The sequence below is a fragment of the Hyla sarda genome, chromosome 7 (genome assembly GCF_029499605.1).
Source record: "Hyla sarda isolate aHylSar1 chromosome 7, aHylSar1.hap1, whole genome shotgun sequence".
Taxonomy (NCBI): domain Eukaryota; kingdom Metazoa; phylum Chordata; class Amphibia; order Anura; family Hylidae; genus Hyla; species Hyla sarda.
The window spans coordinates 117,385,074-117,457,162 of NC_079195.1; the positions used below are offsets into that span (position 1 = coordinate 117,385,074).

At 41.3% G+C, this 72,089-nt stretch overlaps 1 long non-coding RNA gene across 2 annotated transcripts; it reads right to left on the reverse strand.

Annotated features, from left to right (window-relative positions):
• Positions 1–21,434: 21,434 nt before the first annotated feature.
• On the reverse strand, positions 21,435–55,179 carry LOC130282088 (uncharacterized). 2 transcript variants are annotated; one of them, XR_008846245.1, is made up of 4 exons: positions 55,071–55,179; positions 27,609–27,792; positions 23,797–23,998; positions 21,435–21,671 (listed from the first exon to the last, which is right to left on the reverse strand). It is a non-coding gene; the product is annotated as an uncharacterized LOC130282088 (long non-coding RNA). The 2 variants fall into 2 exon arrangements; XR_008846244.1 differs by lacking the exon at positions 21,435–21,671 and having other exon boundaries at positions 21,886–23,998.
• Between the last annotated feature and the right edge of the window lie 16,910 nt (positions 55,180–72,089).

The following is a 72,089-nucleotide window of genomic DNA, read 5'->3' on the forward strand; positions in this document are numbered from 1 at the left end:
TGAGGCCGAACTAGCCTTCTCTCATTTAATGTCTGCCTTTGCCTCTGCTCCCGTGCTTTCTAGAAGTCCTTTATTTTGGAAGTTGATGCCTCTTCTGTTGGAGCTGGAGCCATTCTTACCTAGAAAAACACCAAGGGCAAGACTGTAACTTGTGGTTTCTTTTCTAGGACTTTTGTGCCAGCTTAAAGGAACTACTCCATTGGAGATTGAGAACTCCTCACTATTAAGCTTGGTTTGGAGGAATGGCAACATTTATTGGAAGGGTCATTGCATCCGGTAAGCATCTACACAGACCACAAGAATCTTCTGTACCTTCAGTCTGCTCAGCGATTGAATACTTGCCAGGCAAGGTGGTCATTGTTCTTTTCCAGATTCAATTTCTATATAAATTTCTGTCCAGCTAACAGGAACATAAGAGCTGATGCTCTCTCCCGGTCCTCTGATGTCTTAGGTTTGGACTCCAGGCCAAGACACATCATTCCTCCTGATACCTTGGTTTCTGCCGCTGCTGCCAATATCCAGCAAGCTCCTCCTGGAAAATCCTTTGTGCCCGCCAGATTGAGACGCAAGGTACTGAAATGGGGTCATTCTTCCTTGTTGGCATGTCATCCTGGAGTACGTAAGACTTTACTCCTAATTTCTCAGCACTACTGGTGGCCACATCTTGAACGTGATGTTTCTGATTTAGTTTGTTCCTGTGACACCTGTGCCCGGGACAAAATCATTCGGCAGAAACCTACTGGACTTTTACAACCTTTGCCCATTCCGGAGACTCCCTGGTCCCACATCGCTATGGATTTTATCACCGATCTGCCGCCATTCCATAATAACATGGTCATTTGGGTCGTAGTTGATCGCTTCTCTAAGATGGCTCATTGCATTCCTCTACCTGGTCTTCCATCTGCTCCACAGCTGGCAAGGTACTTCTTGCTACATATCTTTCGTGTACATGGTCTTTCACAGCATATCATTTTGGATCGGGAAGTCCAGTTTGTTTCTAAGTTCTGGCGAGCACTTTGCATCCATCTTGACATCAATCTGGACTTCTCCTCGACCTACCACCCTCAGTCCAATGGTCAAGTTAATCAAATTCGAGAGACTTATCTTCGTCATTTTGTTTCAGCTCGCCAGGATGATTGGGTCGACCTTCTCCCTTGGGCAGATTTCTCAGATAACAATAAAGATTCTGAGTCTACGAGGTCTTCTCCCTTTTTTGTTGTTTACGGACTCTATCTCGGTTCTCCTCTTCCATTGCCTGTTTCTTCCGTTGTGCCACCTGTTGATGAGAGTATGCGTGACTTCGCTTTCATTTTGCAACACACTCGACAGTCTTTATCTCGAGCTTCCTCACGTATGAAGGTACAGGCTGATAAGAAGACCTCCTCTGTACTTCTCTCCTGGTGACAAGGTTTGGCTTTCCTCGAAATATATTCGCTTTAAGATACCCTGCAACAAGCTTGGCCCCTGCTACCTTGGTCCTTTTCAGGTGTTGAAAAAGATTAATCTTGTCTTCCACAAACTCCATTTGCCTACTTAAGTGATTTCTCAATACTAGCCTCTGAGCCCTTGACAAAGCCGATTCAATCGGCGAAACGTCGGAGAGGCTACATTGCGGACTTTTAACTAGCAGTGTGTAATCTAACATCAATATAGATAATAACTGCAGGGCAGAAAGCTAGAATATGGTCTCCCTCCATGATCACTATACATTTAGAGAAGCTGTGTAGTGAATTTGGCATTCAATGGAAGTGAGATCTGCACTCCTTACCAGTACAATAATGCTCAAGCACAATATTAGTGCCATACTGTGTTTTTAATAGTTTGTGTTTTTGCGTAATATACTCTACGGAGTTTAATAAACTTTAGCTTTTGAAAGTATAAGTGGAGGAATCTTTAGTTTAGGGTTATCCCTGAGGGGTTCCCTCAGGTTTGTGTTACACAGGTACACTTTAACTCCACTCCTCCTATTAGTTCTTAATAATGAAGATCTCTGGCCATTTCTCTGCACTGAACCTTCTGCAAGAACAGTCAGAAAAAGCTGAATTTCCTTTTCTGACATTTACTAGCACTGTTTGATATGGGATGCAGTGTGTGGTTTTCTGTAAATGTATCACATGTAGTAGGATTAGATACACCCGCAGCATACATTACAAGTGTCAAACATAATAGGCACCAATTAAATTTACACATGATAGGCTTACATACAGTAGTTCTACACAGGATGGCTTAGATACACTAATATCTTTATATAAAGCATTAGGTACATAAGCGTAATATGTGATGGAGTTTGATACAGTAGTATCACATGTGACTGGCTTAGATACACTATTGTAACACATGATTAGCATAGACTCTAAAATAAAACAGGATAGCTCATCACACATAATAATCTGAGATATATGAATCATCCATGATAATTTCTGATGAGGTGGCTAAAATACACTACAGGATAGTAAATAGACCTAGAGGAATTGCCAATTAAAGTGTACCTGACTTTAGCAAAACTTTTTATATAATGTAGATAACAACGTTATATGTATATTTGTAATAGACAACGTTTAAAAAATGTATATTAGGACAAGCAGGGCTCTGTGCACTGAGGACAAGCAGGGCTCTGTGCAGTGAGGACAAGCAGGGTTCTGTGCAGTTATGACAAGCAGGGCTCTGTACACTGAGGACAAGCAGGGCTCTGTGCACTGAGGACAAGCAGGGCTTTGGGCAGTGAGGACAAGCAGGGCTCTGTACACTGAGGACAAGCGGGGCTCTGTCAACTGAGGACAAGCAGGTACACTGAAGACAAGCGGGGCTCTGTCAACTGAGGACAAGCGGGGCTCTGTACACTGAGGAAAAGCAGGGCTCTGTATACTGAGGACAAGCAGGGCTCTGTATACTGAGGACAAGCAGGGCTCTGTACACTGAGGACAAGAAGGGCTCTGTACACTGAGGACAAGCAGGGCTCTGTATATTGAGGACAAGCAGGGCTCTGTGCACTGAGGACAAGCGGGGCTCTGTCAACTGAGGACAAGTGGGGCTCTGTACACTGAGGACAAGCAGGGCTCTGTACACTGAGGACAAGCAGGGCTCTGTACACAGAGGACAAGCAGGGCTCTGTATACTGAGGACAAGCAGGGCTCTGTGCACTGAGGACAAGCGGGGCTCTGTCAACTGAGGACAAGCAGGGCTCTGTGCACTGAGGACAAGCAGGGCTTTGTGCAGTGAGGACAAGCAGGGCTCTGTGCACTGAGGACAAGCGGGGCTCTGTCAACTTAGGACAAGCAGGTACATTGAAGACAAGCGGGGCTCTGTACACTGAGGAAAAGCAGGGCTCTGCAAACTGAGGACAAGCAGGGCTCTGTATACTGAGGACAAGCATGGCTCTGTACACTGAGGACAAGAAGGGCTCTGTACACTGAGGACAAGCAGAGCTCTGTATACTGAGGACAAGCAGGGCTCTGTGCACTGAGGACAAGCGGGACTCTGTCAACTGAGGACAAGTGGGGCTCTGTACACTGAGGACAAGCAGGGCTCTGTACACTGAGGACAAGCAGGGCTCTGTACACTGAGGACAAGCAGGGCTCTGTATACTGAGGACCAGCAGGCCTCTGTGCACTGAAGAAAAGCAGGGCTTTGTGCACTGAGGACAAGCAGGGCTCTGTCAACTAAGGACAAGCAGGGCTCTGTACACTGTGGACAAGCAGTGCTCTGTGCAGTGAGGACAAGCGGGGCTCTGTGCAGTGAGGACAAGCAGGGCTCTGTACACTGAGGACAAGCAGGGCTCTGTGCACTGAGGACAAGCGGGGCTCTATGCACTGAGCACAAGCAGGGCTCTGTACACTGAGGGCAGGCAGGGCTCTGTACACTGAGGACAAGCATGGCTCTGTGAACTGTGGACCAGCAGGGCTCTGTACACTGAGGATAAGCAGTGCTCTGTGCAGTGAGGACAAGCGGGGCTCTGTGCAGTGAGGACAAGTGGGGCTCTGTGCACTGAGGACAAGCAGGGCTCTGTGCACTGAGGGCAGGCAGGGTTCTGTACACTGGGGACAAGTAAGGCTCTGTGAACTGAGGACAAGCAGGGCTCTGTGCACTAAGGACAAGCAGGGCACTGTGCACTGAGGACAAGCGGGGCTCTGTCAACTGAGGACAAGCAGGTACATTGAAGACAAGCGGGGCTCTGTCAACTGAGGACAAGCGGGGCCTCTGTGCACTGAGGATAAGCAGGGCTTTGTGCATTGAGGACAAGCAGGGCTCTGTCAACTAAGGACAAGCAGGGCTCTGTACACTGTGGACAAGCAGTGCTCTGTGCAGTGAGGACAAGCGGGGCTCTGTGCAGTGAGGACAAGTGGGGCTCTGTGCACTGAGGACAGGCAGGGCTCTGTGCACTGAGTGCAGGCAGGGCTCTGTGCACTGAGGACAAGCCAGACTCTGTACACTGAGGACAAGCAGGGCTCTGTATACTGAGGACAAGCAGGGTTCTGTGCACTGAGGACAAGCATGGCTCTGAACACTGAGGACAAGCAGTGCTCTGTGCAGTGGGACAAGCGGGGCTCTGTGCACTGAGGACAAGCGGGGCTCTCTGCACTGAGGACAAGCAGGGCTCTGTGCACTTAGGACAAGCATGGCTCTGTGCACTGAGGACAAGCGGGGCTCTGTCAACGGAGGACAAGCAGGGCTCTGTACACTGAGGACAAGCAGGGCTCTGTACACTGAGGACAAGCAGGGCTCTGTACACTGAGGACAAGCAGGGCTCTGTATACTGAGGACAAGCAGGGCTTTGTGCAGTGAGGACAAGCAGGGCTCTGTGCACTGAGGACAAGCGGGGCTCTGTCAACTGAGGACAAGCAGGGCTCTGTGCACTGAGGACAAGCAGGGCTTTGTGCAGTGAGGACAAGCAGGGCTCTGTGCAGTGAGGACAAGCAGGGCTCTGTACAATGAGGACAAGCAGGGCTCTGTGCACTGAGGACAAGCGGGGCTCTATGCACTGAGCGCAAGCAGGGCTCTGTACACTGAGGGCAGGCAGGGCTCTGTACACTGAGGACAAGCAGGGCTCTGTGAACTGTGGACAAGCAGGGCTCCCTACACTGAGGACAAGCAGTGCTCTGTGCAGTGAGGACAAGCGGGGCTCTGTGCAGTGAGGACAAGCAGGGCTCTGTGCACTGAGGGCAGGCAAGGTTCTGTACACTGGGGACAAGCAAGGCTCTGTGAACTGAGGACAAGCAGGGCTCTGTGCACTGAGGACAAGCAGGGTTCTGTACACTGAGAACAAGCAGGGCTCTGTACACTGTTGACAATCAAGGCTCTGTGCACTGAGGACAAGCGGGGATCTGTCCACTGAGGACAAGCAGGGCTCTGTACACTGAGGATATGCAGGGCAAATTTACATATAATGGTATTACCTACATTATATAAAAAAGTTTTTGCAAACAACATGTACACTTTAATAGCCAATGTGGTCCAACTTTTTACTGACTTTGGTAGGTACCAACTCTCACAGACAGACACACACACCCACCCACCACTGACTTTAATATACAATAATTACTAAGGCAGAAATGTATGCAGAACTATGGGGTTAGAAGCTAAATTGTGTCCCCAACAGTCCTAGTAGAGTCATGCCTGAGGAAAGTACTATAACTTGCCTCATTGATGTAGTGGCCCTGAGTGAGATAGGAGGGTGGGAAAACCTTGATTTTACCTTTCAAGAATAGTGTAGATCCTCTAAAGCACATGGACCCTCTAGAGGAGGCAGACAGGCTCAGGATGCATGCACACAGTCCAAGCTTTCTCCCTACATAGCACTTTCTTAGACCTCTCCCCAAGTTTTCCATTTTGGTATTTCTGCTCCTATAGGTGGAATTTCCCTCACAACTGACAGTGAACAGCAGTTTTTTGAGGTAGGTTCATTTTTGGCAAATGAAATGATTTATAAATGTTAGAAATCACATGGATACATGTTCATAAATGTTTTTAAAACTACGACATGTCTCTGCAATGTTTGTCCTTCTCAACACAAACTCACCATCCTGTTGCCCTAACAGTGTCATCCTGCTGCTGCCCGTAATACTGTGCTTGCTGTGCTGCCAGCATTCCCAAATGCAGTACTGAAAATAGATAATTTATCAGTCCAGAATTTAGCTGAAAGACTTCAGCAATATGAGTCTTTTCACATTCAGTCAGTATTAGTCCAGACCTTGACTCAGAGGTTGCAAGATCAGGAGCAGTTAGATCAGAGCTTGCTAGCCAGAATTCAGAAGCTGGAGTCTGCCCAAACTCAGGTGTCATTTGTTCCTATTTCAGCTCCTGTGGAGCCAAAAGTTACTCTCCCTGACCGATTTCCTGGTGACCCCAAGATGTTCAAATTGTACTTCAGATTAAGGCCTTACACATCTGCTACTGAGGTCAAAAGACTGGGTATTATTATGTCTCTTTTGCAAGGGGGTCCCAAGGAATGGGTATTTTCCCTTGGTCCCGATGCTCCGGAGTTGTCCTCAGTGGATGCTTTATTTGCGGGATTGGGTCTCTTGTACGCTCAACCAGAAGGCGTTGCATACGCTGAGAGTCAACTGCATACATTAAAGCAAGGTCGCAGACCATTAGAGGAGTACTGTGCGGATTTTAGAAAGTGGTGTGTGGCCTCCAACTGGAATACTCCAGCCTTGATTTGTCAGTTCAGACTAGGGTTATCTGACACCTTAACTCCTTAACGACGCAGGACGTATATTTACATCCTGCATCATATCGCGTCGGTCCCGGCGCTCATCAACGGCCGGGACCCGCGGCTAATACCACACATCGCCGATCGCGGCGATGTCTGGTATTAACCCCTTAGAAGCGGCGGTCAAAGCTGACCGCCGCTTCTAAAGTGAAACTGAAAGTGACCCGGCTGCTCAGTCAGGCTGTTCGGATCGGACACCGGGATCGGACACCGGGAGGGCCCTTACCTGCCTCCTCGGTGTCCGATCGACGAATGACTGCTCCGTGCCTGAGATCCAGGCAGGAGCAGTCAAGCGCCGATAATGCTGATCACAGGCGTGTTAATACACGCCTGTGATCAGCATAAGAGATCAGTGTGTGCAGTGTTATAGGTCCCTATGGGACCTATAACACTGCAAAAAAAAAGTAAAAAAAAAGTGTTAATAAAGGTCATTTAACCCCTTCCCTAATAAAAGTTTGAATCACCCCCCTTTTCCCATAAAAAAAATAAAACTGTGTAAAAAAAATTCCAAAGTCCAAAAAAGCGTATTTTGGTCACTTTTTATACCATTAAAAAAATGAATAAAAAGTGATCAAAAAGTCCAATCAAAACAAAAATCATACCGATAAAAACTTCAGATCACGGCGCAAAAAATTAGTCCTCATACCGCCCTGTACATGGAAAAATAATAAAGTTCGAGGGGTCAGAAGATGACATTTTTAAACGTATACATTTTCCTGCATGTAGTTATGATTTTTTCCAGAAGTGCGACAAAATCAAACCTATATAAGTAGGGTATAATTTTAACCATATGGACCTACAGAATAATGATAAGGTGTAATTTTTACCGAAATATGCACTGCCTAGAAACGGAAGCCGGCAAAATTTACAAAATGGCGGGGTTTTTTTTCGATTTCGTCGCACAATGATTTTTTTTTCCGTTTCGCCGTGCATTTTTGGGTAAAATGACTAATGTCACTGCAAAGTAGAATTGGCGACGCAAAAAATAAGCCAAAATATGGATTTTTAGGTGGAAAATTGAAAGGGTTATGATTTTTAAAAGGTAAGGAGGAAAAAACGAAAGTGCAAAAACGGAAAAACCCTGAGTCCTTAAGGGGTTAAAGGACATGCTTGTTACTTATCCCTCTCCTGACACCATTGACCAAGCCATGACTTTAGCTGTGCGTTTGGATAGACATTTGCGAGAATGCGAACGGGAGTGTTCTTCATCCTCGGTCTCTCCTTTTCTGCTTGTTTCCTCTCCTGTCTCTAAATCTGTGCCAGAGGATGAACCTATGCAGATAGGGTCCATTCGTACCCCGGAAGAACGCAGGAGGTTTCGTGAACTCTATGGCCTGTGTTTTTACTGTGGAGAGGACACTCATTTCATCGGATCCTGTATTAAGTGTCCGCGTCCAAGTGGCAATCGGGGAGGCCACTTGGGTTCACAGGTTTGTCAAGTCCCTCAGAGAACTACACCTGGCAAAGTTCTTCTGGGGGCATTGTTTCACCTTCAGTGCAAACTGATGTTATACCTGAAACGGTCTTAGAACCAGTTTTTCAGCAGCATATGACTAAATCTGTGCGTTGTGATATCTTAAGAAATAAATGTTTGGAGAAGAATCATGTGGATTTGGAGTCTGAAAAGAGTGAAGATGATTGTGAGGACATCAATGAGTGGTGTGACATTGAGGATGAGGATACTGATGTAGAAATGTATGATTCCTTCATACCTCTTTACTCTCAGGTTGTGAAGGGTCCAGTGGCCCCTCCTAAAAGGGGGGGGGGGGTTACTGTCAGAATCTGTGGGGTTAAACGGTTCTGACAGCTCTCTCTGTTTTGATCTGGTTTGGGCTACGCCCAGCTGTCTGGACTGGTCAGCGGACCTTGATGTGAGCACCTGGTCTAGGCCTATATAAGATGGCAGTCTACTCCAAGTCCTTGCCTGCTATAGAGCTCGGTGTACTCCTACCGTGTTTCTCCGAAAATAAGCCCTAGTGTCACAAAAAACACACTAGGGCTTATTTTCAGGGTAGGGCTTATTTATTTACGGTATGTACATTGAACAACATGGCGGTTCCACGGTATTTAACGGTATTTACACACTCCCCCCATTATCATCATGTGATGGGCGCAGATCTGCTCCCCAATGCCCCCCCCTCCGCCGGTTTATCAGCCCAGCGCTGCGGGGGACATCGGGGGACTAATCGTATGTCACCCGCGAGCGCAGCTTCTCTCCCCCCCTGCCAAATAATTATCAGCGCTGCGCTGTACTTTGTATTCCTGTGCCCGGGCTGCAAGTATTAAAAAACAAACTTTAACTTACCTTCGTCCTCCGTTCCCCCGTTGTTAAGGAACCGGCCTCATGGTCCCTCCGCTGTTCTTCCTGGTGTTGGGACGTCTCAGAGCCTTCAGCCTATCACCGGCCGCAGCGATGTCTCGCCTCGGCCGATGATAGGCTGAGCCGACTGTCATGTAAGAAGCCGGCCTGCTTCTTACATCACAGTGGGCTCAGCCTATCATCGGCTGAGGCGAGACATTGCTGCGGCCGGTGATAGGCTGAAGGCTGTGTGACGTTCCCATCCCCAGGACCACAGCGAGAACAGCGGAGGACAGTGAGGCCGGTTCCTTAGCAATGGGGGAATGGAGGATGAAGGTAAGTTAAAGTTTGCTTTTTAATATTTGCAGCCCGGGCATTGTCTAGGTCAGTGGTCTTCAACCTGCGGACCTCCAGATGTTGCAAACATTTGCAACATCTGGAGGTCCGCAGGTTGGAGACCACTGGTCTAGGTCTTATTTTCGGGGTAGGGTTTATATTGCAGCCCACCCCGATAATCCAGCTAGGGCTTATTTTCGGGAAACACGATAGCTAGCATTAATATTGTATCTGTTATAGTTGGCATTTTGACCCTTTGGGTCCGTTCTCTGACTCTTCCCCTGGCTTAGCAAATTGGCTTATCTCTTGTAACCTCTTGGTATCGACTCAGACTGTGGGCAGCGACTTATTGTGTGTATGTTTAGTTATTTTTCTGTTAGTCTGAGTGATTCCATTCTGTGTCCCAACCTCCATCAGCATTATAGTTTATTATTTTGGTTGGACTGCCCTCACTTATTGTAAGTAGGAAATGTCACATTGGTTACGGACCCGCTACCTAGGGAAGGTACCCAAGTAGACAGGGATAGGGGAGGTGGGCGAGAATAGTGTGCACTCCTTCCCTGCCCAGACTTGACAAAAAGAACTTCCTCTGGAGCATACAGCAGCTGATAAGTACTGGAAGGATTAGGATTTTTAAATAGAAGTTATTTACAAATCTGTTTAACTTTCTGGAACCAGTTGATTAAAAAAAATGTTTTCCACTGGAGTACCCCTTTAATGTAAATCCTACATTAATAGCTGTAGGTGTGTTAGCATAAGCACATCAATGTCCAAAATCATTCAACAAGACCAAAGACATCATACATCTGTATCAAATCTTGCTTGCAGAGTGTTCATTGAAATGTGTAGAACTCAATTACATAACAAATGGCAAAATGGATGCACCATATGTATTCATGCTTCCAGTTCATAAGATTACATACCAATTAAATAATTATTAATTTGAATTAAACTTTCTAATTCCACATGACAAAGAGAAGAAAGGAAAAAAAACAATTATGTTGGCCTTAGATTAATGCGCTGTTTAATTGACAACAATTAACAGTCCAATTAGCTAAATTCACGTTAATTAACATTTTTTTCTATATTTTTTTTTCAATGAATACTTATTAAATCAACAAAAACAGGTAAAACGGATAGCTGGTAAATATGACTTTCATTAATTGCCAACTAAGAAGTGCCAAAAGGCATATGAATATTAGAATCATTTTTACATTTGCTTAAAGGTGTACTCCGGTGGAAAACGTATTATTTTTTTTTTTATCAACTGGTGCCACCAGAAAGTTAAACAGGTTGATAAATTACTTCAATAAAAAATTCTTAATCCTTCCAGTACTTATTAGCAGCTGTATACTACAGAGGAAATTCTTTTCTTTTGGGATGTATTTTCTGTCACAAACACAGTGCTCTCTGCTGACACCTCTGTCCACTTTAGGAACTGTCCAGAGCAGCGCATGTTTGCTATGGGGATTTTCTCCTGCTCTGGACAGTTACTGACATGGACAGAGGTGTCAGCAGAGAGTGCTGTGGTCGTGACAGAAAATAAATTAAAAAAGAAAAGAGTTTCCTCTGTAGTATAAAGACGCGAAAAAGTACTGGAAAGATTACATTTTTTTAATGGAAGTAATATAGAAATCTGTTTACCTTTCTGGCATTAGTTGAGTTAAAAAAAAAAAAAAAGTTTTCCACTGGAATACCCCTTTAAAGACTGCCTGTATGCAGGCAAAAGACTTGTGAATGGAGGAAAACAGCGTTCATGTGTAAACCCATTAAAACTAAACTATAGGTAAAATAGAAGGCAGTAAAAGTTTTTCTAATTTGGGACAATAAAGCTTTGTAGCAGGATCTACACGTAAAACTATAATGATACATTTGGCAAATACAGTCTTTACTCTTCCTACTACCTTCTCTGCTAGTCTACATAACTTTTAGAACTCTTGACGACTTCTCTTCCCTCCTGCAGAATTCCATTCTACAGACAGTTCAATCTTGATCTACCCAGCCTAAATCAGAAACAATTATCATTTGTCATAGGTTTTCTCCTCAATTACTATCTTGGCTATATCACCTCTACTATCTTAATGCAGCTCTACTGTCTTAAAGGGGTACTCTGTTGGAAAAATTTTTTTTTAAATAAACTGGTGCTAGAAAGTTAACCAGATTTTTAAATTACTTCTGTTGAATCTTAATCCTTCCAGTATTTATCAGCTGCTGTATACTACAGAGGAAGTTGTTTTCTGTCAGACCACAGTGCTCTCTGCTGACATCTCTGTCCATGTCAGGAACTGTCCAGAGTAGGCACAAATCCCCACAGCAATCCTCTCCTGCTCTGGACAGTTCCTGACACAGACAGAGATGTCAACAGAGAGCACTGTGGTCATACAGAAAATAACTACACAACTTCCTCAGGAGCATACAGCAGCTGATAATTACTGGAAGGATTAAGATTGATTTTTATAGAAGTAATTTACAAATCTGTGAATTCGGTTAGAAAACAGACATGGTGCACATCTACAATCTTGTATAATGATCTGATTGCTTCTCAGCATAATATCAAAAACTAACAGGTTGTTAGTATACATTTTTGATCAAAACGTACAAGCCCACTCGCCACGTCAAGGCCACCTATTCAGAGTGGGTCCCTAACGTCCCTAGCATAAAATGGCGTAGCACTGGGCGACGACCACCACCGCCGCGACTCCAGTGCCCACGGGGGGGGGAGCGACCCACTGGCAGAGCGGCCCCAATGCCACTCAAACAAGTTTATGGGCCGCACCCGCCCACAGACACAGCGCCACGGCAGCAATGGACGCCGCCCTGCACCACACCAGTGTGAACAAGGTGTAATGGCTCACTTACCATGCTCTCCCAGTCAGACTGGGAGGCTGCCAGGAATGAAATGGCCCTTGTGTGGCTAATTACCACCTATATAGAGTTGGGCTGAGGGGGTGGGGAAGAGTGCAGCACATGTTCAAAAAAAAAGGGAAGGATAGAAATCACAGTGTGAATTCGGTTAGAAAACAGACATGGCGCACATCTACAATCTTGTATGATGATCTGATTGCTTCTCAGCATAATATCAAAAACTAACAGGTTGTTAGTATACATTTTTGATCAAAAAGTACAAGCCCACTCGCCACGTCAAGGCCACCTATTCAGAGTGGGTCCCTAACTTCCCTAGCATAAAATGGCGTAGCACTGGGCGGCGACCACCACCGCAGCGACTCCAGTGCCCACGGGTGGGGGAGCGACCCACTGGCAGAGCGGCCCCAATGCCACTCAAACCAGTCTATGGGCCGCACCCGCCCGCAGACACAGCGCCACGGCAGCAACGGACGCCGCCCTGCACCACACCAGTGTGAACTAGGTGTAATGGCTCACTTACCATGCTCTCCCAGTCAGACTGGGAGGCTGCCAGGAATGAAATGACCCTTGTGTGGCTAATTACCACCTATATAGGGTTGGGCTGAGGGGGTGGAGAAGAGTGCAGCACATGTTCAAAAAAAAAAAAAAAAAAAGGGAAGTATAGAAATCACAGTGTGAATTCGGTTAGAAAACACACTGGTGTGGTGCTGTGCGGTGTCCGTTGCTGCCGTGGCGCCGTTTCTGCGGGGGGGTGCGGCCCATAGACTGGTTTGAGTGGCATTGGGGCCGCTCAGCCGGTGGGTCGTTCCCCCCTGTGGGCATTGGTGTCACGGCGGTGGTGGTCGCCGCCCGGTGCTGCGCCATTTTATGCTAGGGACGTTAGGGACCCACTCTAAATAGGTGGCCTTGACGTGGCGAGTGGGCTTGTACTTTTTGATCAAAAATGTATACTAACAACCTGTTAGTTTTTGATATTATGCTGAGAAGCAATCAGATCATTATACAAGATTGTAGATGTGCGCCATGTCTGTTTTTCTACCCGAATTCATAATTTACAAATCTGTTTAACTTTCTAGCACCAATTCATAAAAAAAAAAAATTATAATTCCACTGGAGTACCCCTTTAACAACCATGGACGAATGCGTACGTCCTGGCTCCCTGGTACTTGGGGAACAAGGACGTATGTGTACGTCCGTGGGAATTTCAGTCCCCGCCACGTGCCGGGCGGGGACCGGACCGGGGTGACTGCTGATATCTATCAGCAGGCACCCCGTCCAAATGCCCAGGGGGGTCCTGAGACCCCACCATGTCGGCAATCACACCGGCGATTCCAGGTCATACGGGTCTCTGGTGACCTGATGACCAGGAAAATAAGGGGGATCGGGGTTTTCCAAGACACACACGATCCCCCTGAAGGGATAAGAGTGAGGTGGCAGGGATGCCACCCCTCCTATCCCTGCTTTTGGTCGATCATAAGCGATCGACCAATAGCAGATCGGGGGCTGGGGGATAACAGTATGTCGCCAAATTTCCACTTACCCATCCGCAGCGGGCGGCGATCGGCAGCAGCAGAGGACGGCGATGCGGCTCCCTGAATCCTACGGAAGTCGGTAGTTGCCTAGCAACATCTGGAGGGCTCCAGTCTGAGACCACTATAGAGTGGTCTCTGAACTGTAACCCTTCAGATGTTGCAAAACTACAACTCCCAGCATGCCCAGACGGCTGTTTGTGCATGCTGGGATTTGCAGTTTTGCAATAGCTGGAGGGCTACAGTTTGGAGATTACTGTGCAGTGGTCTCTAAACTGTAGCCCTCTAGATGTTGCAAAACTGCAAATACCAGCATGCCCAAACAGCAAACAGCTGTCTCAGCATGCTGGGAGTTGTAGTTGCGCACCTCCAGCTATTGCATAACTACATCTCTCAGCATGCCCTTCTGCGATCAGTACATGCTGGGAGTTGTAGTTTTGAAACAGCTGGAGACACACTGGTTGGAAAATACCCCATACTTTTTATTTTCACAAGTGGTAAAAGGAAAAAAGCCCCCCAAATTTGTAACGCAATTTCTCCTGAGTACGGAAATACCCAATATGTGGGCGTAAAATGCTCTGCGGACGCACAACAAGGCTCAGGAGTGAGAGCACACTATGTACATTTCAGGCCTAAATTGGTGATTTGCACAGGGGTGGCTGATTTTACAGCGGTTCTGACATAAACGCAAAACAATAAATACCCACATGTGATCCCATTTTGGAAACTGCACCCTTCATGGAACGTAACAAGGGGCATAGTGACCCTTAACACTCCACAGGTGTTTGAAGAATTTTTTTTTTGCTGTTCTAGCACCAAAGGGGCTGCCTAAATGCGACATGCCCCCAAAAACCAATTCAGCAAAATTTGCTTTCTAAAAGCCAAATGTGACTGCTTCTCTTCTGAGCATTGTAGTTCGCCCGCAGAGTATTTTATGTCCTAACGTGGGGTATTTCCATACTCAGAAGAGATGGGGTTGTTACGCCGAGCGCTCCGGGTCCCTGCTCCTCCCCGGAGCACTCGCGGCGTTCCTCTCTCTGCAGCGCCCCGGTCAGACCCGCTGACCGGGAGCGCTGCACTGACTCTGCCGGCGGGGATGCGATTCGCATAGCGGGACGCGCCCGCTCGCGAATCACATCCCAAGTTACTCACCTGTCCCGGTCCCCGGCTGTCACATCCTGGCGCGCGCGGCTCCGCTCCTTAGGGCGTGCGCGCCAGCTCTCTAAGATTTAAAGGGCCAGTGCACCATTGATTGGTGCCTGGCCCAATCAGTCTGATTAGCTTCCACCTGCCCCCTGTCCATATAACCTCACTTCCCCTGCACTTCTTTACCGGATCTTGTTGCCTTAGTGCCTAGAGAAAGCTACTACTGTGTTTACCATTACTGTGTTCCTGACCTCCTGCTATTACTATTGACTACGAACCTTGCCGCCTGCCCTGACCTTCTGCTACATCTGACCTTGCTTCTGCCTAGTCCTACTGTCCCACGCCTTCTCAGCAGTCAGCGAGGTTGAGCCGTTGCTGGTGGATACGACCTGGTTGCTACCGCCGCAGCAAGACCATCCCGCTTTGCGGCGGGCTCTGGTGAAAACCAGTAGCAACCCTAGAACCGGTCCACCGACACGGTCCACGCCAATCCCTCGCTGACACAGAGGATCCACATCCAGCTAGCCAAATCATAACAGGGGTTACAAATTTTGTGGGGCATTTTCTCCCATTACCCTTTTTACAAATGGTAAATTTGGGAAAAAAGCTGCACTTTAGTGAAATTCTTTTTTCATTTACACATCCGATTTTAACGAAAAGTCATCAAACACCTGTGGGGTGTTATGGCTCACTGGACCCCTTTATACATGACTTGAGGGGTGCAGTTTCCAAAATGGTATGCCATGTGGGGGGTTTTCTGCTGTTCTGGCACCATAGGGGCTTCCTAAATGCGACATGCCCCCCAAAAACCATTTTAGCAAAATTCACTCTTCAAAATCCCATTGTGAGCCCTCTACTCTAAATCCCTTCCCTTCTGAGCCCTCTACTGTGCCTGTCGAACACTTGACATAAGGTATTTCTTTACTTGAGAAAAATTGGGTTACAAATTTTGGGGGGCTTTTTCTCCTATTTCCCCGTGTAAAAAATCATAAACTGGGTCTACAAGAACATGCGAGTGTAAAAAATTAAGATTTTGAATTTTTTCCTTCACTTTGCTGCTATTCCTGTGAAACACCTAAAGGGTTAACACACTTACTGAATGTCATTTTGAATATTTTGAGGGGTGCAGTTTTTATAATGGGATCATTTATGGGGTATTTCTAATATGAATGCCCTTCAAATCCACTTCAAAACTGAACTGGTCCCTGAATAATTCCGATTTTGAAAATTTGGTGAAAAATTTGAAAATTGCTGCTATACTTTGAAGCCCTCTAATGTCTTCCAAAAGTAAAAACATGTCAACTTTATGATGCAAACATAAAGTAGACATATTGTATATGTGAATCAATATATAATTTATTTGGAATGTCTATTTTCCTTACAAGCAGAGAGCTTCGAAGGTAGAAAAATGCTAAATGTTCAAATTTTTCATAAAATTTAGGAATTTTTCCCCCAAAAATGATGCCAGTATCGACAAAAAAGTAGAATATGTCACGAAAAAACATTCTCGAATCAGAAGAATGAAAAGTAAAAGCAAACCAGAATTATTAATGCTTAAAGTGACAGTGGTCAGATGTGCAAAAAACGCTCTGGTCCTTAAGGCCAAAATGGGCCTGGTCCTTAAGGGGTTTATGGACTTGAGATATCCTCCCATCTTATTTCTCTTGTTGACTCTCCTTAAAAAACATTTTTGCTTAACTGTTTATTTTAGTAGGTTTTTTAACAATTATACAGCAAAGAGAATAATCAAATAACATACAGAAAGTGTCTAACTTCCTATGAGTAGGCTTCATTTTGTCACAGTTATATTTTTGGGCAGTTTTTGTATGACAGCTGTAATGCATTATACAGTGCCATACTGTTAATACAATAATTGTCATTATACAGTTTGAATTCAAATATATCAACCAGACCCAAAGAACCACCTAAGTATTCGAAGCCCCATTCCCAGCCAAAGTAACAGCAATGATTTCTTAGAAGAGGTGAATCCGTGCAGCGTGAATCATATTTTATGGTGAAAAGGAAGCCTGGAAGTGTTTCATGCTGCCTGTGGTTTGGGCAACATAAAACTAGTGACAGTGAGAGAATTTGTTAATAGCAGGAATGGTGTTGATTATAAAAACTCTTTACACCTAATAGATAAATGGAATTAATCAGATTACTTCATCTAATTCTTTCCTGTACAATTGTAGAATTATTTCATTGTGGTTCCTGTCTAATTTACAGTACTTGCCTTATATGCCTTGTTGCCTCTCTGACAGTTTTAGCTCTTTATGTGCACTGTCCATGGTACTGATATTATATTACGCACTGCTGCTCGGAACAATAAAAACTACATAAACAATATATTTATAGTATCAAACTCCTACATATCCACAGTTATAGACTTTCTGTCCGTATTCACAGTTATTTGATTCCCGTCTGGAAATATTGATGCTTCTCCTATATGATTTTAAAAAATCTAATAAATTCTTAGTATAAATCTATTATATATAATGGATATAAAAAAAATATGTACAAATCTATCTATCTATCTATCTATCTATCTATCTGTCTATGTTAAAGGGGTATTACAGCCCTTAAAAATGTATCCACTATTAACAGGATAGGGGATAAGTGTCTGATTGCAGGAGGTCCAAACTCTGGGACCCGCCGCGACCTGTAAAACGAGGCCCTGAAGCGTTGAATGTTGTGGTGGACGGCACGTGCTCCATTCATTCTCTATGGGAATGTCAGAGATACACGGGCGGTGTACCCTGTATCTCTGGAGCTCCCAATGAATGAAGTGTGTACTGTACACTGCTTTATTTAGCTCACTCAGAGAATCGGGGCTCCATTCTAGAGTTCAAGGGGGGGGGGGTACAGTTTTTAAGGCTGGAATACCCCTTTAGGAATAGAGAGAGAGAATTGATAGGGAAGAGACAGCATATACAGGTAATAGTTATCTTTTATGCTACCTTCATGCTCTCTACTCTTTCTGATACACCTGTTTATGTTGTTACACAGATAAAGAATCCACATGTTCTGCATCTAGACAAAGCGGCACTGTAAATAAACTAGTTTGAGCTTACAATGGAGTATATGCACCTAACTTTTCAACAAGGGCTCAAGTCTTGCAGGAACACGTGAGAATTTAGTTCCTGCACTTTTTCTACAGCAGGGACACTGTTACCATTAGTAGGAGTCCTACAGGACCCACCCTTAACCCATTAAGGACCAGGCCAATTTTCTCTGTAGGACCAGAGCGTTTTTTGCACATCTGACCACTGTCAATTTAAGAATTAATATCTTTAAAACGCTTTCACCGAATATTCTGATTCTGAGATTGTTTTTTCGTGACATATTCTACTTTATTTTGGTGGTAAATTTTCGTCGTTACTTGCATCCTTTTTTGGTGAAAAATTCCAAAATTTCATGAAAATTTTGAAAATTTTTCATTTTTCTAGCTTTGAAGCTCTCTGCTTGTAAGGAAAATGTATATTCCAAATAAATTTTATTTTTATTCACAAATACAATGTGTCTATTTTATGTTGGCATCATAAAATGGACATCTTTTTACTTTTTGAAAAAATTAGAGGGCTTCAAAGTAGAGCAGCAATTTTCAAAAATTTCATGAAAATTGCAAAATCTGAAGGGACAGATGTTACAGAACTATAACTCCCAGCATGCCTGGGCAGTCCAGGCATGCTGAGAGTTGTAGTTTGGCAACATCTGGAGGGTTACAGTTTGGGCACCACTGTAACAGTGGTCCCCAAACTGTGACCCTCCAGATGTTGCAAAACTACAACTCCCAGCATGCCCAGACAGCCAAAGGCTGGGAGTTGCAGTTTGGCCTTCCTAGTTGCCACAGAAAATATCACTTCCCTTTCATTTCCCCCCCCCTCACATCGCTTCCCTACCTGAGCCAGGATCCAGCAGTCTGCAGCGACGATCAGCTGTTCCCAGGCATCTTCTCCTGCAGTTACCGACCTTCATCTTCTCCCCATGTTCCCCGCAACATCCAGGGGAGGGCAGAACGGGGGGTTGCCATTTCAGAATGGGGGGTTGCCATGGCAACCCACTGTCCTGCTCTGCCATTGGTCAGAATCAGTTCTGACCAATGGCAGGGGATAGGAGGAGATTGCATTACTGCGACCTCACTCCTACTCTGCAAGATGATCTGGGCTGTCACTGACAGGTCAGATCATCACTATTTTCCGGGTGATCAGGTTACCAGAGACCCGATCAGCCCGGAATAGCAGAAAATTGCATGTCTGAATTGACATGCGATTTTCAGCGATCGCCGACATGGGGGGGGGGGGGGGCTCTCAGGACCCCCCTCGGCGTTTGCTGAATGATTTCAGCAGGCGTCCGGTTTCGCAACCTGCCCGGCGCGCGGTGGGATGCGAAATTCCCACGGGTGGATGAGTATGTGCCTGGTCCTTAAAGGGGTTCTCCCTTGTTTATACTGTTTTTGTTATTATGTTTGTGTGTTATGTGTGTATAAGTATGAGTTTTTATATGTGTGTTGTGATTATGTATACATGTATTTTCTTACCTTTTGTGAAGATCCGGAAGCTGGCCCTTTTTTTTCCCAGCGGCTTGCTGTGTAACCTCGGCCTCCGCCATGTTGTGTTCGGTAAGTCTTCTGACGTTTGAGGCAAATCTTTTCTTCCTGTTTCTTCCATGGCTCAGCGACGAATCTGGTGCATGCGCAGGTAGTTTATTTTTTTTACCAATAAAGTTTTTTTTGTCTAATTGACAAACTGTCTGCGCGAGTACGCAAGTGCTACGCTAACAGCGTAGCGTACGTTAGGTCTATGCTAATAGCGTAGCTTCGCGCAAGCGCAGACAGTTTTTCAATTAGACGAAAAAAACTTTATTGGTAAAAAACAAACTACCTGCGCATGCGCCGGAAGAGGCTGAGCCACGGAAGAAACAGGATGAAAAGATTCGCCTCGGACGGCAGAAGATAGGAAGGACAGAAGCAAGAACACACCCCCGACATCCCACTTACCGAACACAACATGGCGGAGGACGAGGTTACACAGCAAGCCACTGGAAGAAATAGGGGCCAGCTTCCGGATCTTCACAAAAGGTAAGAAAATACATATATACATAATCACAACACACATAAAAAAACACATACTTATACACACATAACACACAAACATAATAACAAAAAACAGTATATAGAAGGGAGAACCCCTTTAAGACCCAGGGCGCAGGGATGTACTCATATGTGCCTGGTCCTTAAGGGGTTAAGTGGAAATCTTGGGTAAGTTCTTACACTTTTTTTTTTTAGGACTTTACCTCTGCAGCAGATCTGATTTACAGAAAGTTCCTGGGTTTTGACCAACAACATGCACACATTGGAGAACAAAGCTGTCATGCTTGGAACTTCCCACAAAATTGAGAATTGTTTTTATAGCCTGTGTTGTTAATAGTTAATCCTAATAGTCAAATGCTCTTATCTGCTTACATGTCTTCACTGACATTTTTGGTTAGTTATCACTGCTGTATTTAAATAAAACCACAACTGCTGTTTATTCACTGAAACCACAGCTTGGCAGAATACATATGGAATACACAAGGACATATGCCGCAGATTGACATTTGGCCAGATCAATTTAAAGTTGACGACCCAGAATTTTGTTAAATATAAAAAAAAGGGTCTTTCCACCCAATTCCAATATTTAGAAAATGCCCTGTCAGTCAAAAGAAGCATCAGAACAATAGTAACTGGAATTTGAAGGTGAGTACTGCTCTTTTATTTATTTTTATTATTTTTTTATATTCTGAGTTGATTTAAAAAAAAAAAAAAAACACAAACAAAACAAGGCTGTAGACAACTAAACAAAAACCTGCTTACTTACATTGTTGCAGCAGAACTGTGTATTTAGTAGGTATGCAATGGTTACCCTAAGATCAGAGACATTAACCACCAAAGTTCCAGAAGAAGATAACTCTATTTGGCATTAGTGTATAACGACACAGTTTATGATGCAATTATTAGTGTACATGCACACGCTAAAGAATTTTCCTTCTGATTCCATGGTGACCAGGATAAAAGATAGATCCTAGATTTGTTTCACTCATTAGTCAGATACTGAGACTTGTTCTTTTTTTCCTAATCGGTTTCTATTTTCTTATTGTAATTTCTTGTTTGTTGTTTTTTTCTTCTTCATTTTTGTAGATTATTATGGGGGCTGCCATCTTGCCAGAGCTGTGTTTAGCAGCATTTAGGGAATGGGAACCTTTACTGGGTGTGCTCTTTACACGAGTATAGTTATAACGTGAAAACTCCTCCAAACTAAGTAGAGTCAAACAGGCACTTGAGACCAAGATAAAATCGACAGTTTTTCTTTATTCACACAAATGCAACGCGTTTCGTGGAAGTTCCACTTCATCAGGCCTGATGAAGCGGAACTTCCGCAAAACGCGTTGCATTGTGCGACTAAAGAAAAACTGTTGATTTTATCTTGGTCTCAAGCGCCTGTTTGACTCTACTTGGTTTGGAGGAGTTTTCACGTTATATTTATATTTTGCACAAGGTGGAGCAGCTGCAGAGACCCTATTATGCTACATCTTTATCGATGGTTGTACTTGGACGGAGTACAACCACTTCTGGTAAGCGCATGTTCATATGTTGCGTTACCATTGTATCCTGAGATATCACACTACGGGGCGCATCCTGTTGTTCTTTTATATTTTACTTTACAGGAGTAGTCATTGTACTGTGTAGATTTATTCTTTCATTCTTTATGCCCTGTGTGGATCCAATGTTCTAAGTTTCAAGTGTAATCTGTTATAATTAAGACAAAAGGGAAAGAAATCAACAAGAAAGATAACTAATCTGCTGAAGTCTCTGTAATGGTCTTGCAGAAGAGACCAGAACAGTCTCTCATTGTAATTTCTGAGAAGGATTGTCCTGGCCGTGATATGACACTGATAATTACCCACTGATTAGTAGGTGAGCTTCCAAATTAACGGGGAGGCTGATGGATCGCTCTGGAACAAACAAAGAACTTGTGATGGCTAAGTCACACAAAGTATGTTTTCACAGAATAGGTTAACACTGTAGACACTGTCAGCAAAGTTTATATAAGTTAAAAGAATACTTAGATGGTCTATTTTTTGGGGGGTCTTTTACCAGTTCTTTGGAGAATGTTCTTCTAAAGACAATCAGATAATATGACAAGGAATTGTATGCACAATGGTAGTTTATAATATCTGCTAACTGTAGGACACATAATCACAATCTACTCATTTCTTACTTCCTCTTACCTACTTACAAATTCTATAATTTTTACCTTTTCGGCTTGCAAATATATTATAATGACATGTAGGCTTTCTTCACACTGAATAAAAAGTGATCTCTTTTTTTTCTCCAATAAAGTTTTTTGCAAATTTTTTCCCAATAAGCACCTGTATTTTTACACAGTGTAAACATAGCCTTATTTATGACAAAGAAAAGCTAATTATTGTTCCCCCTGAAAGGAGGGTTGGTTTCCTATTTTCTTTTCTTTCTTTTTTTTAAATAAATATCCTATTGAGTCATTGTGAAGTTTGCTGTAAAGACACATGGAGTTCCAAAAGACAGGAGTATCAAAATACTCCCAAAGTATTCATCCTGCTTATTTCAGATTCAGAAGAGCATGACAGACTCAGCATTTCTATGCAGGGAAAGGTTTAGGAGTCACAAGCAAAATTATAATCTTATGGGTATATGTTATTATTACACGTTACTATTTCCCAATAAATCAGTACATATTCGAGATATCACGTCTTACACAACGCTGACAGAATACACCCAAATGCAAGTGTTATTGCATTGCTGTCAGATATATAACTTGAAGCTCCTGCCTCCCCAAATTTGCAACACGGTTAAACAGCTTTTACTTGTGTTTTACGGTTATGTTCATATTAGGCGGAGACACCTTTTGGACCAAGACTGCAACCTCTACATCCCTTATAGATCCACTACTGATTTTTGTCTCCTATAAAGTCACTGACTAGTATAAGGGTATTGTCCCACTACCTATGACAGATTGTTCCTCCTTGTGTTTATCTCCTCCTGTGTAAACAGAGCATAGATCCAGGCAGATATATATCTAATCCAAGATAAATAGGTCTTCCTGCTGCAGAATTCACCCTCGTCTTTTACATGGATACTTTCCCTTTGTTTGAACTTATGAAAGCTGTAACAGATTGTGATCATTGTAAAGGAACTGGTATTATATATTGACCTAGTATTATATTGTACTACTCTTTTCATCATATGTCTGTGGCCTCATGGGGAACGAAAACATATTTATCAACGTCAACAAACCTGCTTGATGTGGAGATCTTTTTTTATGGGTTCACTGTATTATATCAAATCGCAGGCCATATATTGTATAATGAGAAAGGAATTTCCAATGCTTGGAAAGGTACTGCGTTCATTTGAATAATGGGCAAAATCAAATTAATTCTACATTAAATAGTTCTGAATAAAGGGTTTAAGTCAGCAGTTTCAAACTTGTTTTCCTTAATTACTTTCCGTGTTTAATGTCATTAAGAAGATTAAAAATTCATTAACAAGAGTACTAAAGTGGCAAATCAGTAAAGCTATCACTCCAGGTTAAAAACTAAGCTGAGGTTGACACTTTATGTACTTCCACACTACCGGCATGCTGTGGAGTGTTCATGGGGAGCAGGAATAAGGATCTTAAAATTAGAAGTATCTAGCAGTACGCTGGAGATAGGGTAGGGGAGGGGGAACAGCTTGTAGTAAAAACACAGTGTAACCCTTGTGTATTGCATTTGCATAAGCACATTGTAAGCAATCTACGGCTTCCCTATGTAAACCATTACAATTACAGGACATTTATGGCTTGTGACTGCTAATGGAAATATTGCTATTTTCGCAAGAAGACTTGAAGACATACCATGAAATATTTAAAGAACAGCAACAACAAGTGAACTAGAAGGTTATCACTGGGATCATACTGTGATCATGCTGGTCAGGATGATTATAGAAGAAGGTGAAGGCTTTATCAAGTACAATTGTGTTTATCTGTTAGAATTGGAGCATGCGTGGTGTCTTATGAATCTTATGAATGTCAGAGAGGTTTCTGCTTTTTGTATGATCTATAAAAACAACAGACTGATATTAGGAAACAAAGCCAGCAAGGCAATTTGGTACCAGACAACTACGACATGATTTCTTTATACATGATATGATATGGGTAGTGACTCATAAATCACTCAAAGGATTTAAAGATACATTGACTACTTAGGGAAAGGTGAAACGGGTGTTACGAGTTATCCAAGTCTGGTTTGGAGGATATAAAGTATTCTATTAGAAAGTTGTAAAAATATGTTTAAAACATGTGCCACCTAGATTTTTTTTCCCTTATTAGTCAGATACTGAGACATGATCTTTTTTCCCTAATCAGTTTCTATTTCTGATTGTAATTTATTTTATTTTTTTCTTCTTCAGTTTTGTACATTATTATGGAGGCTGCCATCTTGCCAGAGCTGTGTTTAGCAACATTTGGAGAACGGGAACAATTACTGGGTGTGCTAATTGACCTTTGCAAAGGTTATTCCACAGGGAAGAGGAAATTAACCCCTTGCCGCAGAACGATGGGTATACCCATCGCTGAGGCACGGGAGGGTTATGAAGCGAGCTCAGGAGCTTAGCTCACATCATACCCGCATGGTCCCGGCTGCTATCAGCAGCCAGGAGCCATGGCTAATGCCGGACATCGCCATTCTGGCAGATGTCCGGCATTAACTCTTTAGACGTGGTGATCAAAGTTGATCGCCGCGTCTAAAAATGAAACTAAAAGCATCCCGGCAGCTAAGGGTGCCTTACCTGCCTCCTGCGCGTCCAAACGGCGATTGATTGCTGCAAGCCAGAAATCCAGGCTTGAGAAATCAACTGCCAATAACACTGATCAATGCAAAGCTATGGCTTTACAGTGATCTGTGTAAAAGATCATTGTTTGCAGTGTTATAGCCCCCAATGGGAGCTATAACACTGCAAAAAAAGTGAACAAAAAAAGTCGAAATCATTTAACCCCCTCCCTAATAAAAGTGTTAATCACCCCCCTTTTCCCATAAAAAAAAAAACAATGTAAGTAAAAATAAACATATGGGGTATCGCCACATGTGTAAATATCCAAACTAAAAAAATATATCGATAATTAAACTGCACGGTCAATGACGTATGCGCAAAAAAAATTCCAAAGTCCAAAATAGTATATTTTTGGTCGCTTGTTATAACATCAAAAATGAATAAAAACCGATCAAAAAGTCTGATTAAAAACAAAAATTGTACCGAGAAGAACTTCCGATCACCATGCAAAAAATGAGCCCTCATATCGCCCCGTACATGGAACAATAAAAAAGTTATAGGGGTCAGAAGATTACAATTTTAAACTTATAAATTTTCCTGCATGTAGTTATGATTTTTTCCCAAAGTAATAAAAAAATCAAACCTATATAAGTAGGGTATCATTTTAATCATATGGTCCTACAGAATAAAGATAAGGTGTAATTTTTTATGAAAAATGTACTGCGTAGAAACAGAAGCCCCCAAAATTGACAAAATGGCGTTTTTTTCCATTTTGTCGCACAATGATTTTTTTTCCATTTCGCCGTAGATTTTTGGGTAAAATGACTGATGTCATTACAAATTAGAATTGGTGGCGCAAATAATAAGCTATCATATGGATTTTTAGGTGCAAAATTGAAAGGGTTAGGATTTTTAAATGGTAAGGAGGAAAAAACGAAAGTGCAAAAACGGAAAAACGCTATGTCCTTAAGGGGTTAAGCTGTGAGTTTCATCTATTGTCGTCTCTACTGCTTTCACCTAATGCTGAACAGATCACTTTCTATCTCCTCATTATCATAACAGAAAAACAGAAAGGCTCAGCTTAGTTTTAGACTTTTGTGCAGACTGAAAAATCCAGATTTCAGGATTACTTTATGATATAGATAGTAAAATAGAAACTAAGAAGTAAAGAAAACAATTGCCAAATTTCTTAAGTATGTTTAACATAAAAACTTGATTTAAACAATAGGTTATTTACTTTCTGATGACATTTTCCCTTTCAGGGTGTACTACCCGCAGAATAAATAAATGTATACATTCTTAATGTCTGATAACACACTTTGATATAAATTCAAGTATTCTAAATAAAACATTGTTCTTAGTATTGATATTTTCATGCATTATTTCAGTGTAATTACACTATTTTCCAGTTATTTACTCATTTACCTATGTGGCGATGCCCATGATTCACACCATCACAATTCCCACAGAACATTGTTCCCTGTTTAATACCATATGGGATGTAAAAAACATTGGTTCATTCCTTTCTTATAATGATTCAGTACATGGGAGCTACATATATCAGCAATACAAATATTTCTCATTTTTTCATACCTTTCATTCATAAGAGAGATGTTGGCCAAACAATATCTCTCCTGATCTCCTCCTACATTCATACTCAATTTGGCATGTGTTCTCAATGGGGAGAGGGAATACAGTAACTGCCAGACACCAATGGTAGTGTATTTTTCCCTCAAAAACTAAATATTTGGGCAACATCTCTAATCCTTCTCTCGCTGACATGAGTCAGGAGGCCACCATATATATTTGATGGCTGTCCGTTGCTCTTAAGTTATAGTGTTTAGCTTACATATATCTGTGTACATGACAGCTTTATAATGTAGCTGTGAAGGTATTGGCGTTAGACTATACATCAGGCTATTATTCTTCAAAAGGTTGCAAATTAGAACAAACTCTAAGCTGTAAGATTAACCTATAGTTATGTCATGTGCTGGAATACGATAACGTACAATGACATATATTGCGTTAACGATCTGTCTTTGAAGCGAGCGCAGAAGCTGCACTTACTTCAAAACATTGAGAAATGGCTGTGAACAGGACTCGCCAGAACTGACCGTTGTCCTGATTTCCATCCCGTGATCAAAGTGGATCCCAGTATCTAAATGGTAACATTTCTGGTGCCAGTAGGTTTGAGGGGGCAGATTGGAACCACCGTGGAGCTGGAATCACTGTCCGAGGTCACTAACCCTTCTCCGTGCTGTCTGATCATCAATCAAGTAATACAGGCAGCCTCAGCAACCTGTAGTAATGGAGCACTGATAACACTGATAAATGCTATGGCTATAGCACAGCAGTTACCAGTATATACAATCTAAAGATTGCATGTAATAGTCCCCCTATAAGGGTTAATAATATTGAAAAAATAGTAAAAAAATGTAAATAATCCCCCCCCCTTATAAACGTTGAAATCACCCCCTTTTTCAATGTTTCAAATTAAATAATGTAAAACAGCCTCTGTTTATAAATAAGAATCTCTGCATTCACTTACAGATAAATGTGATTTTACAGGTGCCTTATTTTCAATGATTTATCTAAAATAGCCTTCATACATGTGCAGTTGACTGCTCCTTTATATGGGCGAATAAAAAATCTACTAGTTGGTGCTGTGTTACTGTTTATATGTAGCTTTATTATATATTTAGATATTGTAATTTAATAAGTCATTTTCTTTGAAGACATTCACATTTTCTGTGTCTGGTATGAAAAAACAAAGAAAATATTATCCTCACACTTTGCTTCTGAAATATTACTGAATGTATCTGAAAAGTTACTGAAGACGTTCTGACACTGTTGATGGAAATTTATAAAAAGTAACAAAAACAAACACCTTATACTTACTATATATTTTTCCATTTAATTTCAGTTATTCATGTATGTCATTTTAGAGCTCAGATGTATTGAGCGGCTCTTTGTGGCCATTCATGGATGCTTGTTTGCACCATTATTTATATTTAACCTCTATAGCCTCAAGACTCCATTGTTGTCACCGATGTTCTGTGATCAGGTTTGGCAGATGTTCCTCCTTTAACACAAAGAACAAGGCAAAGGATTTGATGAATAAAACTATACGGTTGGATTGGAATGCCAAGATGCAGTTTTTTTCCCCTTGTAATAAGTATGAGCTTACTGAAAATGTTTCAGTCTGTCCAAGTTTTGAGAAAGAGACAGGTATTGGTAACCTGGGAGGGGGAGGGCAGAAACTCCTTATACATTTTAATTATTTAAACAGAACTTGAGCTACCACAGTTGAAACCCTTCTTTTTTCTCTCCAATGTTTCCTGGAGAACAGGGTCATTGTTGCAAAGGTCTGTAATTTATTTTTCACAAGAGATCTAAGGCTGCCTGGATTGTAATCTGATATGAAGCTCCCACAGTCTCTCTACCTCCCAATGCCGCATTCATGAACCTCCCTTTCCAAAACAGAGCAGTGGCCCCCGATTGGCTGCGCTCTCGCCCTGGGGTCCACAGCTCTATAATTAATACTCTCCCTCCAACTTTTTTCTGCCCAGGATAATTAAAGGCAACAATCACCAATGGCAGGGTCTGAGCCACCAATATCCAAGGTCCACCTTAAGGACAAACATGATAAGGTTACAAGGGAGAGCAGCTTGCAAACTGTAACTGCTTTGATGAAATAACATTTCATTATCCACCCAGTGAAAAAGATCTTCTATTGTCTAAACTAATTTGTTCTCTTCAGAGAGTTTTCCAGTTTATGTCTTGGCAGGCTCAGGTTTTAGTTTTTTCACCAACAGACTTCAGCAACCTCCCCAGTCCTTTGATACATTATCTTCATGACATTTCTACTGTTTACTATGTTTAACATCTGTATGTAAGATACATCTGTTTGACCAATATAAGAGCTTTTACTCTTAGATTTTATTTATATTTTGGAATTTGGCCAAATTAGTGACTTTGACTTGATAAGGTACATGGAAACAAAGAGGCACCTGTGGGTCCAGTGCTCCTCCACATTTACAGCTTTCCAACAACACTCACAGTTTACCAATAATTTCTAACATGGTATTATTGCCTTTCAGTATTTAATGGGAACTATCTCTTTTTTAATTTTTTTTTATAAATTTTTTTTTTTTTATTCTTTTCCATTTTTTCATGCAGAAATTGCAATTAATTAATCTGATATGTTGTAGCTGGAGATGAGCGAACTTACAGTAAATTTGATTCATCACAAACTTCTCGGCTCTGCAGTTGATGACTTATCCTGCATAAATGAGTTCAGCTTTCAGGTGCTCCCATGGGCTGGAAAAGGTGGATACAGTCCTAGGAGACTCTTTCCTAGGACTGTATCCACCTTTTCCAGCCCACCGGAGCACCTGAAAGCTGAACTAATTTATGCAGGATAAGTCATCAACTGCCGAGCCGAGAAGTTCATGACGAATCAAATTTACTGTAAGTTCGCTCATCTCTAGTTGTAGCGACTGGACAGCCAGTAATGGAGAAGATTAACTAAGTAGCCCCTCCCACATGATCTAAACCTTTGGCCTTTGATATGTCTCCACATGAAGTCAAAGAGGCAAACATAGGTACAGAAAGTCCCTTTATAACAAATCAGTTATAATATAGCCATGTGCGTGAGGTTTTTTTATTTAGTTGTTGCACTTAAAGGGATTCTGTCAGCTGTATTTGCTGCTAGGAGCTGCAGACACCATCAACCGAACCTTATCTGGAGCTGATGGTGGTTGCCAACTTTATGAAATCGCCTTTTATTTTTTATTTTTGAGCCGAGTGTCAAGGAGGCAGAGCTAAACTGCTTAAATGGTAACTGTCATTAAAATACATTTTTGCTATTGCACTCCTTATGGTAAATAAAGAAATATTTCTAATAAACTTTGTTTAAAAAAAAAAGAAGTGTTCTATGTTTTATTTGTGCTTAAAAAAGCTCAAGAGCACATGTTTCCCCATCTTCATACACAGACTTTGGACCAAAGCCCAAACACAGGAAGTGCATCCTGGAGTGCTGAGGGGGGGGGGGATGTCCAACCAACAGCTTATGGCAGTTAAGGGTGAGAGGACCTATGATTGGATGAGGCTGGACACACACCCCTCAGCACTCCAGGCTGCACTTCCTGTATTTGGGCTTCGGTACAAAGTCTGTGTATGAAATTGGGGAAAATGTGCTCTTGAGCTTTTTTAAGCACAAATAAAACATAGAAAACTTCATTTTTTTTAAACAAAGTATATTAGACATATTTTTTATTTACCATAAGGAGTACAATAGCAAAAATGTGTTTAAATGAGAGGGACCATTTAAGTACCATTGTCTAGCATGCCTCCTTACATGCCCTCATCTCTTAGTTCTTCTACGATTGATGTAAAGAGCCCTGTACTTCAGCCAAGGAGTGGCTGGGAGGTGAGGACAAGCAAGGAGGTGGTACCTGAGCAGTTCAGCCACACCTCCTTGACACTTGGCTAAGAGATTACTCTTAAAACAATTCTCTTTCAATATTGTTTCTATTCAAGATACAACTTTATTCATAGACAATTTAGATTTCCAAGTTAAAAATAATTTGACATTTAAAAGTTTTTTTTGTTTGTTTTATAGCTGGATTACATCCTAACAATGTTCAGCCTACTTTGTAAATGTGCACCGACGTAAGACTATATTATTTTGTTACATATGATACGAAGGAAGTAAACAAAGTTAATTATCTGGGAGACAAAACCGAGCCCAGTGATCATTTTATAAAGCTAGGGAAATGTTTGGTTTTCTTAATTGCTGGGCCCACCGAGGCCCACCCTTACTTAATGCATTAGGCGGTCTTGTGCTTTGTTGCCCAGTGTAATACTTTCAGCAGAGGTGACTTATACAGATAACAGTGCTCACCTGGAATGCGGCTGCACATTTTGTGTGCTGTTTAATGTATTTGTTTTCCTTAAAAGCAGGTAATAAAACCTAAAAAGGAAAGATTCATGGCATGTTTCAAGAATACTTCCCAATTAGTCAATTTCCATAAAATACTCATTAGCCAATGCCCTGGTCTCAGGAACATCCATTAACATTGTACAAGAAGTAATTATCCTCCCACAATCCATTCCATTGACCTGATAGCTGTTATAGTAAATGATTAGGAGAATGAATAAAATACCAAAATGTTCAGGATCCACAAGAGGCTTCACTGGAAAGTCACTTTCTTCGGTCACATCATTTTTGCTAACATTTGCTTCAATAAAACCTTGTTCCTTATGGCTTACTTTTTAGAACTTTTAATGCATATATAATTTGTTATCAGGGTTTCAGTGATGGTCATTTTATTACTGTGGCTCTTTGCTAATTTATTCAGTGGAATTATCACACACAAAACACCACACAAAGTATATATCCAGATCTTTACATGTTCATGAAGATGAGTGGATAAAAACAATGTCAGATTCTACCGGGGGAAAATAGTGGAAAAGACAGCATACTGTAACTACCATGATTAACCCCTTAACACACAAGCAAATTTGGGCCCTAAAGGTGTTTTTCTGCCTTACAAAAAATTGCCTTGTGATAATGGAAAAGGGGGGCGGGGGCAGAGGTCAGGTGCAATGGCAAGGGCATATGACTGCTGAGGCCAGTGATTGGCTGCAAAATCCCATGCACAGTGTATAGTGATATCTATGAGACACTTGCAGTGGGGACACTGGGGCAACAGCAGGGCTGAACAAAAGGTAAGTGGAAGATTAGTATGTTTTTGTTTATATTCTCAATTCCCTGCCACTGTGTAATTTTGTCAAAAAGTCAGAAAACCCTTTAAATGGGAACCTCACAGCTGTATTTGCTGCTCAAAGATGCATAGATGTTATGGTATAAAAGTTAAAGGGGTATTCCAGGATATTTTTTTTATTTGACTTTGCTTCAGGGGCTGTAAAGTTAGTGTAGTTTATAATATAGTGTCTGTACCTGTGATCTACTGTGATTACCGCCCCAATATTTATTTTTAAGAGCATACAAAATTACTCATGTCTCGGGATTTCCCAGGTTGCAGTGCGTTGAGACCTGACATCACTAGTCGGGTGAACAGAGGGTGCCTGTCTCGCTTCAATTTTGCAACAGCTGTAGGCCCCCTGATTAGAAAACACTGTGTTTCAATGGGTGGGGGGCTAATGTGTGGGAGGAAGGAAAGTGATCTCAAACTTTCAAGCATTGAACTGTGGGATGTGTAGTTTAGAGAACAAAATGCAACAGAATATACCAAGTTCTGGCAGGTAAGTACTAAAATAACCTTATGGTGGATAACCACTTTAAGGGTACTTTTTTTGGAGCTCATAGTGGTTGCCAAACTTAAAAAGTCACATATTTATTTTACTTGGCAAGGAGGTGGAACCAAGATGCTCAAGTGCTGCAGCTTGGCATGCCTCTTTGCTTGTCCTCACCTGTCAGGCCCTTGGACAGGAAGCCTTTGTGGGCCCCTTTAAAAGTAATGAGTGTAACTGGATCCATCTAATGGACCCTACTATGTTATAATGGGTTTTGTCTGTGTGTCTGTTGTTTAGAAATGTGTAGGAATAAGGGGCACTCTACACACACCACACATAATTTGTTCTTATGGCCTATCCATTTATATAGCCTTACACTGCTGCGGCTTCTGCCCAGGGCTAGATAAAGGGTGTCTAGAACATGTATTTGTTAACTTATAGAGGCCTAACTCAACAGCCACCTATGCTTGAGCTATCTGCTAAATTATCTACTTCAGGGGTGTTGCTAGAAAAAGGGGTACTCCACCCCAAAAATCTTATCCCCTATCCAAAGGATAGGGGATAAGATGTTAGATCGTGGGGGTCCCGCCGCTGGGGACCCCCACGATCTCTGTACCAGTAGCGGCGAAGCGGCTTGTAGCTTCCGCGTTCGAAATGTCACAGTATGCCCCCGTGCATGTCAATTGGAGGAGGCGTGAATGGAGAGGGAGCGGCCGCATCGACAGTCATCGGCCATGGAGCGGAATTCGCTCCATGCGTTGAATGACTGGGTGCCACGTGGGGACAACCGCAATCTAACAGGGGCAGAGTTTTGGGTGGAGTACCTCTTTAAAATATCAGAGGAAAAAGTCTCAAGTCACTTCCCTCATCTACCACCCATATAATGTTTGAAAATGGTGTGATGCCGTTGAAACGTTGCTGTTAATAAAAATAAATCAAATAAAACATTTTCTATAGACTAGGAGCACATATTACCACCTTAAACTGATGAATTATTACCCCTGTACCTCTACTGAACAAAACACCCTATACACAGAAGTGATTATCAATAATACCAATACATATAGGGAGATTCATCAAAACTTGAAAAATAAAAGAAGCCATCTGATTGGTTGCTATGGGCAACTTGTCAGCTTTTCCTCTGCACAGGTTTAGATGAATCTCCCCATTATACCAACACACCATGATCATTATCACTACAGACTGTACAGATACTGTAAGAGATTGCAGTAAAAATATAAAAATTAGAGTTGTCTACTTTCCCTTTTGTTCTGTATCTGGCACAGACCATCATGACTATTTTTTCCAGCAATGACTTAATCTCTGCAGACCCTGCCTGACAAACGAATTTAGCTCTGCACTTATTCCAGCTCCTACAACACCCCAAAGAGTAATCACTTCTCCCTTGGTGCTCCAAACAGTAGAGGGGGCATGAAAGTGGGTTGGGAGATGTAGGTAGGTCCCTCCATTAGATAAATTGGTGGTTGCAGTTGGTTGCCAAATGTCCAAAGTTGGTAGCTTCCCCCATTATGTTGGTTCCCCCCCAATAGGTAGGCCACCCTGTAGGTATGTTACCCCTTTAGGTAGACCCACTGTAGGTAATATGCCTCTGTAGGTAGTCCCACTGTCGGTAGTAGCCCACTGTAAGTAGTAGCTCCTCTGTAGGTAGAATACTTCCTCATCCCCTAAAGATAATATACCAAAGTAGGTAGGCCCCTTGTATGTAGTATCCCCTTGCAGGTAGGTTCCCAAACAGGTAGTATTTCCCTATGTAGGTATCCCTATTGTAGGTAGTTTCCCCTTCTTCAATGAAAAAAAACTAAACAAACATACTGACCTTTCCTTCTCTCGCTCCCATCTCCCATGCAGTCCACAGGTGTTACCTTTTCCTTCCAACTCCGCCGGCATATGTTGATGTGACTTGCGGAGAGGAAGAGACACTCAGCTGAACAGGACTGAATTGCAATACCAGTCACAGCCTTTATATATTACTAGCACTATTGTGACTATACTATACTTAAATTTATAACAAAATGACAACTTTCAGGAACCCAACAACAAGGGTGAAGATTTACTGAAGAAAGAAGATTCCAAGAAGATAAAAAAAAGCGTAAAAATTCATTTGTATAGCATACAGAATTACAGTACTATATTACCCAGCAGTGCAGTTTTTATCATTTTAGTTTTTAAAGGTTTGTAAAGTCTTTCTTCCACGTAACATTTTATTTAACATGAGTAGGAATAATCTCTGCAATCTCCCAGTATGACAGACATGTACACTGTTACATACATGGAGGAGGCAGCAAGGCCACCATGACAATAAATCCAGGGCAGCCAGGGACAGCACACAGTCTGCTGCAATTTAAAGTAGTGTTGATTTGCATATTGAATTAAAATTAAGAGCTAATTATGCAAATAAATTATGACATTTGGCAGGAGAATTTGCTTCAAGATCATTTATTATCTTCCTTTTTATAACGGTGTGTGCATTTAACGGTCAAAGACAATATTTTAAAGGAGAATTAACGAAGGATTATTAGTCTAAAAACAATTTCACATTAATGATATGTATTTCATTTTTGCTTCTCACACCTGGTTAGATGATGAAGCTCTTCCCAAGGCAATGTTGTGACGACTTGCATACAAACAGGCACTGGACTTTGGGCTGTACTACCAAATATTATTTTAAACTTATATTTAATATGGGAATATTTTGCTGATTTATCAGATTATGACTGGGCCCTGGTAATGTAAATTTATATAATTTATGTACAGCACAGACTAGGCAAAAACATAATGTGAGTCCCCACAATGAGGCGACCCAAACATGCATATATGTAACTTCACTTTTGGCTATTTTAAATGGAGTCTTCCTTAGGTATACCATAACCAAAAAAATCAATATGTTGCCATAAAAACAAAATAGAAATTCAATTGATAGACAGTACAACAACCTGTAAAAAAAACAATTCAAATCTAGCTTGAAGTCTTGCTACTCACCCCGGCTGCTTTTCGTGGATGACTCCACAAGATGCTCCAGCGATCCTTCTACTTAAAGCGTACAGTGGTGCTTTTCCTGCACTGCACAGCCCCACAAGGTAAGTGCACATTCGATGTATCTGGGCAATATACTTGCTATCATTGTGAAGTGATAATTAGTGATGAGCGGCATATGCCATATTCGAATTCGCGATATTTCACGAATATGAGGACGAATATTCGGCCCATATTCGTGAATTTCGAATATTCGTTATATTCGTGATGTTTTTTTGAATTGCGAAATTTTGCCATTGCAAATGCGAAATTAATAGCGAAATTTCACTCGTCTGCGCATGCACGCTATAACAACATGCGAGGGACGTTGCTAGGGACGTTGCTAAGCTCTGACAACTGTGCTTGCAGAACTCTCATTGGCTCACAGGCTTAAGTAGGGCGGAATTTCCATGAATATTCCCATTGCGAATATTCGTATTGCGAATGTTCGCAATGCGAATATTCGCATGCATATACCTTTCGCCTCACAGTCTCATCCCTGGGTCTTTAATGAACTGATACAAGCATTTCATTTATCAGTCGAAGGAGATCCCTACAATGTGCTCAGTTTTTAAAACAGTTTGAAAAAAGATGAATATTCGTAATAGCGAATTTTAATCGCGAAATTCGTAATATTCGCAAATTCGCGAATATGCGATATTCGCGACGAATATTCGAATTGCGAATATTCGTGAGCAACACTAGTGATAATACACAAGAAAGCTCCCCTTGTACTGGAGATGGATAGGAATCTTTCCCATGTATTGGACAGTACCTCATTTATATAATCAAGTTTGGATAAACATCTTTAGTTTGGAAAAAAAAATAAAACTAATTTGGAAAGCATGTTGCCCTAAGTTGGTGGGGCAAATAGGTAAGCAAGGTCTGCCCGTGTTTGGTTCCATTTATTCTTTTACAAGAGTAATTGGCCATTTTAAGGGGTATATATAAAGTATATTCTGCAAAAAGATTAGACCCAAAGTTTTGGTCTATAACAATACCAACATAAATCCCACCAAAATATAACACTACTACAGATATTAAAGGGGTAGTCCAGTGGTGAACAACTTATCCCCTATCCTAAGGATAGGGGATAAGTTTGAGATCGTGGGGGATCCGACCGCTGGGGCCCCATGCGATCTCTTTGTACGGGGGCCAGGCTCTCCGGCCAGATAGCGGGTGTTGACCTCCGCACGAAGTGGCGGCCGACACTACCCCTCAATACATCTCTATGGCAGAGCTGGAGATTGCCGAAGGCAGCGCTTCGGCTCTGCCATAGAGTTGTATTGAGGGGGCGTGTTGGCCGCCGCTTCGTGCGGAGGTCGACACGCCCCCTTCCCACGGGCTGTCGGGGCTCCATACAGGAGATCGCAGGGGGCCCCAGCGGTCGGACCCCCCGCGATCTCAAACTTATCCCCTATCCTTAGGATAGGGGATAAGTTGTTCACCACTGGGTTCACCACTGGACTACTCCTTTAAAGGGGTACTCCGGTGGAAAACTTTTTTATTTTTTAAATGACCTGGTGCTAGAAAGTTAAACAGATTTGTAAATTACTTCTAATAAAAAAAAATCTTAATCCTTTTAGCACTTTTTAGCAGCTCTATGCTACAGAGGAAATTCTTTACTTTTTAAATTCATTTTTTGTGTTGTCCACAGTGCTCTCTGCTGACACCTCTGTCTGTGTCAGGAACTGTCCAGAGTAGCATAGGTTTGCTATTGGAATTTTCTCCTGCTCTGGACAGTTCCTGATATGGGCATCAGGTGTCAGCAGAGAGCACTGTGGACAACACAAAAAAGAAATTAAAAAAATAAAGATTTTCCTCTGCTAAAAAGTACTAAAAGGATTAAGATTTTTTAATAGAAGTAATTTACTAATCTGTTTAACTTTCTGGTTCATTTAAAAAAAAACAAAAAAAAAAAAAACTTTCCACTGGAGTACCCCTTTAAGTCACAATTTACATCACTGTAAATTGGCACCAAAACAAATCCATAAGGGAGTACTAGACAGAGGAAGGCAGGTTAAACACATAGTAATGTATATCAAATACACCTATCTCAATCCATACATGAAGGAATGTATTTAAAGTGCATAGTGCAACCATTTCACAATACAATTACAGTAAAAAAAGGATTAGAGCAAGTCCCGATGTGTATCATGCACACAAGCCTTACCTAAGCATGTACCTACCCCAACATATGTTTCGCTCCGGATGAGCTTCCTTAGGGGGCGCCACAATCAGACTTTCCTATTATGGCTTAATATCTGTAGTAGTGTTGTATTTTGGTGGGATGGTATATATATATAAAGGCTGGATTGAGGCTGAATTCACACATGAAGTTTATGATGTAGTTTTTTTGCCGCTTTAACCCCTTAGTGACATTTGCTCTGCATGTACAGTAGATCCACGCTGGGAAAATATAGTGCAGCAAAAGAGCTGAGCATACTCCGGATGTCAGGGGTGCTGTACAGGTGATATTTGTCCACAGTGACTTTGGCGTGAAAGCCGTTAGTTGGAAAAAGCACTCCCTCTGTCACCCAATTATCACCCACCCCCCTCCACAGTCATAGAAAGCTAACCAACATTGAGGCATTTAGAAAGTGGCACCTGACCTTTATTATTCCCAAATCCTGCATTTTTTATCCTGTACGGTGAAGAACATAAAATAAAAAAGTACCCACTGTATTTCACCTCACATCACAAAAAAACATGAATTAAAAAGTGATGATAGTATCATTGTACTGTCCATTAGGGGCAGTGGCATAGTTATTTGTGGAGCAGTGGCACCGTTCATTAGGGGCAGTAACACAGTTCATTAGGGGCAGTAACACAGTTCATTAGGGGCAGTAACACAGTTCATTAGGGGCAGTGGCATAGTTATTTGTGGAGCAGTGGCACCGATTGATAGGGGAGAAGTGGCACAGTTCATTAGGGGCAGTAACACAGTTCATTAGGGGCAGTGGCATAGTTATTTGTGGAGCAGTGGCACCGTTTGATAGGGGAGCAGTGGCACAGTTCATTAGGGGCAGTAACACAGTTCATTAGGGGCAGTAACACAGTTCATTAGGGGCAGTAACACAGTTCATTAGGGGCAGTGGCATAGTTATTTGTGGAGCAGTGGCACCGTTTGATAGGGGAGCAGTGGCACAGTTCATTAGGGGCAGTAACACAGTTCATTAGGGGCAGTAACACAGTTCATTAGGGGCAGTGGCACAGTTCATTAGGGGCAGTAACACAGTTCATCAGGGGCAGTGGCATAGTTATTTGTGGAGCAGTGGCAACGTTTGATAGGGGAGCAGTGGCACAGTTCATTAGGGGCAGTAACACAGTTCATTAGGGGCAGTGGCACAGTTCATTAGGGGCAGTAACACAGTTCATTAGGGGCAGTGGCATAGTTATTTGTGGAGCAGTGGCACCGTTTGATAGGGGAGCAGTGGCACAGCTCAGTAGGAGGGTCAGCGGCACAGTTCATTATGAGAGCAATGGCATAGATTATTAGGAGGCAGAAGTTCATTGCTTGAGGGGGCACAGAGAGGTCATCCATTGTTTCAAGAGGCACAGGGTACAGTGTTGGGCAATATTATATTTAGAGGGCACAGCATGTAGCAGTATTGTATTCATGGTACAGTATGTGGCAGTATTATATTCAGGAGCACAGTGTAAGTCAGTATTCAGGTCATACAGAAAACTGTACATTTACATCCTCCCCACTTCAGTAGCTCAGTTTACCCTTTGATTTATTATTGGGATATCAATGTTCCGCAACAGGCAGCACCTTTTTTTGCATGGCAGTGCATCCCCTAGGTGTAAACTAGGCCTTCGCGTTCAGCTCGGACCTTCAATTGATGGCAGACTTGGATAAACCGTCCTTAATAAAACCAGCGGAATACTCATGGTGTAAACTATAGGACATCACGATGGGAGCCAGGTTTGCACTAGCGCCATATTCGAATTGGCGATATTTCGTGAATGCATTGACGATTATTCATCCTATGTTCGCGAAATTCGCATATTTGCTATTTTCATTCACTTTTTCTTTCCATGCGAAAATTTACACGGAAAATTTGCATAAAAATTCTCATGTGAAAAAAGATGAAAATTTGCATAAAAATTCTCATGTGAAAAAAGATGAAAATTCACATAAAAATTTGCATGTGAAAAAAACAAAAAAAATTAAGATTTATCATTACGAATATATTGCACTATATTCTAAATATTCGCGATAAAAATTTGCATTACGAATATTCGTGCTCAACACTAGTTTGCACCTCTCTGACTAAAAAATAGGGTCCCTTCATTGTATAAGTAAAAAGTGTTAACTTCCATGAAGCAACTGGTCAGTACTGTGTGGTGAGTAGATAGTAGGATCTGGTTCACCGATCAACACACTAACACAACACTTTCAAAAACTCAATTTGTTATAAACAAAATGTGTGATAGTCTATGTCTTATGTTTTAAAGGTGAAAGTAACTTCGTTAAGGTCATTGTTATGACCTTTAATAGCCATGGGTTAAGCTAGGCATCTAACCTCAGTGGTACAAAAACTGTTAGCACTGAAAACCTAGGATACCATTGTTGTATATTACAATGCTTTACTACAAAAAAAAAAAGTAAGGACATTTTTTTTTATTTTTTATACTAAAAGTCCTTCTCATCCCGTGGTTAATTTAAAAGGTTTATTTCTTGAAATGAATCCTCTTCATCAAACCTGCGATCCTTGAAAATCTTTGCAACCTGCCTGTGTGGATAATGAATTGATTTGTAATGTAAATTACATAGAGTACCCCTCCCATTCAGCATTTGTGTGTGAGTGTGTTTAATCTACAACGTTTAAGTCTCAAAATGAGCTTCTCCATCAAAAGTCTCAATTCCATTTACATTTCTTGCATACGAGTCAATTTGTGTCTGACCCAGCGAATAAATCACTGCCAACCACTGCTGGATCTGTAAAAGTCGGCACTTTTTCCCCCCTTCCCTCCTCTTCCCTTCCCCCCGTAGCCATACAATACATTGAAAAGCTAATTTCAACCTCCATTTGAACACATTAAAAATAAATAAATAAAAATATAAAGGAATGTATGACATGATGACCAATGGCAGCCACGCTTGTCGCAATTCTTCTCTTAACCTCTTCATCACCAGTCACATGTCATGCCAAATTGACTTGCAAAATCCCACAATATATCAATGATTTCTAAGGTTATTCTGTTTTTCCGTTACATCTCTTCAACTTGTTTTAAATATTTCAAAAGAGGCTTTTATCATTACCTACAAGAAGCCTTATCTATCTATCCATCTATCTATCTATCATCCATCTATATCCATCTACTCCAAGAAACGAAAAACCGCAGCACTCCAAAGGAGTGCTGCGGTTTTTCGTTTCTTGGAGTGGATGTCTATTGGACCCCGGACATGGGACCCTTTCTACTGCCTGCACCCGCTGCTTCTATCTGAGGTTGTGCTACCCACCTGTTTATCTATCTATCTATTTCTTATCTATCTATCTATTTATCAATCTATCTATCCATCAATAGAGTATTGTAAAACTTGGACTGGTGTTCCACTCCGCCATGACCACTTTCAGCAGCAGGTTTAAAAAACGTTATGTTTGTTTGGGTCTTTGAAATGCACAGGAATAATGCATATAGTGATGTCACAGTAGAGCAATAATGCACACAGTGATGTCATGGTATGGGGATATTGTACAAAGGGATGTCACAGTACAGGAAAATGACAAACAGTGACATCACGCCACAGTGGTAATACAGTGATATTACAGTACAGGATTAATGCACATAGTAATACAATACCAGTGATGATGATGATTGGCCAATGTATACAGTGATGTCACAATTCAATGATATTACAGTACAAATTCAAGAGATGAAAGTAGTCGGTCCCAGTGTTGTATGGAGGGGTGGACTATGCAGGGCCTACACAATATGTAAGTCCATATCTTTTTTCATTATATGCCATAAAGGATGATGGTTTTATGAGACCCAGTGCTGGACCCTACAATCTATTTGGGGATTTAGTAATGTTATAGCATATCAATTACGCATACAGTAATATCATAATGCAGGTATAATGGACACCATGATGTTATAGCATAGAAATATCCACACAAAACCTGTACCTGTGACTCAGTGTACAAAAAATATATTGACAACCCAACATGAGCAGGTTGGGGATACGGTGTGTCACTTCATTTAATTTGTTATATGAAGTTTAAAGGGGTACTCCAGGGAACTCAACTTAGGCACTTATCCTCTATCCACAGGATAGGAGATAAGTGTGTGATCACGAGGGGTCCGACTGCTGGGACTCCTATAATCTCCTATATGGGGCCCTGGCTACTTACCGGACCTCAGAATTCGCTGGCCCACAACTTCCTGGATGGGCATCAATGACGGCATGCTTGGTCAATCACCGGCCGCATTGATGTCCCACATTACCTGGCGATTGGCTTAGCGGGCCGTCACTTGGGGTCATCCAGGACTGTGGGGGCTGGAGGAGGCCAGCAAGTGACTGCTCGCTCAAATACGATAGGAGATAAGTGTCTGATAAGGTTCGTTCCCTGGAGTTCCCTTTGACAATGATTATTTTTTAGCTAACATTACAATGTGTCTCTGTTATTTGATCTGTCATCAAATATGCGCAGGATACTGTACGTGTGAATAGACCCTCAACCTTATATATAAAAAAAGCTATAGCAATGTTTCTCCCTTTGTGGACTACTTGGAAGCAGTAACAAAAACTTTTACCATCTCTCTTGGATGTCAAGTCCACCTCATTGAGAGTTTAACCCATTGCTTCCAAACTAAAGGATGTCTGAGCATGCTGGGAGTTGTAGTTTTGCAACAGGAGTTGTAGTTTTGCAACAGCTGGAAGCACCCTAGTTGGGAAAACACTGGTCGAACCGATGGTTCTCTGCTGGAAGCAAAAGGTAATACAGTAATACAGCAGAACAGATAATACTGCATTTGTAATGACCAGATTTATAAAATGATCCAGATATTTATCCAGTGTATTGAATACTACGAAAAGAGCACAACAATGCACAGCCAGGATTTCTTTTCATCCGCCTCCCAGCAATAAAAAAAAAAAAAAAAAACTATTGTAGCCAAAAAGTGATACAAAAAAAAAACTTTGATTTGTTGATGTCTTGGAATGCAGCAAAACAAAAACAAATAATTAAAAAAGTGCAAAGGTAGCAAAACAAAAGAATAGTTTGGTATCAAAGTAATTGCATCGAAAAGAAAGTTAAAATGTTGTGTGTTGTGTGTTTATCCTGCTTTCTAAAGAAAACTTAATAAAAATCAATAAAAAAGTTGTTGTACCCAAAATGATATTAATAGAAACTCTAAATTGTCAAAAATAAATAAATAAATAAAAAATAAACCATCAGAAAAATCTGACCATCATAGCATCATAGATCTCCATAGGCATATGGTTGGGCCAGAACTTGCAACCATAGTATGGATTCTAGGGCTATGTTCAGATGGCAGAAAATTTCCCATTGTTGCGTAAATTCAGCGGCCACATTAATTAGGCCGAAATTCCGCATGTTTGCAATCATATGTGGACTTTCTGCAGAAATCATGTAGAATTTCTGCATGAATTCTACATGAATAAACAGTGCACATAAAAGAGTGCCTGTATTCATTACTTTAATTACAGTGTGTGGAATCCACAGCAAATCTGCATTTAGCAGAGAAAAAAAAGCCTCATTCTCTTCGAAAGTCGAAGTTCACAATATAAGACACGGCATATTTTTGCAGAATGTGGAATTATAACTGCAGAATGTCTGCAGCAAAAATTGTGCTGCTGGAATTAGACTGTAGAATCCCATTGAACACAATAGGCTTAATACACATGCAGATTTTCCAATGCGGATTTCAATGCGGAAATCCATGCAGAAATTCTACCATGTGAACATAGCCTAAGAATCCACCCATATTAGGCTTAGCATTTTTATCTTTGGTATTTCTTCACTTCCCTTTGGCGTTTTCAGCCTTTTTGGGCTCGGTGTGTGATTTTCAAAATGGCAGCATGTTGAGACTACAGCATTCAGAATTTTTTTTGTAAAATCTTGGTGTTTCTCCCCAAAAGATGTCTATGGGAGAGAAAAAAATGCCATGAAAAATACAATGGGGGAGATTTATCAAAGGATTTAGACAGTTTTTTCCCGTCTAAAATTGTCGCACGGAAAGTCGCAATCTAAATACGTGCGACTTTTTTGTGACTTTTGTTTTCAAGGATTTTTAGAACATGATGCATTCTAGGCTATTTTAGATGGAAAAATGCATTGGTGCTGAATTTATCAATAGCGATTTTTCTGGCGAAAGTCGCATCAGTCGAAAGTACGCTGAAATGTCAGACTATGCTGGAGCAGGTTTAAATACAGTCTAAACCATAGATCCCAAAGTCTGTGTTGCAGAATTTATCAAGAGCCGTGCGCCTTTTGATAAATTATGCGCACAATAGACCAGTAGGTTGGTCTATATTGATGCGGGAAATAGACAACTTTGATGAATCCCCCCCAATGTGGCTTTGCCTTGGTGTTTTCTGGCATTTTTACCTCTTTAAGAGTTAAATAAAGGGGTGGCAGCTTTTCAGGTGTTTTTATTTTTATTTTTTTATTTTTTTAAACAAGTGTGAAGCCAGCCTCAAATTTATATGCAACTTTTCTTCTACAGGCTATGAAAACTGCTCTAATCTATGTAAAGTGTGAAAGTCATGGATCCACATTGTACAAATTCCTAATATGGTGCTAACACCATCTCTCTTTGTCACTCAAAGAGGCTTTTTTTAAAGGGGTTCTCCACTGCCCTGTCTTCTGGAGCTCCGATTGCAGCGTCCAGAAGTTTATTACACAGGACGCTGTGTGCGGGCTTCCGTGCTTGAGGCCGCCCCCTCGTGAGGTCACGCCCGCCCCCTTGTGACCGTCACGAGGGGGCAGGTGTGACGTCACAAGGGGGCGGCCTCAAACACAGAAGCCCGCACACAGCGTCCGGAGTAATAAACTTCTGGACGCTGCAAGCGGAGCTCCAGAAGACAGGGCAGTGGAGAACCCCTTTAAATCAAAATCCATGAGAAAAGAAATGTGGTGCTCCTTTTAGGGGCTTGTAAGGGGACACCAGAAATATCTAAGGCTAAGTTTCCACTTGTTTTTTTTTCTGGCAGTCTTTTCTGGCAGTTCTGGCATCCAAGTCAGAAGTGGATCCGTAATGGAGGAGAAGTGTAAGTCCTTCCTTTATATTTCCCATTCCTTTTGAATACACTTCTGGCTTTGGCTCAAAAACTGCAGTGGCAGTTTTCCATAAACTTCCAAGAAAAAACGAAGTGGAAACTTAGCCTTAGGCTTTGTAAGGCTGGGTTCACATATATCAGGCATCCGGCACAGTTTCTGATGCTAGAAATTATCCCATTTATTTTAATGGGAAAGTTCACGATCATCCAGCTACTCTATTTTGATGTTGGATGTTTGGACACATCAGATGGCGCCGGACAGGGGAACGCTGCTTGCTGCATTCCCCTTTCCGCTGTCCAGAAACAATGGACGCCGTATGCCATAAACTGATGACAACTTTTCATCAGTTGTGGCATCAGTTGCGTCGACATCTAGGCTGAGTTCACCTATGCCGGATGCCAGACATATGTGGACCCAGCCTAAAACAGACCTATTGGAACTTTGGTGCAGCCATAAAGGCACGGTGCATGGATTTCCCAGGTGCATGATGTTTTAGGATGACTCACAATGGCTTTAACAATGGCTCACAATGGCTTTAACAATGGCTCACAATGGCTTTACTGTGTGCAAGTGAGGAAACACTATACAGGGGAATGGGTCAGGGAAGTCATAGCTGGACTTAGACACATTGGATTTGCATCACTCCAGACTAGAAGCAGCAAAAATCTGGCATAGTCCATGTTCTTCTGATTTAGAAACGAATAATAATAATAGTAATCATAATCATAATAATAAAAATTTCCATGTGCTCAGCAAGTCTAAAACGGCTTCCACTGTATGGGATTGTAAGAGCCAAGATTTCAAGGACTGACTAAAATGACCCTATTTAGGAGTCTTTATCGCATTTGATTTTATTGAAACAAAATTAACTTTTTATTAAGATTAAATGTGAGTGACATTGTATGGGAAGGAGCCAGATCTGAAGCTGGCAGTTACTGTAAAGTAGATTTCCATAAAGCCTTTCCAACTCAGATCAGTCATGATTTGCAGGAATATACTGTGAATACGCTGCCCATATGCGGGGCCCAATAATGGCCCCGATTAGTTTTAATTAGGTCACTCAGATCTCTAATAACAAACAAGGCTGGAGGTTGTTTCCTAAATATATTTCCTATCAGTATTTTATGAGCATTTAGGTTAATATTGAAGACATGCTATGCTGAAATATTATATCTGCTGTAAATGATATGTTTTGTGTGGATGATTAAAGCAAGTGTACTCCAGTGTCTCATAAATGACTACTGATCGAAGATGCTGTAATGTCTCTGTCTGCCAGTGGGTGGCACTGTTCTGCCTAGAGGTAACAGTAAAGTCTATATTATGGGAAAACAGAATAACTACTTTTATTATTTGATATTTCCAGAGCACTAACATATTCCACAGCACAGTATACCGGAATTATTCATTCACATTACTCTCTGAACCCAGAGGACCTCATATAGACTTGTTCTTATCTCAGGCATGATCAAGAAGTCATGTTAATGGACTTGTTTCAGTTTAGTAACAGTGTTACTTAAAGGGGTACTCTGAATTAAAAAAAAAAAACATTTCAAATCAACTTGTGCCAGAAAGTTAGACAAACTTGCAAATTACTTTGTTTAAAAATCTTAATCCTTCCATTACTTAACATCTGCTGTATACTACAGAGGAAGTTATGAAGTTCTTTACAGCCCAGTTAGGAACTGTCCGGAGAAGAAGAGGTTTGCTATGGGGATTTGATCATGCTCTGGACAGTTTCTGACAGGGACAGAGGTGTCAGCAGAGAGCACTGTGGTCAGACAGGAAAGAACTACACAACATCCTCTGGAGCATACAGCAGCTGATAAGTACTATAAAGAATAAGATTTTTAATAGAAGTAATTTATAAATCTGTTCAACTTTCTGGCACCACTAAATTTGAAAACATTTTTTTTCCCCTTTGGAGTCCCTTTTTGAAGTATGTATTATTACCTGGTGAAAAATTAACATGCAGTTGCTGAAATAGAAATGATATATTGTACCATTATAATTGTCTGCCCCAATGTTTGTGCTTGCCAAATGTGCAGTTTTAATAACAAGATAACAGCCTGGAAGTGCTATGTGTGTTCATGTCTTATAAAACAGTCAAAGTGACTGGTATGTCGTCTAATGGCTAAATACATTGTAAGGTTTCTTTCACACTATGAAAGTGGCTCCGTTACAAACGGACGTTAGAGCTCTTTTTTGTTTTTTCACTTTGACCGTCCTTAACCTCCATTATTGTAATGGAGCCTAACGAGAGTCATATCGGGCAAAGAGGGTCCCATTCACTTGAATGGGATTCCTCTAACGTCCGTTATAACTTCTATTATCGCGGCCAAAGATAGCGAGAGAAAAAGATGGAGCATGCCCAAATTTTTCTCCCGCTATCTTGCTAACGGACGTCACCTACTGGGCACGAACGGTAGCGTGAAAGGAGCCTAAGTCCAATGCCCACGATACATACACACGTTCTAATTGTCAGTAAAATGTGACATATGATGAACCGGATTTCTTTGGTACAGTTCACTCTACATTCAGGTATTTGTTTGTCAGGGACATTTTAAGAGTTCTGCTGAACCTCTGATCCTCATCTATGCACCTGAAAGCTTGGGATGTACTTATATGTAACACTGTTAAGGTAGGTGTTATGTGTCATAGTAACATTCATATCAATCGTATCGGTTTCCCAGCTCATCACATTGCCCCAGCGAGCTTCCTGCCTTCTCAAAGTGCCTAATAGTGCCATCTCTTCCAGGTAAGTTAAGCTCAAGGTATAGCCATTCACATGATACAAAAGATAACATGATTCATCAGACCAGGTCACCTTCTTTCATTGTTCCATGGTCCATGTCTGATGTTCACATGCCTACAGTATCATACAGTAGGTGTTTTGAGGTCAGTATGGAATATCTGACCAATCAACAGCTATGTAGCAATATATTCACTGTGGGGGGAATTTATTAATATCGGCATCCCCATACGCCAATCTTGAAGGGATTATCCAGGGAAAGCAAAAAAGAGCTACTTTATTGCAAAAACAGTGCTACAACAGTCCTCATGTTGTGGGTAGTTTTAAAGGGGTACTCCGGTGAAAACTATTTTTTATTTTTAAATTAACCACTGCCAGAAAGTTAAACAGATTTGTAAATCACGTCTATTTAAAATCTTAATCCTTCCAGTACTTATCAGCTGCTGTATGCTACAGAGGAAGTTCTTTTCTTTTTGAATTTATTTTCTTTCTGACCACAGTGCTCTCTGCTGACACATCTGTCCATGTCAGGAACTGTCCAGAGCAGGAGCAAATCCCCATAGCAAACCTCGCCTTCTCTGGACAGTCCCTGACATGGACAGGGGTGTCAGCAGAGAGCACTGTGGTCAGACAAAAAAGAAATTCAAAAATAAAAGAATTTCCTGTGCAGCATACAGCAACTGATGAGTACGGGAAGGATTAAGATTCTTAAATAGAAGTAATTTACAAATCTGTTTAATTTTCTGGCACCAGTTGATTAAAAAAAAAAATATTGCTTTCCACCGGAGCACCCCTTTAAAACTTAGCTCCATTTACTTCAATGGAATTGAGCTGCAATACAACACATGAACTGGGGGCAAGTATGAAAGCAACTATGTTTTTCTAATCCTGGATAATCCCTTTAAAGGTTATTCAGTATTAGTAAAACAGAACAGTTTAATTCCAAAAACAGCACAACACCTGTATAGTGTGTGTAGTATGACATCTTCACTCCACTCACTTCAATCGATCTGAGCTGCAATACCACAAACAACCTGAGAAAAGGTGTGGTGCTGTTTTTGGCAGAAATCTTTTATCATGTTGGATCTTAACCCCTAAACCTATCAGTATTACAGAAAAAAATCAGCAAAATTAGTTTTTTTTTTTTGTTATATTATTGTTAGTAAACACTATGTATATGGTTGCATGGGGTAGCAACCCTGGACCAATACAAGTAAACCTGTACGCCCCTGAAAGGTCAGGCCTGTTTTTTCATATCTGGGATGTCTGACTTTATTAGAGAATAACTCTGGTAATGTTCTGCCGATCACGATAATTCTGACATCGTTTTTTTGTCACAAGTTGTCCTTCATGTACATAGTAAAAGTAAGCCGATATCATTTGTAGTTTTTTTTTTTACAATGCAAAAATTCATAAAATTTTGAAAAAATAAAGATTTTTTGCTATTTTAACACTAATAGTTTGCGTATATTTATACTTTCTGACCAAATAGTTTATGAAATTTATACTTTCAGATGTCTACTTTATTTTGAAAGCATTTCTATTGTTTTTAATTAGTATATTAAATGAATTAGAAGCCTAACAATTTAACTTGAAATGTAAAAAATTTAGAAAATTTGAACAGTACATCTTTTTTTTTCTGTGCTAGGCAAGGTTTGCAGAAATTTGAAGGTGGTAGAACATAGGAACACCAAATGACCCCATTTTAAAAACTAGACCCCTCAAGGTATTTGCTAGGGGGTACAGTGAGTATTTTAACACCATAGTTTTTTGGCAGGAATTATTACAAAGTCAGTGTTAAAAATTCAAACTTGCTTTTTTTTCACAAATGCATCATTTGGGGGGCACATTTTTTGTACATCACTTCTGATATTGCAAGAAATGCACCCTATATTTTATTGAGCTGCTCGGAAATACCCCTGCTTAGGCCATATTTGGTTCCATGGCCGCGTGGTAGGACCCAGAAGGAGAGGAGCGCCATTTGGCTTTCAGGGCATCATTTTAGACCGAATGGATTATTGGCCGCACTTCATGCCTGCAAAGGGTTTTAGCTGCCAGAACCATAAAGAAGTGACCCCATTTTGGAAACTACACCCTCTAAAGTATTCATCTAGACCAAAAGTGAGTACTTTGAGTCCTTTTTGTGTGGCTGGATGGTTACAAAGTTAGTGGAAACATTAAATTTTTCTTTTTTTTTCACAAATGCATTATTTGTGGGACATATTTTTTGTACATTGCATCTGAAAAGTAGAAAATACACCCCATATTTTATTATGTTGTTTGTCCCCTGTTCGGTAATACCCCTGCTTAGGCCATATTTGGTTGCATGGTTACATGGTGGGACCCTAAAAGAGAGGAGCACCATTTGGTTATCATTATACAAATTATAGGCCGCACTTCATCTTGCAAAGCATTCTAGCTGTCAGAACAATACCGCACCCCCAGATGTGACCCTATTTTCGAAACTACACCCCCAGGGGCGGAGACAGACAGCAGAGGGCCCCTGTGCAAAGAATATGCCCCCCCCCCCCCCCCCCAGGTAATATGTTTGCAAGTTAGTGAGTACAGCTCTGGAATATAATACAGGATATAAACTATTATAATTACTAGGTTCACACTGAAAAATCTCCAGACAGCAATGCATTTCTGAGCGGATCTGCAAAAAGATCTGCATGGTCCTAGCGCTGCCCAAAGGGATCGCTTCTGGAGATTCATCAATGTGAACCAAGCCTTATACATGTGAGAAGGGGATTATAAATGTGAGCAGGGGATTATTATAATCCTCCACTCACATATATGTAACATCTAATATAATCTAATAATCTCCTCCTCTCATTTATAATCACAAAATCAGATTATACATGTGAGGAGGGGATTATACATGTGAGGAGGGGATTATACATGTGAGCAGGGGATTATTATAATCCTACACTCACATATATGTAACATCTCCCCATCACATGTATAATCTAATAATCTCCTCCTCACATTTATAATCGCAAAACCATATTATACATGTGAGGAGGGGATTATACATGTGAGGAGGGGATTATACATGTGAGGAGGGGATAATATACATGTGAGGAGGGGATTATACATGTGAGGAGGGGATTATATACATGTGAGGAGGGGATTATACATGTGAGGAAGGGATTATACATGTGAGGAGGGGATTATACATGTGAGGAGGGGATTATACATGTGAGGAGTGGATTATACATGTGAGGAGGGGATTTTACATGTGAGGAGGGGATTATACATGTGAGGAGGGGATTATATACATGTGAGGAGGGGATTATACATGTGAGGAAGGGATTATACATTTGAGGAGGGGATTATACATGTGAGGAGTGGATTATACATGTGAGGAGTGGATTATACATGTGAGGAGGGTATTATACATGTGAGGAGGGGATTATACATGTGAGGAGTGGATTATACATGTGAGGAGGGGATTATACATGCGAGGAGTGGATTATACATGTGAGGAGTGGATTATACATGTGAGGAGGGGATTATACATGTGAGGAGGGGATTATACATGTGAGGAGTGGATTATACATGTGAGGAGGGGATTATACATGTGAGTAGTGGATTATACATGTGAGGAGGGGATTATACATGTGAGGAGGGGATTATATACATGTGAGGAGGGGATTATATATGTGAGGAGGGGATTATACATGTGAGGAGTGGATTATACATGTGAGGAGTGGATTATACATGTGAGGAGGGGATTATATACATGTGAGGAGGGGATTATACATGTGAGGAGGGGATTATAAATGTGAGGAGGGGATTTTACACGTTAGAAGATTATTATAATCCTCCCCTCACATATATTTATCATATCTCCCTCACATGTATAATCTGATAATCCCCTCCTCACATTCATAATCCCCTCACATATATAATATCATAATCAGATTATATGTGAGGGGATTATACATGTGAGGAGGGGGATTATTATAATCCTCCCCTCACATATATGTATTATCTCCCCCTTACATGTATAGTCTGATAATCCCCTCCTCACAATTATAGTCCCCTCACAAGTATAATCTCCTAATAAGATTAAACGTGAGGGGGTTATCAGACTATACATGTGAGGGGGAGATTATACATGCATGTGAGGGGAGGATTATAAGAATCATTATTATCCTCCACTCACATGCACAATTTCTCCCCCCCCCCCACACACACATGCACACACAATCGCAACCCTGCACCACCCCCCTCCAATCCTCACCCCACCCCACCCCCTTGCCAAACAACCCGCTACCCATCAACTCACATGTAATCCAGATGATATACCGGTCCATCTGGCGATGAGTGACGCTGCAGCCTGGAGGTCGTGTGGGGGCTGTAAATTACTGATAGAGAGGAGCAGAGGACTCCTCTCTGCTCCGCTCCTCTCATCTCTATGATGCCCGCGGTCAGCGAGCGTGACTATTTCCCAGGCAGCCACAGCGGTCCTGGGATAGTTGCTGCCTGTGGAAGATTGACGGCGGAGGCGGCGGCAATGAGTTAAAAAAAAAGGTTATTAGAAAAAAATAATAAATAAATTAGAAAAAGGCCCCCTCCCTCCCGAAAAAGGTAGCGGGCGGCGGCGGTGGTGGTGGGCCCCCTCCCTCCCTCCCTTAGTCTAAATTTTGACACCTTGGCTGCCTGTTTCCCAGCCCATCTGTCATGACCAGGGCCCCGCATGGGGCAAAAGGGGCTAGCGGCTTTTGGGCCCCCAGGAATGAGAGGGCCCGGGGCAGCTTCCCCTTTTGCCCCGCGTTAAAGACGGGCCTGGCCCCAGCGGTCAGTGAGTCACTGTCACTCACTGACTCCCTAACAGTTTCAGTTCCGGCTGGGCCCCCCTGGGCTCCTGGGCCCCTGTGCAGCTAAACAGGCTGCACATATGGTATGTCCGCCCCTGTACACCCCCTAATGTATTCACCTAGGGCAAAAGTGAATACCTTGAGCCCTTATTGTGTGGCTAGAATTATTTCAAAGTCAATGGAAAAAAAATAGCAATTACCTTTTTTCCCACAAATTCTTTATTTGTGGGGCATCATTTTGGTAAGTCGCTTTTGAAATGGAGGAAATGCGCCAATATTTTATAACCCTGTTTGTCCCGGGCTAGGCAGTACCCCTACTTAGGCCATATCTGGTTGCCTGACCGCCTGGTAGGATCAAGAAATAGAGGAGCCCCCTTAAGCTTTCACGGCATCATTATATGAATAGTCCCCATTCATACTGCGTTTCTGCAGTATAGGTGTTCGTTGTCATGTCAAAAAAGGGATGCCAATGTATACTGTAGCAGTCTCATTCAGAAATGAATGGAGCTGCTACAGTATACGCCAGTATCACTTTTTTAGACGTGATGCTGACGGACACCTCTAACATACTGCTGAAACGCAGTATGAATGGGATGCAGTGTAGAGTAACATAGAGCGCATCCGCACCATATTTCACATCGCGATTGCCCCCCAGCAGTCACAAGGGCGAGATCAATGCTGTGGCTGCGTAGCTCAGTGTGTCCGTTCATGACTGCCAACTGGAAATCTGCCGTTAGGAGTGGACACACAAAGCTACCCAGCCGCAGCAGGGAGCTCAGTAATTTGACTCCTGGCGAGCATCCGCAGCATGTACTATGCTGTGGATGTGCACCGTGTTATCCTTCACATTATGCATTTTCATTTTTCATTATATTTATTTAATAAATGTATTTTTATTTTATTTTTTTTTACACCTTTTTACATAAAAAAAATGTTACACAATTTTTTTGACACTTATTGTTTTTACACTTTTTTTTCTTTTACACTTTAATTTCTTTTTTTTAAATTTTTTACACTTTTTGTTAGTGCTTTGGAATACTTAGTATTCTAAAGCATTGCATTTATATGCTGCCTGCCAGTTATACACTAACAGGCAGCATATGAGAACATGCCTCTGGCACGTCCTGACAGGCAATAACCGGGGCAGACCTGGGGGTCCCTGCAATGACCCCTGGCTGCCCAGGTAACTAGCAGCACCCCACGATCTTTGCGGGGTGCTAAAGCAGAGAGACAGAGGGAGCCCCCTCCGTCTGTCAAAACTCCTTACAGCTTCCGACCGCGGCTGTAAGGGTTAAACTGCCGAGACCGAAGTTTACTTCGGTCCCGGCAGTGCAGCATGGTCCCGGCTGTGTGTTACAGCCAAGTCCCTACCGCAATCTTGTGGGTGCACTGGGCAGTACCCACGAGACCCATGGACGTGTATACTTGTCCTGGTGCGGGAACGCTGCGGGGTGCTGCAGGGGGACAGAGGGAGCTTACAACACTTACAACCCGCGGTCACTTCCGACCGTGGCTGTAAAGGTTAAACTGCCAGGACCGAAGTTTACTTTAAAGCGTTATAGCGTTCAGCGCTATATAAAAAAACCAACAATTATTATTAGTTAAAAAATATTTTTCAGAATGTAAAAGCTGAATATGATAAAAGTCAATTGAAATATGTGGAATCTGTTTATAGTTGAGTACCTTCATTTTTTTGTATTCATATATATATATATATATATATATATATATATATATATATATACATATATTTATAAATAAAAAATTATATATATATATATATATATATATATATATATATATATATATAAAGATTAGTTAGGAATAGCCGTATTAGTCCAGTGATGCAAAAAGCAAAATCATCGGTAGTTGCAGTATCTTGTAATACCTTTTTTATTGGACTAACAAGATTTTGTAGAGACAAGCTTTCGGGATTCCTCCCTTTATGACTTGATAAAGGGAGGAATCCCGAAAGCTTGTCTCTACAAAATCTTGTTAGTCCAATAAAAAAGGTATTACAAGATACTGCAACTACCGATGATTTTGCTTTTTATATATATATATATATATATAAAAAAAAAAACAGAAGGAGAGCAGCACATCCCCAATATAAGGTGCACGGGTGCCGTCAGCATAGGGCCCAGGTTCAGGGATCCATAGAATAGTAGCAAATAGGCAGCAGCAACTCCATAAAGTGCAAAAAAAGTGGATTTTATTCACACAACGTGAGGCGACGTTTCGGTTTGCTCACCAAACCGTTTGGTGAGCAAACCGAAACGTCGCCTCACGTTGTGTGAATAAAATCCACTTTTTTTGCACTTTATGGAGTTGCTGCTGCCTATTTGCTACTATATATATATATATATATATATATATATATATATATATATCTCAAAACATTAAACTGCCATGCATTTGAAATCTACATAATTTGTAAAAATGCGATTGAGTTTCTACTCAATAAAGTATTTTTACACAAAGAAAACTAATATTTACATTATACCTTAGTACTTATTATTTTGTGTTATTTTGCTGAATTCTGAACCTGAAATTTTATTTGACAAGAAAAAATACTGTAACGTCTCGCACCATACATGTTATGCAAATGAAATTCATATATATGTGGAAGTGCGAGTTTAGTCACTGAATTATTTCTCTCTTTGCAAGATAAAATCAATAATCCAATAAGAAAACCTACTAAACAAGTTTTGCCCTCTGGTGGAAATCCTCTTATCTGCTTGGCAAGAAGTTTAATGTCATTGAAATGACTTTAGATAAACACAATTTAACCCACAATGGCTCTGCCAGTGGTGAAATCTGTAGGAGAAAATTAGGAAACACACTACCCATTTTAAAGCTGTTGCGCATATTTCAGGACGACTCCATAATGGGGTTGCTTCACAGGGAATCAATTTCATCCAATACATAACAAAAGAACCCCAACCTGCCTAATTGGGACATTAATTATCCTTACGGAGCTGACACTTTGCATGCAAGAGATGGGACAGTTTTCAAACTACACAAGCTATTCCATCTTTCTTATTGAAATCTCTCATTTTATGTTTGACACGAGACAAATGTTCTCCATGTAAAGTAAAAATCATCTTGCTCCAGCTTTTAATTTTCACAGTTCATTCTGAAAAGTTGGAAAATGTCCATAAGGCACATCTTATTAGAACAGAACTTTTCAAGCAGTCCTACACTTAGCAGAAAATTCCTCCTTACAGACTATACTCACACTTTTTTGAGGCGGTTTCTAACCTGTTTTTTTTTCGGATAACGAAAAGTATTAGTCTTTACTTTTGACTTTTCCTCCCTTCTTTTTGAATATACTTCTGAATAAATCTGTATCGAAAAACAAGCAAAAAAAAGTTTTTAAGATGTTAATCTTTCTCCAATGATTAAATATAATCAAACAACATTACATCAGGTATAATTTTCTTTATATTTTTACAATTTAAAAAAGAAAATTGTAGTAGAAATACAAAAACACTGTTAGCGTATAGTATGCTTACACATACACAGAAAAATCCACTGTTATTATATTTCACGTGTGCATTTTCGGCCAGAACAGCCATCAATGCGTACGCAATTTTTACAAACGAATTTGCGTGCATAAAATAAAATACTCTAGTGAATTTTATGCTGTGTGAACATACCCCTCAGTTGTTATAGTTTGATGTAATATTCAGGGCTTTTTTTTTCTTTGGTTTTTGTTTCAAAACCATTTAGAATAGAAATGAATGTGTTTTTTAAAGGAATGTTCATTGTATAGTAAAAAGTGATCATTTCAGCATGGGAGACATAGATTCACATTCACATGCCATGTCAACTATAAGCAACTGCATAGTCTTATTAAAAGTTGATGTGACAATAAAAAAAAATGGCAAGATGGACAATTTGAGTTTAATAAAGGCAAATAAGCAAATGATCGATAACACAAACTAAAATAAATTCCCCACACTGCTTTAGTGTATGGAAAACCTTCTGATATCCAGTAGATGACAACAAGCGCATATGTTTTATTAGCTAAATATAAGTCCATAGAATATCTATTTCCCATACATTACCTAGTATTCATTGTGTTTCTGCAGCTCCAACTGCATTAAAGGGGTTCTCCGCTGCCCTGCCTTCCGGAGCTCTGCTCGCAGCGTCCGGAAGTTTATTACTCCGAACGCTGTGTGCGGGCTTCCGCATTCAAGGCCGCCCCCTCGTGACTTCATGCCTGCCCCCTGGTGACATCACGCCCGCCCCCTCAACGAAAATCTATGGGAAGGGGGCCCGACAGCGGTCGCGCCCCCTTCCCATAGACTTTTGTTGAGGGGGCGGGCGTGACGTCACGAGGGGTCGGGCATGACGTCACGAGGGGACGGGCGTGATGTCACAAGGGGGCGGCCTCGAACACGGAAGCCCGCACACAGCGTTCGGAGTAATAAACTTCCGGACGCTGCGAGCTGAGCCCCGGAAGGCAGGGCAGTGGAGAACCCCTTTAAAGTGCCACTTACTGTGCTTTTCAATGCGACTTTATACAAAAACAGTATAAGTTGTGTACTGTATTTGTTTTAGCTGTCAATAAAAGCAATATGCAACCATATAGGTATACAGGTGTATAGCCGTAGATTCAGTGTGACCATTTGAGAGTGAATATAATACAGTGTGACTTTTTGCCTAAGCAAACAATAGTTTGAATATATATATATATATATATATATATATATAATGATTAGTTGAAATTTTACAGATATTTACAGTTATGTGACAATATTTTTCATGTTTCAATAGAACTGTATAATGTATATTGAGGCACTTATTGTAATATATATTGAATTCCTTGTTTATGTTTACTGCTGTGCTACATCTTATTGTTAAAAACTTAATAATATTTGTATTAACATTTTACACCTTTCAGTCTTGCATTATTGATTGTCTATTTCTATACTAAATACAGACTATTATTGCAAAATGTGAATGATGGATGAGATTTGGATAATATGTATATTGTTTCCAAAGTGTTTTGTTACATGTTGAAAATGATAATGCACGGACTAACAACGAATATGACTGTTCCATTGTATTCCAGTGGCAGCATTGATGTATACAGCCTACAGTTTATTTATGGAAGAAATACAAAACCTTTTCTAATGTATAAATAAACAATTATTTAGTTTATCCTCTTTTGCAACATTGATTTCTGAATAATTCTATTGCTGTTTATTCCAAACTTCTTGACTTTAGAACGGTGTAGCGTCTCTGACCCAAGATGCAGGTGACGGTCTCGGCAATAACTGATGTATTGAAGAGTAGCACTGGCTCCTATGCAAACTTATTTACCCTCTTCTGTCCTTCACAATTTCCTAGTGCCTGCAGTCCCGCTGGCCACTGCTGAGGGTTTAATAAAAAGTGAAACCAACAGTTTATCTGAGCACAGCAGGGTGATGAAGCAGCTTAGAGGGGGGCTTTTGTCAGGCAATGATGAGACAATGTATCCATATGGAGAACAGAAGGAAGGCTGAATTCCGTGTAAGCCAGGCCCCTGTGTTCTGAATGAGCAGTACAGTCAACGCTTCAGGGCAAAGGCTCTTTTAACATAACAACTGAGCAAAAGAGGGTTGCGGGAGGGGGGCATGTTCTCATTACAAACCCAGATTCCATGAATCATCTGTAGCGTCTCCCAGATACTAAACTCAGGCAAATAAGCTCTCTGGATGTAGGATACCCAGCTCTCCTGGCTAATAACTTACCCAGCGGAGCTTTTGTCCCTATGCCATTTCAATCTGAAAAGCCTGCCCCTGGGTCTCTTCTGTAAAGACCTATAAAATCAAAACAAATTTCCTTTGGGGAATTAGCCCTTTGTAGTGAGTGCTTAGCTATCAAAATTACATGGGATTCTAAAATATGCTACTCTTAAAAGTCTTCCCAAGGGTATGGGCCGATAGCTTGGCACAGTCTAAATAATGCCTTGCCTTTTACGCTTAACGCACTCAGAAGGCACCATATTTGGACCAGCATTTGCAACCCCTGCTGTCTATAAAGTTTGCTTTTGAAGTTATAATAGCTCCTTTTAAATTTTTTAAAGTTGTTTAAGGCCTAATGCACATGGCCAAGCTGTATTCATAAAGCCTGTACCGCAGTGCAGGAAAGATGTCTGCCTCCATAGTATGGAGCAGCATGGGATTCCATTCACTACCATGCATTGCTCCATCAGCAATGCTGCTAGGTATTACTTGGATATTCTAATAGGGCATGCCACTTGTTATTCTTTCACAGATACATTAAATCCAATAGCAAAAAAATCTCTGTATGCCATCACAAAAGGGTACAATACACCTGCCCGATACACCTGTGTTGCTACCATGTTACAGCTGCATTCAACTTAGAGGTTGTACAGAACCATATTACAGCCCTAAGCTGGGTTCATACGATGTCATGACTTCAAAGTCAGCTCTTCTTTATTTCCACTTAAAGGAAATCTGTTAGCTGCAATTCACATTCCAAACTGCTGTCACTGTTAGATAGCCCTTAGGGCAAGGATATATAGATAGCCCTTAGGGCAAGGGTATATAGATAGCCCTTAGGGCAAGAATATATAGATAGTCCTTAGGGAAAGGATATATAGATAGCCCTTAGGGCAAGGGTATATAGATAGCCCTTATGGCAAGGGTATATAGATAGCCCTTAGGGCAAGGATATATAGATAGTCCTTAGGGCAAGGAGACACATGGTCCCTTTCAAATATCTGTCTTTGGCTCCATAGCAGGGATATGGATGGGAAGGGAAATGAGAAGGTGTGTCAGTCCTCAGCACTTCAGGGGCTTGGGAACACCACTTTGACACTTAGCATGGAAGAATAAAAGTATTTTTCTACATTATGGAAGCACAGACAGACATAAGAAAGGTATTATATGTCTCCTTGTCTAACAGTTATCTAACAGTGTCAGCAGTCCTGATTGTGAAATGCAGCTGTGAGATTCCCTTTAACCATTGGAAACATATGGGGAAATTTATCAAAACCTGTGCAGAGGAAAAGTTGCTCAGTAGCCCATAGCAACCAATCAGATTACTTCTTTCATTTTGCAGAGGCCTTGTCAAAAATATAAGAAGCGATCTGACTGGTTGCTATGGCAAACTAGGCAACTTTTCCTCTGCACAGGTTTTGGTAAATCTCCCCCATGGACCCCAATTTACTTATTTTAAATAATGTTTGTGAGCCATCAAACTTTAAATATGTTGCATTTACTATTGTGTCTCATGGCCCATAGTTTTTTTTTTGTACTTCATGTTTTTTGTGAGACAAATATGTGCCCACAGACTCATTAGTGAGACAGATATTGTCGACATACATTGTGCGCCACATATTTATCCACAGCATATATAAGGTTACACTTTTATGACCATCATATATGAAGCAAGCTCAGCGTCTGAGCCCACTTTATATAGTCCCGGAGCATGTATGCACAATATGTACAGTGAGTTTAGCTTTAACAAGTGTCAAAGTGATGAGATGTGGTTGGCAAATGAAGCATCAATTACATCTGTAGATGATTTGTTATAAGTGTTATTTATGTGCAAAAAAATAACCTTTATTTCATCTTTTTAAATGTGCAGACTTTGAAGTCCTCTAAGGCTCAGTTTCCGTGCAGGTTTTTTGGGGGCATTTTTTGGAAAACTGCCACTGTAGTTTTTGAGCCAAAGTCAAAAGTCAATCCAGTGTGAAAAAGAAGTATAAGTCCTTCTTTTATATTCCCCATTCCATTTAAGTTCACTTCTGACATTGGCTCAAAAACTGCAGTGGCAGTACTCAAAAAAAGGCCACAAAAAAACCTGTACCTTAGCCTAAATGTTTTCTACTTTTTTGTTTCGTTTATTTTGCTCCAAACATGTGAGCCAGATTTATACCTATTAGATTAATACATTTGGTGAAAAACATACAGTTTGACACAAACATGTCCACTCATCAGGTTTTACATTGGACTTGTCTCATTCTGGCCTCATTTTTGGTGCAAATTGTCAATAAGGGTACACTCACTCGGGCGGATTTATTTGCAGGTTTCCTGCTGCGTATATGAAAGGGTGTGGGCTCTTCTCAGCTGTTTGAAGCAGATTTTCCGCTGCGTAATTTCAGCTGCAAAAAATCCGCTGCACACCCTACTGACTTCAATGGGGCTTGCTGTGTATTTTCTGCAGCGGAAATTCCGCAGTGGAAAATCTGCTGTGGAAAATCTGCTGTGGACAACCGCAAAGAGCCCACCCCCTGTCAAATATGCAGCGGGAAACCCGCAAGTAAATCCGCCCATGTGAACGTACCCTAAATGTGTAGAAAAAATATGTGCACCCAATTGTTGCCACAAAACACACCATAAAAAAAAAAAAACTTACAATTTTATCATAATAAATCTGGCCCATGAAGTGGGTAGGATTACTTCTAAGTTACTGCATAGGCAGTTGCAGAATAACAAAAAGATTATAAAAAGATAATGGGAGATTCTTGGCAAGAATAGCTTACAGTTACTTTGTATGGTGACAAATATTCCCAACAGAACAACAGTGCATGTATTAGTCAGGAACCAAAATTAGATTGCTTAGAATGCACCAGTTATCGCCTTGTACAACCAGCACTGCACTATCTGTGACTTATAAGGCTCATTTACTTGTATTGAATTTACATACAAACTTTGCACTGCGGAAGTCCGGCTCATTCTTTACTGTCATCTAGTTTGAAAAAGGCTGATTCCTCATTAGATGTTGTGGTTCAGCTTAAAAGTACCATCCTGGTTTTTTTCTCTTACCTAATGATATATCACTTAACTTTGTCCAGAAAGTCTTCTGATACATAGATATTGAAAAATGTTGATATAATTGCAATGGAGGCAAATAAGAGCTATGCCTCAAACCTGGATTCATCAGCAGGCCCTCTCCTACAAACTCTTCCCAATAAGTGAATGCCATGGGAAAAAAAGATATTTGATAACTGCAAATGTTTTTTTTAATTATTATTAGTTATAATAGTCATAATAATATCATATCACACTCCTTGCATTCCAAGCAGAACATGTATAACTGTGCACAAACAAATGGTCGTGAAGTTGTGTAGCTTGGACAACCACATTGTGGCTCCCCAGGGGACCAGCTGTTCAGAAGCCACCATGACCAGCTATAAAGATGAGGGACTGTGGACTGAATACATCTTTTCCCTATAGTGCCACACAGAAAACAAAACACTGAATGGCTCATGTTGAAATCAATTGGCGTCCATATGGACATCTGATGTTCTCTAGAGCTGGGAGCAGAGTTTGGCTCTGGAAAACAGAAGGAGATCACAGTCTCCAACTTGTCTCCATTACTTCAAACAACCATGTAAATCAGGTTGTCTAAAGCAGACAATCCCTTTAATGGAAATTTCTGGTGAAGAAATTGAAGCTGATGGCCTACATATAAACCTTCTACCCTGCATTCCATGTTTAATTACTGAAAAATAAGATTTTTTTTGTATATTCCCTTTTTAAAGCATTTAATTACTTTATTTTCTTTACACTTGTATAGACAACAGGAGACTTTCCAGTATATCTTACTTTAATTTTTTTATCAATATTTAAGATTTCCTTTTACTGGAGATACATACTTTAGAAGTAAATTGTATAGGAGTCCACTAAAGGACATATGGTGCAGTTTATAAATAATTTGGGGGTACATTGGGATATATTAATATGTCATGGCTGGATCTACTAGATGATTTGCCTAGTCAGTGGTCAGTCCTATCCTGAGCACAATTTTGTTAATTTTTCCTATGAAGAGACTTTGTGAACTAACTTTGGATTAGTAATCATATTGAAATAGCTGCTTTGCCTACAGCAGTTGCCTTTTCTGCATATCACTAAATAACGTCTCAGCAAGATGCCTCTTATTCTTAGACTATAGGTATACAGAGGATTGGATGTAGCTCCCTTCTGGAATGTCACGGACACTTTATGGCACTCACAAGAAATCCTTACATTTTCTCACAGAGACACAACAGACTTGGTGGTTACTGTTACTTTTAACCGTAACAAAGGTACTCAGCTTGTTAGCTTCTCTCGCGCATGGAAAGCACAAAATTTCAGACAGCAAAAGAGAAAACAGTTGCAGGATACTTCTGATTTTTTGTTGATAAAACCTCTTGGTAAAGTTGCGCTGAAAAATGCAGCAACTATTGCCTGGACCTTCAAGGCTGCTATGGTCCTAAAGAGGCTATCCTCTATCACAGCATACCTCTGGGCTTCTAGGAATGATCCCATAGTGTCATGACCAAAGTCCCATGTGTGTAGCTTGCCTAGATCTGTCCCTTTTGTTGTCACAAGCAGATGTGATTCCTTCTCCCACCACTCACAGCATCACTCTCTTTTTTCAAGCAAAGTGTCTAGTGGACTTTGACCAGTCATATTTGCTAACTTGCTGGGGCCTAAATGATCCACTGGACATAGAAGACCACTGGCCTTCTTGAAACAATTCCATCAAACTCACAATAACTGAATGACACTCTCTGAGGGCCTTTACCTCCAGGACCTGTCTCAAACATCACTGTATAATGTTGACACTGGTAGCTTCATTGGTTCAGCATTCCCTTCCCATTGCACATCTGTACCTAAAAATATAGATGATGATGGGTTCTCTGTTCACATACTGGCCCTGATTTACTATTGTAAACCTGACCTGTTTTGTGTGCCAGAATTTGGCGCATTGTGCCACAAATTGTGTCTGCGCTAGAATTTGCACCATAAAAAGTCAAAACCAGCTCTCCATTTTACTCCGAAACCCCCAAAAAAGTGGCATGACATCTGGACACCCGACATTTTCAAGAAATCACAACATATTTACTAAGGTTCAAAATAAAGTGAAGAAAAGGAAACGGAGCAGTCGCATGATCTATGTTCTTCGAATGAGATTTCTCAGATGGAATCCCCACTCAGGGGTCTTCTGCAGGGAGGCGGTAGTTGGAACTGGGGCCACGGTCCGTATCGCGCCAACGGGCGCTTCATCAGGCCTGACAGAGCACCCGTTGGCGCCATACTGACCATGGCCGGCAACTGAGCTCCCCCAGTTTACATATTGCCTCCCTGCAGAAGACCCCTGAGTGGAGATTCCATCTGAGAAATCTCATCCGAAGGACATAGATCGTGTGATTGCTCCGTTTCCTTTTCTTCACTTCATTTTGATTTATGCTCTGCTTTTTGCATGATGCACAGCAATCGAGTCATATCGGACAATTGATACCATCCCTCCATCCATAGTTTAATATAACTTGTGCAGCATTTATATCCAGTGCCAATTTCTCACAAGGCATATCTGTACTTTTCTCTTGCTTTGGTTATATTATTTACTAAGGTTTCCACAGAAAATGTGGTGGATTTCAGCTCTAGAAAACCCCACAGCTAAGAGCAGTTGTAAAAAAAAAAAAAAGCAAAACGTAGGGAAAAGTGCAAAACGTAGGGAAACATTAGTAAATACAGTGGAAAAATACTTATAGGGAATTAAAACCCACAAAGAAAACTGCACAACACTCTTAGTAAATGAGGACCACTGTATCTGTTGTATACCGTGCACATGCCGACTGTTGTTCACCTGTGACCATCTTTTTCCATTGAGATACAGTTCTTTTCAGGGGTCAAATCTGTAGTCTTTCATAGACAATAAGGTTTTCCATTAGAGTATCCAAGATCCTAATTACACCCTGATGACTATTGATCACAACACAAAGCACACAGTTGTAATGCACATTAAAGTATCCGACTCATTCTTATACTAAAGACAATTACAATTATTGAGCAGCAATAATTATCACTATGTCTGGGAAAAGGTATATAAAGGCCCATCTACACAGTAATGCAATAACATAGCAATGTATCTCACTAGGGTATTGACAGTAGTAGTTATCTAATTAATTGTAAATGGGCTTTCTCTATGTTAGTAAATGAGCTTATACTTTTCCTGACAGGATCAAAGTCTAAATTTAATTTTATGAATTACCACTCATAAGGTTTTTTCCTTAAACTGCAATATTCAATTTATATGAGTTTTTTTTTTTAAATGTTTTTACCTATTGACATGCTTTCAAAGGAGGTGCTTAATATGCAATTTTTCACATATATGTTTGAGAAATTTTTATTTGAAAAATATATATTTATGGTAATCCCTTGTGGAAATAACCTATGCTCTCCTTCAGGACAAGGCAACTCTATTTTTTATTTATTTATTTTTATTTTTTTACATCCCTGCCCTTCAATAGCCAGATTATTTTTTATTCTTTTGTCAAAGAAGCTATATTGGAGCTTGTCACATTTACTATGATGTGCCAGAATGTTGGCTTAACATGCACCTTGTTGCAAATTGATTTTCCAAAAACATTTATTATGAAGTTTGCACCAGAGGGAATTTTAAAATGTACCACACTTTTCACTTTCATGCACCAAATGGGATTTACCTAAGGGTTGTCAGTGTTAGGCTGTGGCAGTGTAAGTTTTATTTCTGGCGTTTTTGTTTTTTGTTTTTTTACAAATAACTGCCACTGATTTTCCCTGAGTGTTTTGTTTTGCATTTTTTCTTGCATTTTTTTCCTGGCGTTTTTTCATTTGAGTGGAAATTGCATTTTTTGTCCCTTGGGTGTTTTTTTCTAAATTTGTTGGGTACCTTAAATAAAAAAAAAAAAAAAAAAAGGATGCAGTAGGGATGAAGAAAAATTATTTAACAACATTTTTATTTTTTATAACAAAATTTGTATTCATTTTTAAACAGGGACCAATGTATGTGGGTGGGCATGGACCTAAAAATGTAGCCGACCATAATAAAAATGTAGAAAGGGGCCATTTAAATGTAAAAATAATATATTTGTTATAAAAAAAATGTTATTTATTTTTACTAGCAATGTATTTAAAAAATTTTTTTTAGGTAGTACTATTACTCCCAGCATGGAACAGACTGTCCTGACACCCGATGAGATCCCACTGCCATCTCTGCACTATACTCCGGCCGGTCATTGATGTGAAAAGAATAGAATTCACATCACTCATTAATATTTTCTGCCCAGAGTGGTGATTGGCCGGATGGTTGCAACCAGTCACCGCTCTAAGTGGGAAATATGAAGCAGTGATGTAAATTTATATTCACATCACTGGCCAGCCAGAGTATAGTGCAGAGATGTGAGTGCAGGAAAAAGCCGCTCGGCATCTCTGCAATAGATAAGATGATCGCATCGGGTGTCAGAAGTGACACCCTCTGTGATCTGTCCTTAACTGAAGGTACTACTGCTCCCAACATGGAGCACACTCTGCTCCATGCTGGGAGCTGTAGTACCTACATGAATAGACAGAGTGCAACAGGTGTCCCTTCTGACACCTGTTGCGATCTGTCTGCCAGGTCAGGGTGCCCATCACCCGCTCCAGCGTCTTCCCCCATAGCAGGTGTCCACCCCGGTGACCAGTCCCCAGTCACCATCCGCTGCTGTGCTGGCCATGCTGGGTGTGTTTGGCTCACCTATGGTTTCCCTCCCTCCTCCACCGAGTGTGCTCTGTGTAGCGAATATGATGAATAGAGATGGTGCCCCCATGGAGGACCAGCAGGTGGGATCTCCTCCGCCCACCTAATCGCCTGGATAAGGTGGCCTCCCTTCCCGTCACAGTGGGCACAATGCTGCTGCAATGTTTGGAACAGTAGTACTTGCAGTTTAGAAAAGATCGCAGCGGGTGTCACTCCTGACACCCGCTGATATTGTCCTGCATAATGTATAGATGTCGGCCGCTCTTCTCTGGTCACCTGCACTGCCTTATATACCTATGATTCATATTTCCCACAGACAGTTGTGATGAAACCATCTGGCCAATTACAGCTCTCTGCGGGAAATATGAATCTGTAATGTGAATAACTTCACAACGCAGAACATAGTGCAGGATAGAAGAGAAGAGCGGACCTGCCGCCAGCTTCTATACATTATATAGGAGGATCGCAACGGGTGTCAGAAATGACAACTGGGGCGATCTGTCTATTAGTACAGGTTCTACTACTCCCATGATGGAACAGTCTGTTCTATGCTGGGAGTAGTAGTACTACCTAAAAAATGTAAAAAATAAATTAAAAAAGGGCAAAAAAGTTAAAAACACACACACTTTAGCAAACACATTTTTAACATACATTACTAATAAAAAGTTTAACAAAATGTTTACATTTATATTATTGTCAGCTACATTTTTAGTTCCCTGCCCATCCACATAAATTGATCCCTGCTTAAAAATTAATAAAAATTTCATGATAAAAAATATAAATTTCCTTAAATACAATTTTTTACATCACTACTGTATCTTTTTTCTATCATTTTTTTAACCCCTTAACGCATATGGACGTTTATAAACATCCATAAGTGGCTCCCGAGGTATGACGCGTGCTCAGCGGGTGAGCGCGCATCATACCTGGTGGGTCCCGGTTGCTATAAGCAACCAGGACCCGTGGCTAATGCCGGACATCGCCGAAAGGGCTGATGTCCAGCATTAACTCTTTAGATGCGGTGATCAAAGTTGATCGCTGTGTATAAAGTGATAGTAAAATCGCGATGTCCCGATCAGCTAGAACGCAACAGGAGGTTGCCTTACCTGCCTCATGCATGTCCGATCGACGATTGATTGCTTCAAGCCTGTAATCCAGGCTTGAGCAATCAACCTCCAATAACACTGATCCCTGCCATTGCAATACAATGGCAGTGATCAGTGTATTGAATCAATGTACTGCATTTTATAGTCCCCTATAGTCCCCTGTACCAGCAGAGCACCTATCTTACTGATCAATGCTATGCTGTAGCTTTAATTAGTTAGGCTGGGTTCACATATGTCCGGCATCCGGCATAGGTGAACTCAGCCTAAATCTCGACGCAACTGATGCCACAACTGATGACAACTTGTCATCAGTTGTATGGCATGCGGCGTCCATTGTTTCTGGGCAACGGACAGGAGAACGCAGCAAGCTGTGTTCCCCTGTCCGGTGCCCTCCGGCATGTCCAACCATCCGGCGTCAAAAGTGAGACGCTGGATGATTGTGAACTGTCCCATTCAAATGAATGGGATCAGTTCTAGCATCAGTTTCCCTCTGGTGCACGCTGGAGGGAAACTGTGCCGGACGACTGAAATATGTGAACCCAGCCTTAGATTGCTAGGCAAAATTGAAATCACCTTTCAAAATAAACTTTGAAATGCCTGTGAAAATGCCTGAGCTGTTTAAATATAACCTTATCGATCCAATTCAGTAAACAACGTGAATGTAAAAGAAAACACAAAAATACACCAGAATTACTGATTTTTGGTCATATCCTGTGTCAGAAAAAAAAAATTAACAAAAAGTCCCATCTACTTTCAAGCTGGTACCAATAAAAAATACAGATCATGGTGCAAAGGATAACCCTCATACAGCTCTCCATATGAAAAAATAAAAAGGGCATAGGGGTCCGAATAGGGTGATTTTGAGCATATATTTTTAATTTTTTAACAGTAAAATAAAACAAAAGCTATATAAATTGGTTGTCACTGTAATCATATTGACCTACAGAATAAAGATGAAAACAAAACCTCCCAAAATTTTCTGATTAACCAAAAGAAAACTTAAAGGGGTACTCTGCCCCTAGACATCTTATGCCCTATCCAAAGACACCCCGGGACCCCTGCAATCTCTCCTGCAGCACCCCTGTTCCTCAGCTGCACAGAGCGAGGATTGCTCTGTGGCTGATGACGGGCGATGCAGGGGACAGAGTATCATGATGTCACGGTTCTGCCCTCTAGTGACGTCATGCCTCACCCCCCTCAATGCAAGCCTATGGGAGGGGGCGTGATGGCCACCACGCCCCCTCCCATAGACTTTTATTGAGGGGGCAGGGTGTGAGGTCATGAGGGGGCAGAGCCGTCACGTCACGATACTCCATCCCCTGCATCGCCCGTCATCAGCCACAGAGCAATTCTCGCTCTGTGCAGCTGAGGAACAGGGGTGCTGCAGGAGAGATCGTGTGGGTCCCCAGCGGCAGGCCCCGAGGCGATCAGACATCTTATCAGCTATCTTTTGGATGGGGATAAGTACCCCTTTAAGTTTTCTTTTGGTTCATCAGGCAGTATTTACATTTTTTCAGTATTTAAATTTGTTTCAAAGTATATATTATGGTTAAAGGGGTACTCCGCTGGAAAACATTATTTTTTTTAAAATAAACTGATGCCAGAAAGTTAAACTTATCTGCTGCTGTATGCTCCACAGGAAGTTGTATAATTCTTTTTAGTGTGACCACAGTGCTCTCTGCCGACACCTCTGTCTATTTTAGGAGCTGTCCAGAGTAGAAGCATATCCCCATAGCAAACCTATCCTGCTCTGGACAGTTCCTGACATGGACAGAGGTGTCAGTAGAGTACCCCTCTAAATTAAAGGTGTCATTACAAAGTTGAATTAGTCCTGCAAAAAGCTCTAATATGACTTGTATAATTCAGGAATTATTAGACTGTATAAGGGCTAATGCACACACCCCTAATACAGTATTTTACAAGCTCATCGCTGTATGGAGATGTAATATAGCACCCAGAGCCCTCTGTGGGGTTATACTGTTCTTCCATGTTGTATCTCCTATTCATGTGCAATCTAACAAATAATTGATCCGTGCTACATTACTATTTGTATTGAGAAAGTATTTTCTCCTAGGTGGGCATTACATCTCCATACAGCGATAAGCTTGTAAGATACTGTATTAGGGGTGTGTGCATGAGCCCTTATACAGTGTAAAAATTCACGAATTATAGTGGTTTGCATTTCATTTTAGGACAGTCCAAATTCTTTAACTCCTCATTGACAGGACAATTTTTATTTTCAGCATTTTTGCTTTTTTCATCCTTACATCCCAGAGCCATAACAGAGCTTTTTTGCAGGACTAATTCAACTTTGTAATGACACCTTTAATTTAAAGGGGTACTCCGCTGGAAAACATTTTTTTTTTAAATCAACTGATCACAGAAAGTTAAACAGATTTGTAAATTACTTCTATTTAGAAATCTTAATCCTTCCAGTACTTATCAGCTGCTGTCTGCTCCACAGGAAGTTCTTTTCTTTTTTGAATTTCCTTTCTGTCTGACCACAAGTGCTCTCTGCTGACACCTCTGTCCATGTCAGGAACTGTCCAGAGCAGGATAGGTTTGCTATCGTTGTATGAAGTCATAGGTGTTGCATGTGCTACTGCGCAGGCTCTTCCTGAAAGCAAAATTCTAATACAGTGGTCTCAAACTGTGGGCCACCAGTAGGGTTGCCACCCTACCGATATTTTACCGGCACAGCCGGTATTTTCGTTCAGATTCCGGGCTGTGCCGGTAAGTTTGGATAAAAAATGCCGGCCATGCAATGGCCGGTATTTTTCATTCACTGTCATCACACACTAACCTAAAAAAGCGGCGCCGCTGAGTGGGGGTGCGGGCCGCACGCCCGCACCATGCCGCTCAGCACAGCACCCTGTCTGACTCTGAGGCTCCCCAGCCTAAAACTTTACCTGGCACTGTGCAATGCTGTGCAGCCGGGCAGCTGGATCTGCGGAGGGACGTTGCGGAAGTGACGTCACTCCGCAGACCCGCGCAGGACGTCACCTCACTCGCCGGCCCGAGACTGAGAGGAGACTGGAGAGGTGCTGCGGTAGTAGGTAAGTGTGTCTGTGTGTGTCTGTTACTATGTGTGTGTCAGTGTTTGTGTGTCTGTCAGTCAGTGTTTGTGTGTCTGTCAGTCAGTGTTTGTGTGTCTGTCGGCCAGTTAGTGTGTGTCTCTGAATTCCACCCCACCCACCCCAATTCCCCTGTGGCAATCCCCCCCACCCCAATTCCATGGGGAAGAGGGGGGGGGGAGGGGGGTAACTTACTATACCTACGGGGAAGAGAGAGAGGGGGGGGTAACTGCCTATACCTATGGGGAAGAGAGAGGGGGGGTAACTGCCTATACCTATGGGGAAGAGAGAGGGGGGGGTAGCTGCCTATACCTATGGGGAAGAGAGAGGGGGGTAACTGCCTATACTTATGGGGAAGAGAGGGGGGTAACTGCCTATACCTATGGGGAAGAGAGAGGGGGGTAACTGCCTATACTTATGGGGAAGAGAGAGGGGGGGCTAGCTGCCTATACCTATGGGTAAGAGAGGGGGGGTAACTGCCTATACCTATGGGGAAGAGAGAGGGGGGGGGGTAACTGCCTATACCTATGGGGAAGAGAGGGGGGGTAACTGCCTATACCTATGGGGAAGAGGGGGGGAGGTAACTGCCTATACCTATGGGGAAGAGGGGGGAGGTAACTGCCTATACCTATGGGGAAGAGAGGGGGTGACTCTGCCTATAGGGAACGGGGGAGGGGGTGTAACTGCCTATACTTATTGGGGGGGCTACCTAACTTATACCTGGATGCCTAACTACTTACCTACATACCAGGCTATCTAACTATGTACCTGGCCTTCATTCATGGCTGCCTAACTACCTAGCTAGCCCCCTACCTACCTGGCTTTTCACCTACCTACATATCCGGCTTCCTGATCTACCTACCTAGTTACCTATTTACCTGGCTACCTACCTACCTTCCCTTTTACTGTGCAGGACACCAAGGAGGGCTTTATTACAGTTTGTGGGCCTATAGATGGGAAGATTGTGTAGATGAGGGCACTGAATATATGCAGAGTCTGACATGTTTTTCCTGCAGATGTTTAGAGATCCACATGGCGGTCTTATCCGGACAGAGAAGAAAAGGAAAGAGGACGCCGCTGATCAGAAAATACGTAATTGTGAGTCCCAAAATGTAACTGTAATCACTTATATGGTATACACATCCTGTTTACAGCTGATATCTACCGCCATATGGTCCTGTATATAATCACTTATATGGTATACACATCCTGTGTACAGCTGATATCTACCGCCATATGGTCCTGTATATAATCACTTATATGTTATATACATCCTGTGTACAGCTGTTATCTACCGCCAAATGGTCCTGTATATAATCACTTATACAGATCCTGTATAGTATACTGGTCTGTGTATCATGGTTTTATTCAGTACAACATTTTCAGTTTTCCACCTACAGAGCTATATGAGGGCTTTATCGGTATCAATTTGGTTTTGATGATTTTTTCATCCTATTTTTTGTTGTTGGTAGTGTGTATACAGAGGAGCTGTTACAATGTTTGCATTTGCACTATTTGGTGAGGTTGTCAAATGTATTTATATTATATTTGTATTTGCTGGGTAACCCCTTAAATTCATTGCCTGTTAAATAAATGTTATTTACAATTGTAAGTTTTATTCTCTAAATGTAATTTTTTTGTGCGATATAGGAAAGTTCCCCCCGCATATATATTATATCCATCCCATCCCCCATGCCATTTCTTTACCACCCCTCCCATTCCCATGCCATTTCTTTACACCCCTCCCATCCCCCATGCCATTTCTTAAACCCCTGATCCCTCGCCCTCTGTGCAATCGGGCCCCTCCCCTTTTTAAGCTCCACCCCCACATAGCCACACCCACGACCGGTATTTTTCTGAGGGAAAGGTGGCAACCCTACCCACCAGATGTTGCAAAACTTCAACTCCCAGCATGCCCGGACAGCCGTTGGCTGTCCGGGCATGCTAGGAGTTGAAGTTTTGCAACATCTGGAGGGCCTCAGTTTGAGACCACTGTCCTAATACAAAAAAATTTAAATAAATAAATATCAGTCACTATTGATTCTGCTACACATCTTATTTATACTACAACATTTCCTATGTGTATACACATGCAATACCTTGAACATCAGCCAGACTAAAAAGACGACTATTGTTGTGGTGAAACTACTGAGCAGATAAAATTCACTCTAACGTATTCAAAGGAACAAATGAGTTTAATTATTAGTTACAACGTTGTCAATAATTATCGCCCCATCTGTGTGTTATAAATGGCCACATCTCCAAATCTGCATCATTATCTTTTAAGGACACCAATGGGTGCATTAAAATGCTGAAAGAGGCATTGATTTGATGTACAGAGAAAAAAAACTGTCTTCACTGATCAAGACACATGTTCCTGCTCATCCTTTTAAAGTTTCCTACAAAAACGACACAATCTACAAAAAAAAGTAATAATGGTCACAATACACTGGAGTTTCTGACAAGTCAAATGTTTGTTTTGATCTTATGGACTTATGGAATTATTGGATTAATGGCACATTAATAATAGTTCTAAAGGAATCTATCATATGGGTGCATTCGCACCACGTT